This window comes from Helianthus annuus, chromosome 9 (genome assembly GCF_002127325.2).
Source record: "Helianthus annuus cultivar XRQ/B chromosome 9, HanXRQr2.0-SUNRISE, whole genome shotgun sequence".
Classification (NCBI taxonomy): domain Eukaryota; kingdom Viridiplantae; phylum Streptophyta; class Magnoliopsida; order Asterales; family Asteraceae; genus Helianthus; species Helianthus annuus.
Window position 1 is genome coordinate 132,033,978 of NC_035441.2, and position 72,089 is coordinate 132,106,066.

The 72,089-nt window shown below is 36.5% G+C and overlaps 1 protein-coding gene and 1 long non-coding RNA gene across 2 annotated transcripts; both read right to left on the reverse strand.

Annotated features, from left to right (window-relative positions):
- Positions 1–15,165: 15,165 nt before the first annotated feature.
- On the reverse strand, positions 15,166–18,360 carry LOC110878717. Its single transcript, XR_002558167.1, has 2 exons — positions 18,189–18,360; positions 15,166–16,363 (listed from the first exon to the last, which is right to left on the reverse strand). It is a non-coding gene; the product is annotated as an uncharacterized LOC110878717 (long non-coding RNA).
- Positions 18,361–46,888: 28,528 nt separating this feature from the next.
- Positions 46,889–58,121, reverse strand: LOC110878716 (receptor-like cytosolic serine/threonine-protein kinase RBK1). Its single transcript, XM_022127071.2, has 7 exons — positions 57,911–58,121; positions 57,419–57,829; positions 49,615–49,872; positions 48,512–48,666; positions 48,347–48,426; positions 48,124–48,259; positions 46,889–47,529 (listed from the first exon to the last, which is right to left on the reverse strand). Exons 1-7 carry the CDS (start codon positions 57,915–57,917, stop codon positions 47,221–47,223), a joined length of 1,356 nt encoding a protein of 451 aa, XP_021982763.1. The 5' UTR covers positions 57,918–58,121; the 3' UTR covers positions 46,889–47,220.
- Positions 58,122–72,089: the final 13,968 nt, after the last annotated feature.

The window sequence follows — 72,089 nt, forward strand, 5'->3', positions numbered from 1 at the left end:
CAATACACATGGATGACAACTCATAATCCATTTACGGTTTTGGGTACAAAATCACCAACGGGTCCTCGATTCTGGCCAAGCTAATCAGGAAGATTATGTTGCATCACAACTAAAGGTATATCAAAACTTATCTTTCAAGTTTTTTTAATTATTATTAAATTAATGATTAATATCCAAGACCATCAGTCAGTACTAACAAAAATTTAATTTTCAATTTGTTAATGATTTATGTGTCCATATGTAGCACAATTCATTTCCGTTGGAAAAAATGTACGCATAGTTAATGGGTCAATAAGTGTCTTGATTCACCCACATTTCTTTTTGTTTTCCTTTTTTAGTTTATTTAATAATTTATTCATGATGCAAGGACTGCTATTTTGGATGAGGCTACCCTCACAAAGGAGCCTACCCCTAATGGAAGGTTGTTCTCTCTTTCAATGTGTTTGTTTTTTTTTCATATTTTAGTAGTGGTATTTATTTTACTTCCGTTGCCATAAACAACTACTAACTTATGCATGCATGTATGGTTTTAATCATGGGAAGGGACTTCCTTCAAAAATTTGAAAGGGAAAAGCAGAAGTAGGGTATTTGGGTCCTCCTAGCATATATCTATGGCTTTCAACTGGGGAGAATTTTGAGTCCTTATCGGAAGTAAGCATGTCTTTCAAGATTTTTATTTTTTTACAAATGTGAATATCTCTTGTAAACTTTCAAAATCAATGAAGTTTGTAATACCTCCGATGTTCCAAGATATATTTCTAAATTTACCAGAGGTGACAAGATGGGGGGGGGGGGTAAAGGGTCAAAACTATTAATCTCTTATGCCGGTTATAATAAAATGGGTCTGGTCAGTTTGGTCGACCCGCCAACACAACACTTCTTTGTCCATTTATTATTTTATAAATTAGTAAAGTTTACAATACAAATATAAACTATACACTATTAACAGTAATCTATTTTTTGGGAAGCGAAGGTTTTAAACCTTTGAATACACTTTGGGTGACTTTCTACCTGTTTGACACACTTTACTTTTAGCTAAGTTATAGAATTTTAACAGTTGACATGTTGGAGATAAAGTAACCCAAAATGACTGTTTCAAGCTAAATGGATCGAAATGATCCCCTTTATAATTTTCCAGGGGGCGTTTGCATATATATGTTGTGTGATGGAAATTCTCGTAGGAAATACCTATCCAAGACCTGTTCTTTAGTTGTATAGCACATTTGAATTGTAAAGCATGTACTTCTGTTATTTCATCTTATTACTTTCGTATTTGCATAAATGTTTTGTATCATGCTTGAGTTATTCTGAAAGTAGTATATACTTTGTTAAGTATATACTTTATTTCAGGTTCTGGTGTAGTTACAAGTTTGGTCTCCGTTGATGCTTAATTTGTGGTTTAATCTCCAGGAGCTTTCTGGAGTTGGTGGGCTGAGTGATGATATCGAACTAGAAAAGGATAGTAATAAAGTGCCAAACCGTACTTTTGAAATTCTTGCTTCTTGCCATGCAGTGTGGTCAACCTATTTTAGCGAGCATCGTTGAAAAATCAAATAACTCGCTGAAATGGAACACATGACAAACCTAACACGGAAGTTGCGAGTTTGGGTTCGGTCTAAACTAGGGATGAGCTCGGTACCAGCATCGAATTTCCCGGTAACGAAATTACCGGTAACGAAAATGTTCGGTACGGTATGGTACCCGTATTTTAAGGGTAAAATTCGGTAAAATACTGGTACCGAAAACGCCAAAAAGTGGGTCCGATTCGGTACCAAAAAAATCGGTATGGGAAATTCGGTACCGGTACCAGGTACCATATATATGCTCATCCCTAGGCCAAACGGGTTTCGTTGAATCTTGGGTTCAGGTTGACCCGTTTATTTTGTAATTTTCTTTAAATTATGTTTTTCTGTTATAACTTATAATGGTTGCTACATTATGCCAAATTTAAAAAATTAAAAGAGAAATTGACATTATATTTTGTAACTAAACACGATTGTTTTATATACAAGTTGTGATTGCGTCAAGATTTGGCAACTCATGAATGGGAGTGCTAATAATCATGTGTTTTGTAACTTTGTTAGTGTCGTCTCATTGGTTGAAGTTTCTAAAGACTACAAGAAGGCACATTATTGTTTGAGTGGAATGACCTGTATTATGTTCTGTCTCAGCAGGCCCATGAAGGAAGAAAGTGATGCTTGGAGGTGGAGGTCTGTTGATCGGATGGTAGACTTCTTGGTTAAGCAGGTTAGGCAAGAGCCATAGGAAAGTAGCGACTCGGGGGGATTCTAAATTAGTTCATTTGGAGTATATTGTGGTGTCGAAGGTGAATTGTTTTGTATGGAGCACCACAACCGGTAAAATTTCTGCGACTATGGCCTTGGCGTAACGTGATGGCCATGCCCGATGTGTGGCATAATGAACGAAAACGCTGACCACCTTCTTGTCAAGTGCCACTTCGCGAAATCGGTGTGGTGGATGGTTTGTAGATGGCTGAATGTTGCTTTATTGGGTGCATTCTCGTCTGTGGTTTCAATTCTTAATCATGGGCTAAATTTGGACACAGATTCGAAAAAGAAGATAGTTTATGCCATTTTCATGCTGACAATCTAGAGTCTTTGGATCAGCCACAACGAGACGGTTTTCAACAGAAAGTTTGTCTTGCCTTTATCTGTTTTGGAAGAAATTAAAAGTAACTCCTTCTGGTAGATGCTACAAAGATGCCATAGTACAGGTCTTAGACAACACGGGGTGGTCCGTTATACCACCCCCATCACTCATTAAACAAGAACGGAACACCGCCGCCGCCCACCCCATCACGCGTTCATTTTGTAACGCGTTGATTGTATAACGCGTTGAAATTGGATAAGGCTCTGCATGTTTGGCGATGAACCTTCATGAATATGGAAGAAAATGGTGACGAAGACTATGGGTGTTCGACGAACCTTCATGAATATGGAAGACTATGGTGACGAACCTTCATGAACCTTCATTCTGTTTGACGAACCCTTCTTGTTTGACGAACCCTTTCACCTGTTTTTTTTTTTTTAAAGAACCCTTTCACTTGTTTGAGGAACCTTTAAATTGGTTTTAATTTAATTGAAATTTATATTTTAGTGTTTTATTGTTAATTTTTAATTTTAAAATGAAAATTAAAAAAAAATTAGGAGTGATAGAATTCCATCACTAGTGATACCACCCCCTACATTGCTATCACTAGTGATAGAATATTGGGTGATGACATGGCATGATTTGATTGGATAATGGAAGTGATAGAAATCTATCACTAGTGAACCACCCCTCCTCCCCTTCATGGAGAATTGGTGTACCTTGCTTGGTTTTTATGTAGGGCCTGATGATGCTCCTGTTTTTTTCTTTCTTTCTGGTGTTTATGTTGTTGGGCCCTCCTTAGCTTCTTGCTACGAGAATTTAGTTGTCTTGTTGGGTTGCAATAAATTTTCCTTCGGATGGTAAAAAAAAAAAGCTGCATCTATTTTTCGCCATTTTTCGTTGTGTTTCGCTGGATAATGCATTGGGTCGAAATGTTGGATTTTAAAATAAGAGCTGGTTTTTTTTGTAAGTTAACGTCTGAAAATGGGTTATAGGTGGTACACTTATATAGGCAGTTTATGTGTGATATGGGTGCAAGTGCCAACTTAGGCGAGGTATGAAGAATCCCTTATCTTATTATACTATTAATACCAGGGGCGGATTTATGTTCAAACACCGCGTTCCCAGGAACCTATTCGATTTATAATTTATAGTGAAAACTAGGGGTGTAAACAAGCCCAGAGGCTCGAGAGCTACTCGTTATCGGCTCGGTTAAAACCTCGAACGAGCCGAGCTTTAACAAGCCCGAGCCCGAGCTCGAGCCTTAAATAGAGCTCGTTTTGTTATCGAGCCCGAGCTCGAGCCTGAAATACAAAGCTCGTTTAAGCTCGCGAGCCTAAACGAGCCCCAAACAAAATTTTATTTTTTGTATATAATATAATAATAATGATGATAACATTGGCGATCCGAACTCGAGCCGAGCTTTGGCTCGTTTACGAGATACTGAAACGAGCTCAAGTCGAGCTTTTAGCTTGTTTGAGGTTGTTCTCGAAATAGCTCGAGCCGAGCCGAGCTTTGGCTCGTTTAAGAGATACTGAAACGAGCTCAAGTCGAGCTTTTAGCTTGTTTGAGGTTGTTCTCAAAATAGCTCGAGCCGAGCCGAACTCGAGCTTTGGGTTTTACTCGCGAGCCGAGCTCGAGCTAAAATAAGTAAGCTTAAACCGAGCCGAGCTCGAGCTTCAGAAGAACATGACGAGCCGAGCTCGAGCCCAGTCGAGTTCGGGCTCGGTCCGGCTCGTTTACGCCCCTAGTGAAAACGTATATAGAAAATTGAAAGGAACCCATATATAAATTATGGGTGAACCATAGCCATAAATGGCTAGTGATCCGCTTGTTCAAGGTGTTGTTTCCAACTATGACATCCCAAGTTCAAATCCTGATTCTCTGTTTTTCTTTGTTCCTTTTTTTTGTAAAATATGAAACCAATTTAGCTTCCTGTATCCACCCTCTCCCAGCGACCACTGAGATTCCCTACCAAACACCTCTTTTTCCCCATAATTGGAATTTTGTAATATGGTGCTGCTACTTGAATGGATTGTGTACCATACGCTTAAATGTGTGCTATATCTACTTTAATCTTCTTGGATTTATTTTAGTCTAGCCATTTGGTGGATTTTTATATTTTGAATGGGTGTGTAGTCGAGAGTGTAATGTAATGCAATGTTTTCAAAGGATAAAAAACTCGTAGGGCACAACTCTAGGTAGTTTTTTTACTCGTAAAGATATTTGTATTTTAGATTATGTGTTTTTAAATTTCTAATAACGATATTCTTTTCATTATTGTATCGGACTTTTATAGATTATGTGTTTTTAAATTTCTAATAAGGATGTTCTTTTCATTATTGTATCAAACTTTTATTATGTGATGAACCTTACTTAATTCGAACCGTTGAACCGACCCGAAATTTTTTATGTTCAGACATATGAAGTATCTAAAAAGTGAATCCCATGAAAAAAATTTCTGGATCCGCCACTGATTAATACACCCGTCCAACGGATCGGTATAGAATGCAAAGATTAAAAAATACTTCATTATGACATTAATATACCCGTCCATCGGACGGGTATTAAACTAGTTAATGGTTGTTTATGCTTTATGACCTTGTAATTTGTGTTATTTGGGTCTTTTGGTATTTAGGTGTCTCTTAGGTTGTCTGTAAACCCATTTGACCTGCATCTCACACATGTTCTCATCTTTTCACTGCCCACCCCATGACGGGGGCCGTCGTCTCGCCAGCGGTCACTTTTGATTTTATACCTGCATAGTTTTGTGACCATAGTGTGATTTACTTAAGGTAGTCGTATCGTTTACCAAACGATATGGGCTTCGATGTTTTTACTACTTCGTATTTGACTCATTTCATGACCGGGTATGTGGTTACATGTTGCTTTTTGTCACACCCCGATATTTACAGCTCAGCCCGGTGGGGAGTATCGTGACGTAAGATTGGTATCGTCATAGTCAAACATACACATAATAGCACAACGGAAGTCTTGAAATATAAAATATTATTACAAACTCAAATGTCTGAAATTATCAAAGTAATAAGTACAAACGAACTTGTAATAATAATCCACAGGTGGATCATTATTACACTAGAAGAACATCAGACTAATGGCTTATGTTAGGATCTGAGTTTGGATTGATTGTGTTTTACGTTTGAATTAAAATGAAAGATGAATGAGTAGTGCAGCGGAATATAAATGGATACAAACTTTGCACACAATCAAACAGGAGAATTGCTTTCAACATACAAGTTTAACATTGTACCGAATGCTTGAATTTATTACAAGATTCAATTACAATATGCAAGTATGTAACAAACTCCCCCTCAGCCTGAGCTCACAGTGATTGTTCGTATAGGAATGAAAGTGATGAAGAGAGCTAATAGAACAGTACAGGGTACTGTTCTATTTATAGGCACGGACAAACCACTGTGGCATCTTTGCTGACGTCACCATGAAAGTGACATCTAACCTCCTAACAAACTCTAACAACTGATCTAATACAAACACTACTTATGCTAACTACTGATTACAATACATTACATAAAACAAGCTAAACTACTGCTTTATCCTTCCACTGTTGTGACTCCAGCAGTACTTGATATATTCAGCAGTGCTTGACCCATAGCAGTAGATTGATCCGCAGAGCTTTAGTCTTCATCAGTCTTTGACTTTGATCAGTAGTTGTAGGTCAGCAGTTGTAAAGATCAGTGGATTGGAGGTCATTAGATGTTGAAACCACTTTCAAGGGGAGAGACTTGTATACATAACATCTGCTTATTTTGGATCCACTGCTCTGATCCAGTTTGGCTTTAATTATCTGTTCCTCTGATAGGGTTCAATCCCAACAATCTCCCCCTGGAACAGATAATGCCAAAACCCTTCATTATTTGTGGAACTTTATTGCCTCATCAACAGTTCCCTTATTTGCCCTTTTAGCAGGGTCATCCTCAAAGTAGAAGGATTTGATCTCTTCTCTGACTGCTGCAAGCTCTAGAGGATATTGGACACCTGCAGGAGTAATATCAGTGATTGGATTTTGAACCAGATCTGATGAGAGAGGAACGGGGTTTGGTATTGTAACAAGTGATAAAGGTTGTGAAGATGTTGGTGGTGGTGAAGTATCATCATCTTTCAGAATTAACCTTCTCCTTTTTGGTTGAGGAGAGGCTGATGATGTTTTGGATGGATCAGTGGTGGTGATTTGAGTGGTGGTTATTGTAGTGGAAGTGATTGAAGTAGGAGGTTGCTGACTAACAGTTGTTAAAGCAACTGGTGTTTCAACCACTATTTCCATTACAACAGATGTTGTAACATCTGTTGTCTTCTGCTTTTTAGCAAGAGATGAAGGTGGTGTTGATGATGTTTTTGGTGGTGAGGTGATCTCTGGTGGTGGTGGTAAAGCAGTGGTTGTGGTGTGTGTTGAAGTGCTGGCAGGTGTTTGGCTAGCAGTTGTTGAAACCACTGAAGTATCAGCAGTTGTTGATACAGCAGGTGTTACAACAGCTGTTTGGGTGGAAGATTGATGTTTGGAGCTTTTGGAAGGTGGTTTGGAAGCATGCTTTATGGGTCTCGATGGGTGTGTTTGGGTTCCCTCACTTTTCTAGTGGGATTCTTTCTTTTTGGCTTAGGATTTTTATCATCCTTTGGCTCAGAAATACCCTGCTCATTCAGCTCTATAAAAGCTCTTTTCTCCTCATTCCCCCTGGATTTATCCTTAGCCTCTATATCCCTTTTACACTTGCTTTTGCTTCAGCAAGTGCATTTGTGGTAACATCAATCTTTTTACTACCATCTGGCAAGGGAATGTCTTTAGTCATGCTATCTTTTTGTGGTTCAATATAAAGACCATCTTCAATTCCCTTCTTCTTCCACTGCTTGATATTCTCCCCCTTTTTGGCATTATCTGGTGGTGGGTTATCAATAAAGAGAACAGTGGGAGGAGCAGTGCCATTGGTGTTCAGTATGTGGGCCTTTATAGCCTTGATGTCAGCTTGGGTATTTTTAAACCTTGACTCCATCATGTTTCTCAGCTTTTGAACATGTATCTCATGCTGCTGATCAGCCAATTGTCTTTGATGTTGGAGCAGTGGTTGAAATAAGTTCCATAACTCATTTGCAGCAGGTGCAGGTTGTGCAGGTGCTTGAGCTGGAGCAGTAGTGGTTGGTACCTTTTGAACTTTCAACAACTGTTGCAGCATATCTTTAATTTTTGCAACAAAAGTATCCAGTTTATCAACTCTGTCCGTCAATTCTCGGTACATTAAACCATCACCCAACTTAATGGGATCATCTGATTTCCCACTAACAGTGGTTGTAACAGTGGTTGATTCAGGGAGTGTACTCCAAATATCATCCACTGATGCCCCTTTGTCTTGGAACTAGGGACTTCTTCCTTCAAAAAGAGAGACACTTTTTAGTGAACCAGTGAACACTGGATACACAGGCGTTCCCAGAGAAGGAATTGCCTCCAAGGAAGTCTTATTGATATAACCACTGTCCAAATGCAAACCAGTGAGTTCAGCACTTGTAGTGGCTGCTTCAGTTGGACTACCACCAAGAGTTACTTGTAACTTAAGGGGTGTAACCTTCTCAGGTGTTATTGGTGGGTTAGCAATGATTGATACATCAGACCCAGTCACTTGTTGAGGTATGTTCTCATTGACAGGTGATTGAGAAGGACTGGTTTGTTTCTGGTTCAAATCAAGAGCATCCAACAATAATTTTGTTTGTGGGGGAATTATGGAGGTGAGGTTGGGTATTAAAAGAGAATTGGCCCCGGGCATTGGGTTGTGGATAATGGAAGCAAGTGATTCCAGAGCATCATATTGTGGTGTCCCTATATGTACAACATGTTCTTTTTGAGAAGAAGCAGGAGGAGTTTCATGTATGGGTTGAGATATTTCTACCATCTGCTGTGAGGAAGTAGCAGCAGTGATTTCTTGTGACTTTTGTGCTGTCACTGGCAATTGCTCTGGTATCTCATCCTCCAGAGTTGCATTTGATTTGGGTTTGGGGGGGGGGGGCTTTTGAGTTTTCTTTTGGCGTGGCTTTTTGGTGATTTTAGGTGTGGGTTTCACAGCAGTTGTTTTGCTGTTGTGATCACCTGGAACAGTGGGCTCAGCAGCAGATACCTGAGGAGCAGTGGTAGCTGCTAAATTCTGCTCAGGCACCTTTGCTTGTGTTTTGCAAGGTGTTGAAAGTCTAGTAAAAGTTTCAGCAGTTAAGCTGTTTATTTTGAAAGAATCACCTTAGATGAGCACATGTGCATCATCTTTTCCAAACTTCTTTTGAAAGTAATAACTTAAGAACCTTGGAAATAATAAAAATGATTTTGTTGAAACATATTTGACCAAGTCATCAAAGATTTCCTGGGAATAGTTAAAATTTTCATCTTGTAAAGTGGCATATCCCAGGTATTGAATCTTCAATGGTATCTCATTAAAAGGAGTTGTTTTATTTGAAACACACATTAACAAGGTATGGAATAAAAATCTTGTTGCAGGAGGGAAATTACCTTTTTGTAAGGTATCCCTCTTCATTCGTTCTGCATACCCTCTTTCAAGAAAATCAGTTTGATATTCGTTTTTAGGGAAAAAGGTTTTACCTTGCTGATCATCTAGTTCGAATACCTCTGAAATGGATTGTGGTGTGATTTTGACTGTTTTACCCATCAGTGAGGAATTTATGGCTATGATGTCTTCAACTTGTTTTTCAAGAGTAGCATTTTTCCAAAATTCTCTCTGGGTTTTCAGGAAAATCGGAGCATCTTCCATCAACAAAGTTTTGTACTTTGAAGCTGACATGATGTCGATGATGGAATCGTAGATATCGATGGTACCAGGTTTTGTAAGGAGACCCAGATAGTTGTGAGGAGCCTTGTATGGAATTTCAATTGGTGTGGTAGCCATTTGAGTGGCCTTTTTAGAAGATGATTTTGAAGTGGATTTTGTGGATGACTTTGATTTTGTCATTTTGAAGAAGAAGATTGATGAAGGATTTGAGAGGAAGAGATGGAAACTGCTTTGAGAAAGGAATTTTTGTGAATTCGATTCGATAGTAAAACCCTATTTGGGGGTTTTGAGAAAGGTTTTATAAAGGAAAAAGTGAATGCTGATGTGGCAGCGGTTACAAAAAGATCTGACCACTATGTACTGTCCACGTGCCAACCCCAAATGAAATGAAGGACAAGTGTTTTTATGAAAACCACTGATGGAACAAGATCAATGGTTGTAACGGTAACAATGAAAGCAGTGGGTGATTTTTAGTATCAGTGGATAAAAACACTGATTTTGAACAACAGTGCTTATCAAGGAAATGAGAGAACAGGGGTTGACTTTCAGCAGTGGACAGACTTTTAAGTAGAACAGACTTTTGAATAAAACAGTGGCTTTGGCAGACTTTTAAGGATTTAATGAAAAAATCATTTTTAGCTATTTTTAAGGATGGATTTTTGATTTTCTGAAAACATTTTAATGCTTTTATGCATGGAAAAACAGGATTTTACCTGTTATTCCATGTTTAGATGCCAATCCTAGAGATCAAGCTTTCAAAGGTGGGTGTGTCTAATGCTTTGGTTAGCACATCTGCCAGCTCATCTTTAGTTGGAACATGGTGCAGGGAAATCAAACCTTTTTCATAGCAATCCCTCACAAAGTGATGTCTGATATCAATGTGCTTGGTGGTTGAATGGAAGACTGGATTTTTGATGATATTTTCTGCTGCCTGACTTTCCAACATGAGAGGAGTCTTTAGGGCAGTGATACCAAAATCCAGCAACTGATTTTGAAGCCAAAGCAGTTGGGCTGTACAGCTTGCAGCAGCTATATACTCTGCCTCAGCAGTGTATGTGGAAACAACTGCTTGCTTTCTGCTTTGCCCAGACACAAGCAACTGCCTAGGAATTGGCACCCTCCTGAAGTGGACTTCCTTGTCTTGTCACATCCAGTAAAGTCACTATCTGAGAAACCAGGCCCTTGGTGCTTGTTTCAAGCCATACAAAGCTTTATTTAGCTTGTAGACATGATTTGGATTAAATGAATCCTCAAAGCCTGGAGGTTGACAAACATATACCTCTTCTTGAATCTTACCATAGAGAAATGCACATTTAATATCCATTTGATACACCTTGATGTTGTGGTTGATAGCAAAGGCCAGGAATAATCTGATAGCTTCAAGTCTTGCTACAGGGGCAAATGTTTCATCATAGTCAATGCCCTCTTCCTATCTGAACCCTTGAACCACAAGCCTGGCTTTATTCTTGACAACAATACCCCTTTCATCAGTTTTATTTTTAAAGACCCATTTTGTGCCAATAGGATTTACACCCTCTGGCAATGGTACAAGCTCCCAAACTTGTTGTCTTCTAAACTGTTGGAGCTCCTCTTGCATGGCTTCTACCCAGCTGTTGTCTTTTAGTGCCTCTTGGTACTTGACTGGCTGATGGAGAGATAGGAAAGCAGCAAAAAGACAAATGTTTTGGGATTAACTTCTTGTGAGCACCCATTCATTGATGTTGCCAATGATTTGGTCAGGTGGATGAGATTTCAAGAAGATAAGATCTCCTTGGTATGGAACAATGGCATTAAGTGGGGAAGGCTGCAGATGTGAATCATCTGAGCTGACAACTGCTGGTGACTTTGATGATCTAGCAGTGGCTTCAAAAGGTGGTGGAATAGGTGGTAATGGTGTGGACACATGCTGACTTTGATCCACTGTTTGAGGACTTTTATCAACAGTGTTTGATGATGTGGAGGCAGGGGTTAATGGGCTACTTTGATCAACAACTATTGAGGTAGCAGTGGTAGAACTTTGACAACTGTTTTGAACATCTGCTGCTCTTCCACTTGATGCAGACTTTTGTTGTGGAATGATGATTTCATATCCATAGTCTGATGATGAAATTTCTGATGGACCTGCATTGTTAGACTTGACAGCAACACTTTCAAATGTGAATTTATCAAGATCAAATAAGTCTGCAGGATTTGCTGGGATTTTCATTGATGAAAATTCATTGAACTTTACATTCAAAGTCTCTTCCACTGTCTTAGTCCTTGTGTTAAACACTTTGTAGGCCTTAGCAGTGGTTGAATATCCCAGATGTTAACCACAATCAATTTTGGCTGCAAACTTTGAGATAGAATCTTTTAAGTTTAAAATGAAGCATGGGCAGCCAAAACTTTGAAATATGAAATCAAGGGCTTTATTTTATACAGCAGTTCATAGGCAGTCTTTTGATGCCTGGGGTTGATTAAAACTCTGTTTTGGACATAGCAAGCAGTGTTTACTGCCTCTGCCCAAAAAGTAAATGGCAAACCTGAATCAGCAAGCATGGTTCTGGCAGCCTCAATCAAGGTCCTGTTCTTCCTTTCAACAACCCCATTTTGTTCTGGTGTTCTTGGAATGCTGTACTGCTTTACAATTCCTTTTGACACACAGAAATCATCTAACTCCTTGTTTCTGAACTCTGTGCCATTATCACTTCTGAAGATTTTTACTGGCAAGTCAAACTGCTTTTCAACCTGTTTCACAAAGTCTTGCAGAATGCCTGCTGTCTCATCTTTTGAGTGTAAAAAGTAAGTCCATGTAAACCTAGAAAAGTCATCAACATTAACCAAACAATATCTCTTTTTCTTGAGACTCATGACTTTAACTGGGCCAAACAAGTCCATATGAAGCATTTGCAAGCATTTGGTTGTTTTGGACTCTTCAATTGATTTGTATGAGCTTTTATGTTGTTTTCCTTTTAGGCAGGAAACACAATGCTCAGGATAGGTGAACAGTTTTTGAGGTAAACCTCTTACTAACCCCTGTTTTGAGATGGCAGTGATTGTCTTGAGATTTGTGTGCCCCAATCTCCTGTGGCATAATTCTGTCTTTTTGTTTGAGGCAGCTGAGAACAGACAGGCATCAGTCTTGGGACTCTCTTTTGACATATCAACTACATAAACATTGCCACTTCTTTGAGCAACAAGTTTGGTTTTTCCAGTTTTTTATTATTGCTTCAATCATTTCAACCATTTCTGGTCCAACAATCCTACAACACTCCTTTGTGAAGAATGAGCCATAGCCCTTATCACTCATTTGTGAGACACTCAGGAGGATGAATTTTAGATTGTCTATTAGATTTACATTTTCAAATTTTACATTACCAGACTGTACTGTACCAGACCCCAAAACTTTCCCTTTACTATTATTACCAAAGGATATATCACCCCCTCCATGGATTTTGAAATCTTTGAGTAGGGCTTTACATCCTGTCATGTGCCTGGAGCCTCCACTGTCTACATACCAAAGGCTATCTAAGCATGCAGAAGCTCCCTGCACATGAAGTAAAAGGATTAGTTCATTAGGGTCTCCAAAGCCTTATGGTCTCAACAGTGTCTGGGATGAGTTCTGGTGGATGGACAGGGTTAGCTCAGGGTTTTGAACATTTTTGGGAATGTTTGTCTCTAACCACTGTTGGGGTTCTTGACCAATCACCTGCTGATAACCAAAAGGATACCTGTTCACTCTTGGTTTAGAAGGTTTTTTGTAAACCTCATAAACATGTGGGATCCTTTGGTATGATGGTTGGCCCTTACCTCTTCTGTATTGATTTGCAGGGGGTGCATCAATCACCTGAACATCTCTTTTGACAGATGTTTGGTTTAGCTGTTTTGTAACAGCTGTTTGGATTGGCACAAACAGTGGTTGATTTTTGGTGAATTTGACAGATGATGTTGATGAAATTAAGGATGTTTTTGCAGTGTACTCATTCTTTTTTACATCAAAGTTTTTGAGATACACACATTCTTGAGTTTTGTGGTTTGTTTTGCCACAGATGGTGCAGCTCTCAGCAGATTCAATTACACTTGTTTTGTTGAGATCATATGCTTTTAGATTAAAACAATCTTTTGTTAGATGGTTTTTGTTTTCACAAAAATCACAAAACAGGTTTTTGATTTTTCCCTTTTCTTCCTCTTTTCAGATTCCTTAGCAACATAGTTTTGAACCACTGTTGGGATATCTTTGAGTGGAATGACTTTTGCCTTGGGAGCTTTTACACCATCAGTGGTTGTGAAATCCATTGGTTTGAAGTTTTCAAGGATGTCACACTCATCAGACCATGTGGGTTTAAATTGGTATTTCTCAATTTCCTCAAAAGTTGAGGACCCCACAGATCTTTCCAGAGTTATTTTGTGTTGGTGCATCCGTCTATCGCCTGCGTCTTGTATCGAATCTTGCGTTGTATAGGCTAGAACCGGGCACGAAATCCAAGAAACATGTATTAGTAGTGATTTCACCCCAAATGACATGTGGTCATTTGGAGCGAAATCTCATATAATCTTGATTTCGCCCCAAGTGCATAAGACCTGATTTCGCTTGTAGTTGTAATACCTGATTTCGCTCATGGTGATATGTATATAGGAGCGAAATCAGAAATCATATAAATAAGGTTGATCAAGAGCGAAATCATATAGTTGTCTAGGTGATTATCATTCCGGTTGCCACGAAGTGCTGCCGAAGTGTTGTCAGAGCTTGTATTTGATTAATTGAGCAATAATACAACAGTTTAAAGTAAATACAGCTGAGATTGCACCAAAACATTAGTTTCTGCCTCTTGTTTTGGATAGGAATTCTTTTGATCGACTCAAACAGGGCCGAAAACTATCCTAAAAGTGGTATCAGAGCTCAGGAGGAAGAGTTCTTGCCATTTCAGCTGCATTTTCTAATTTTCTACACCTTCTTTGTCATTTTTGAAAATTTTTCTTGATAAAACCAGTTCAATTTCACACACAACACTCGTAATCATGTATTAATAAACCCTTGAAAGTTTCAAAGCTAAAATCGACCTAAAACTTAGTATTTTTGAGGTTTCGCTCGTGGTGACTCGTGACAATGATGATGTCATGGTAATTTCGCTCATAACTGACACTTGATTTCGCTCAGAAAGTGATTTCGCTCCATGGATCAGAGTTAATTTCGCTCCTACAGTCATTTAGATCTAATTTCGCTCGAGTTATCAGCTTAATTTCGCTCCAAAGTTTCAAGCTAATTTCGCTCCTGCTGACAGCAAGTCTGCTTCCGCTCCAATTCGCACTTTGTGATTTCACTCCAAGGTTAAAAGCTTGATTTCGCTCCAAAGCTGAGTATTGCTGATTTCGCTCCAAGGTCAATTTGGGATTTCGCTCCAAATTCAATTTTGCCTAAACTTGGAATTTGTGAACTCTTGGACAATTGATCAATGGATAACGAATTCTATAATGCCTTTGCTAGTCCGATTACAATCACGCAGAATGCTTTACTTGAAAATGAGATCGGGACGTCTCAGAAACCGCCTAATCATGGATATTGATGATTACAATGCGTGGTCCGAACGGTTTGGAAATTGGGTTGAGGCATATCATTTGGATGCTTGGGAACACACTGAAGAGCCGTATGTAAGGCCCACAAGGAATAATACTCGGTTAACAATTAGAGAAATGAGTACTGAAGATAAAAAGAAATATAGGGATGAGAAATTGAAACACCCATATCACGATTTAACCATATAGACACAGCGGAAAGTAGAGACTTAAAATTTCTTTCATAATTACTCATATGACTTACTTGAAGGTTCGTTTAAAAATAACAAACACTTTCTTCAAAAGATTTACAACGTTCATTCTTAATTATCGCATCAAATGTAATATAAAATCACCAGTTATGTGACTACCCTTCCCGTACAATCCTCGCTCTTTGACCCGATCTTCAATCCTCATTTACTTCATAATGATGTCAAGTCCGTGCGACCTGTAATCGCCACATACATACGCATCGTTAAAATTTGGTGACGTTGTTCATAAACTAAACATACGTAAATAAATAATGACTCTGTATTCCTTCATCTCATGCTAATCTTTTCGAATCCTCATTCCATGTACGATCTTGCATTCCAATTCCTTAAACCTTCATAAGGACATTAATAGTATACCTGCATTCTCATTTCATACTCAAGATACCAGTTTAGAAACTTTACACTCAAAAGTATTGAAGCTATATAAACATATAAAAAAAGTCCCATTCATTCGTGTACAATAAATTCTACTTCGTGCACATGTACATACATACAGATATTCATGGACGCATACTTCCACACATGATTACGAACACACATACAAACGTACAAGCTCTTACATACCACTTACATCATTCCAAATGATTTACTAATGTATCCTAATTACAACTTCCATATAAATAGGTCACGTACATACAAACCTACGTGCATACTCACTTCTATTCATGATTATTATAAGTCCCGGCTATTGGTATGAAATTAATTCTATACATATATACCCACATACTTAATTCATTCCTCCACATACTCGCTAACACATTCCATTATTACTCGCACTTCATAAACGCTTCCAATATGTAAAATAATCATATACAAACTCCTAAATCTTTCTAACGTATAACCACATGATCAAACTAACTACCACATTACGCCATGTTTCTTTCTTTATTATTGACCCGTTCACTTCTATCATGTAATTCCAAGCACAAATAACTTCTTACGACTTACCTCATTAATACATACCTTAGTACTTACTCCTTCTCATAATTTCTCACATGATTTCCTACGTTTAACATATCAAAACTTTATTTATAAGATAAGAAGTGATTCCGGAAATCACTTACCTTGAGTACTCCAATAAGTGTATTTGTCACCTTGCCTTATTTTGACCCGTTATCCTCCTATGCTTGAGCTCTCCTTGACACGTTCCTATTATCTCATTCCATTACATCCATTCAATAGTTAGTATACATAATAATACACATCACTAATCACACTTCTATTCACGTGTCAATCGCTTAACGAGTTCAACATGTATCATAATACTACAATGCTAATCAATCTAACAATTTATCATTCCATCATCACAAAAGTCATACATGAGCTTCTAGTATGCATAATTATGTATTTACATCATGTTCATTATTCTTTCAAAATTCCATACTTAGAATGACAACATTTTCTAAGTTAGACAACTTGCTTCATACGTTAAACATTTCATACCATTTCTTAACACCTTGGTTTTTTACACATCCATTCTACTATTTTCTATCAACCCGTTTCGACGCGTTGGTGCAATTATATGCATAAACTAGTTGGTAAGTGTTTTAGACACTTAAAACAATCACATAACTTACTAATAAGTTATTAAAATCAGTAGTTCATGATTCATACAAGTGTGCATAACAATACAACTATTTTTACTGAATATTTATACTAAAAATGTGCAGCAACTTTCTGCGCAGCAGCTGTTCACGACACATTTTAACCCATTTATCATCCGATTCAGTTCTTCATGTTCAAATATGAAATGATCTACACTCAGAGACCTTTCTAAGCATATAAAGATCGTAACCATCGGACGTTCCTACGATTTTATATGATGTTTACAAAATCAGCACAAAAGCTGAAATGCTTCCAAACAGCTTGCTGTCAAAACAGTATTGCCGACTTTGGGCACTGATTTGGCCTGTTTAACATCCGAATTCAATAAACATGTTCAAACGCAAAACGTAGTATGTTTAAATAGCTTTCTGAGCATATAAGGCTCGACCTCACAGGTCCTTCCTAAGATTTTATATGATTTTTGCAAAACTGTTGCGCAACAAATTTTAATTCTAATCAGCTTTGTTACTCAATACACGTCGCATGTCACTTTGTACACAACATCATAACTAAGCACTTTTCATACTTATAATACATGATCACCTTCATTACTAGTTAATTAACATTCTATACAAGTGATAACACATACTAACCTATACTAGGCATTTCATCAAACACTTGGTGTGCGAACTACTTTCCAAGCATAGTGTACAAGTAACTTGTGCACAATCATACCAAATTCTTATCAAGATCATCACACTCATCATTTTCACCTAATCTCCTTTCAAAATCAGATTTATATAACATCAACATTCAACAATTAACTTCACATATCAAACTACAACTAGTATAACACATAATTCATCAACATTTCCATGACATTATTACCTACATGTGGGTTTACATAGCAACATCAAATTAATCCGAATTTCATGCATAATTCAAGTCTCATATGATGATTATAGCCTCTTACCATCCTAATTTCATACATACATACATACATACATACATACATACATACATACATACATACATACATACATACATACATACATACATACATACATACATACATACATACATACATACATACATACATACATACATACATACATACATACATACATACATACATACATACATACATACATACATACATACATACATACATACATACATACATACATACATACATACATACATACATACATACATACATACATACATACATACATACATACATACATACATACATACATACATACATACATACATACATACATACATACATACATACATACATACATACATACATACATACATACATACATACATACATACATACATACATACATACATACATACATACATACGAATTAATGAAGACCCACTTCCTTTCTCATTAAAATTTCATGAATCCATGACTTACCTTATCTCAAGGACACCTAGACAAGTGTAGATGATGTCTCATGCACTCGATTTCCAGCTCAAATCACCCCAATTTATGCAGAATTCTTGTGTTGATGATGGATTTAGGTGAGAACCCTAAATCCCCTTTCAAACCCACGACACATACATACTGACTTATGAAAATTCTGCATTTTTTTCCTTGTTTAATCGAACTTTCTTTCATTTTTACATAACTAACCCCTTTATTCTCATAACATGACTATTTTCATCCATCCTCTAACTTAGTTAACTTGGTTATTGTTACAGTATCTTACTTACCCACATATACTTACTAGTATCTTATTTATTTTCATATGGTAAAATTATATTTACCATTTTCTTTTCTAATTGCGTCAACATAATATAAAAATTTATATTATGACTTACAAATTTTGGGGTGTTACAGAAATTAATGGTGAGTCTGCTTCAGCAAGCGATAAAAGAAGATATTTTGATACTGCTTCAACATGATGGAACTGCTTATTCAATTTGGACAGAATTGGAAGCAAAATTTATTGGAAGTGATGATATGCTCAAAAACAAAATTTCTCTCATGAAGAAAGAAGTTGATCTGTTTCATGGTTTGAAATCTGAGAACACCAAGCAAATTATCGAGAGATATTGTAACTTGGTGAGAAATATGTCAAAACTTGGTATTAAAAAAGATACTGATGAATTGATTGAAAAACTTGCAGATGCGCTACCTCATGAAATCTAGGGAACGTTTCTGATGATGCTGAGATCCAACAGAAAAGATTATAAAAGTATGACACTGGGAGATTTCATCAAACACCTGGAAGCTCAAGAGATGGAGCAGAGGAAGATCGCCAGGATGAAGAATTATGATGGAGAACAGGACATCAGCTTGTATTACAAGAGTGGTGTTACTGGAACGACAAATCTTTCTCCAAAAGTTGAAACTGCTTTCAGTGCGAAAGACTCTTCTAAAAAGAAATCCCAGGGATCAAGCAGCACAAGATTTTCATCATTCGATCCAAACATTTCTGCAACAAAGAATGGAAGAAAACTTCAGTACAATATTATATTAAATCTTGAGAGTGATCAAGATTATTCTGAGGAAGTTGCAAAAAATCAAATGTCTTTGTTGGGAATGGTGTTGGAATCCTATAGTAGTTTTGTGGCCGGAAAGATCGGTAATCCAATGCTCACGAAAGAGGATTACGATCAAATTGGTGCCGAGGAAATGGAGTTAATGGACATTAGATGGTGCATGGCTAGTGTGTTGAGACGAGCTGGGAAGTTTAAACAAATTACGGGAAGGGATGATTTTCGTGATGTAAATGTTTCAACTCTAGGCTTTGATAAATCTAAGGTTACGTGTTTTCGTTGCAGGGAAAAGGGGCATTTCAAGAGAGAGTGCACAAATCGTGAAGCTAGTGGAGCCCAGAATCCTTTTGGAAACAACGACTATCACAAAAAGGCGATTTATCATCAAGTCATGCCACAGCCATATCAACAGCAACAACAAGCATCGCATCAGGCACAAACTGCACATGGAAGGGTAATTGAAGATACAAAGAGAGCTTGTCTGGGAAAAGATGGTGGTTTTAGTTGGGATAAATACATTCCAACAAATAACAAAGTGTGTTTGGTAGAACAAGAAGATGAAAAGTTGGCAGAAGGGTTTAGTTGGGACAATTTTTGCCCAGACCAAGAGTTCATGGCCAAAGAAATGTCCAAAGACACTACAAATGTTAAAGCTTTCATTGCAAATGCCTATGATTTGAAATAGGCTGAAAAGTGGAGAAAAGTAATGGAAGCTGCTGAAGAAAGACGGAGAAAGATTGAAGAAGAGGAAGAAGAAGAAGAGAGGTTAAAAGCTGAAGCTGAAGCCGAGAAAAAGAGAAGAGCTGAATTTTTACGATCAAACAGAACAGTCAAAGTTGTTCCTGAATTTGAAGTCAAAGTTGATACTGAACCTGTCAAAGTTCCTGAAAAGTGCATGAGCTGTGATTCTTTAATCAAGCAGAACAATGAGTTGCTGCACAATATAAACAGATTGAAAGAATCCTATGATACAATGAACAGAGAAATCAATAAGTATACTGATTTAAACTGTGAACAAGCTGTGGCAATGAATACACTAAAGAGAGCTTACATAGGACAGCTTGATGATGTCAATTTTCACATAAAGAAGTGTGCTGAGCTGGAATTAAAGCTGGAAACACAAAGAATCGAAACTGAAAGAGTCAACAAGTTATTAGAAAGTTACTCATGTTCTACTTTTGTTGTTGGCAGGATTTATCCGATTGTGGAGAATTTGAAGACTTTTGAAGAAGTAAAAACTTCAGAAGAAGAGAAATCCGTGACAAAAGACGAAGATGAAGTGAAAATTTCTGGTAAGAAACCAAGTGTGGTCTACAATAAATGCCCGCCTCCGGTCGAAAATGGATATTCACCTCGAAATCCAAATTCCGAAAGAGTCAAAAAGGCAATAAACTTACAATGGGAGTCTGGGCCGTCGGATAACTTTCCAGAAAATATTGATGTCACGTACACGTCATCTGACACTGATCATGAGTCAAAGTTGATAAAAAGTGTGGTTGACCAGGTGTTAGATAAAGATGATTGTGAGGAGTCAAAACCGGAGTCCAAATCCAAGTCAAAGTCTGAGTCCGATGCGTCAAAGTCAACAATCAAAAAGGACAAACGGGTTTATGATAAAGAGTTTTTGCTATCAAAATCTAATTTGAATGATGAATCATTCAAAGTAGCATATACTTTGAAAGATTCTGACAAATTATATTCTGATGAAACTTTTCCAATAAGAAGTGTCAGATTTGAAATGATTCAAAAGGTTTTCAAAATTACAGAAATTAATATTTCTGAAATAAAAGATTTAAATCTTATCGGAAAATCTAAACAATACACTTCAAGAGAACAACAAAGAATTAACAAGAAAATGGGTGACAATTGTGGTTATAGTTTCCAAAAGAAACCAAACCATAATCGTAATTTCAAAAGAAAGGATTAGGTTTTAATCAACCAAAAAATTATAAAAATGAAAAAGTTTATAAACCAAAAACTGTGTTTGTTTCAGGTAAAACATCAGAAGCTGAGAAAGAACAAGCATTCAGAAAGCAGACGAATCAAGAATTCCTTGCCAAGAAGCAAGAAGAACTGAAGAAGAATGTTGTTCAGAAAAGGACAGAGACGAGAACCTGTTTTCAGTGTAAAACTGTTGGTCATGTTGCTAGGAATTGTCCGAAGACATCCAAACCAAAACAGGAAGTCTCTGGTAAACTGAAAGAGAAGGTTGTTGAGAAAACTGAACTTTCAACCCGAAAATTTACAGGCTTTGAAAATTCAACCTTTGAGGTGGGTGAATGTTGGAAGAATGTTTTAAAAAGAAAAGAAAATTTGAAAAATCAAAAATGGGTTGTGAAAGGTTCAGGTAACAGTTCTGGTGATGAATCTGATTCCACAAAATCAGAGGAGCCACGTGTTAAGAAAAAGGTTGAAAGATCAGTTCCAACTATGAATGATGAAAATTTTCCACCTTTGCGTGCTGAAAATTTTATGAAGAAAGTTGGAAAAGTAGAAATTTCAAATCAATTTTATTCTGACAAGAAGAAATTTGATGTTGAAAAGAATTTCAACGGAAATGTGAAACACATTTTTGGACAAATGGTCAATGGTAAGGCCAAAAGTGTCAAAGATTTTTATGCTTCTAAACGACGTGTTCACAAGTCTGTTGAAAGAAAAGATGATGAGATTGTTACACCCAAGGAAGGTCAGGCTTGGGTGGATATATTTTTCACAGAGTAAAACCTGACTTGCCGAAGCTCCCAAGTTGGTAATCGCGGAGCATGAATCGGCATCATTCTTTATCATGTTTAAAAAATTTGTAATGTTTGAAAATTTTGTTTTGAAAAGCAGGAATTGCCGGAACTCCCAGGTAGGTAAGCGTGGAGTAGAAATCGGCACATTGAGAATTCAACCAACAGATGGTAATTGGTTGAAAAACAGGTTTGAAATGTTTAATTGTTAATCCTACAAATGGTCCAATCATTGATTCTACAAGTGGTTAATCAAGGTCATTAAGTTGAACTTGATTTAACTATGATTTAAAAGATTGGTAAACAATGTGATGAAATAACCCCAAAACCTACAATTGGTTGATAAACGAACTTATTTTCCGGAAAAACCATTCTGATTAAAACAAACTTAAGTGTTTTGAAATCTTAATGGGAAAATAGTTTGTTAAGAGGGGGAGTTCTGATTGTTTATGCCAAGTGGATGGAGAATTGAGGCATGTAACACCCCGAAAACGGGTTTGGTAATCAAACCCCGTTAGCACTAAAAGACGGGTAAAATACCGTTAGCGGTAAAACTTACCCGGTAAATATTAGGATTTTAAATAATTAATCCTAATATTAAATAAGAAGTGAATAAAAGCTTTTAATGAAATGAAATTTGTAAAAGTCCGAGTAACGGGACTTAAAATAAAAAAAAAACGGGTTATGACTTCCCGAACCCGTTAAGTTAACTAGGAATATTAAACCTAGTTAATAAGTGGGAATATTATTGAAAATAATTAGGTTGTGACCTAATTAATAACTAACCAAACACGAGGGACCAAAGCCGGGTAACTTGAAAATGGAATTATAACTTAAAAATATAACACAACACACACACTAGATGTGTGTGTGCGTGCGTGAAGTAGTCCAGGAGAAGGAGCAAGAGCTCCAAACCCTAGCTCCAACAATCTCAACAAATTGAAGCTCAAATCAAGACCCAAATCGATGCATGAACACATATAATTGATCACCTAGTCGTGGGGATCACAAGGTATGTCGAATTTTATGATTTGGTGATACTTTGAGATTATGATGAACAATCATAATCGAAATTCTAGAATGAATATTAAATCTATGAGTGTTATTGTGATGAAATCTTCGTTTAGAAACAAACCCTAGTTGAAAACTTGATGAATTGAAGCCCAAACTAGGGATTTGATAATTACCCTATCATGTGTTAAATGGGTTTTGTAGAAATATGGTGAACACTCGAATTAAGATGCTAAATGGATGAACCTTGATGTTGTGATGCTAGTTCTAGGTGTAGTTCATGTACACTAGACATAGAGGCATGATTTTGATACTAAAACTTGGTTAAAATGATGAACATGATTAGAGAAAATATGCTTGTAAATCTCGCCTACAAGGTGTTTGTTAAAATGCCCGAATGAATATTGAAAAGAGGATTTTATGAAAGAAATGCGTAATTGGCTAGTTTGACTAATTACGTGAAATATGGGTTAAAACGGATTCTAATCATAACGATGATTTAACTTAATTATGCCTATTGGATAATTAAGGGTAGTTGACTCCTAAAAGTCAAATTAACCAATGATGATATCGAATAGTAGTTTTGGCATGAAATCCGTAAAATGAAATAGTCATAAGTAAAGATGACTAATCTAATCATCTTACGGATTATAATAATAGTTTGACACTCTCTACAAGCTAGGTGGAGGCTTGGGAAAGAAGCGGTCAAACGAATCAAGCACGAGAAGAAAAAGCGTATTCGGGTGCGAGGTAAGTATGGCTTACACTAGTCTTGTATTTTAGAACATCCTCTTATCGTATTAGTTACGAATAAGATAAATACATAATTGCGGTATGATGTTCCGGCGTGTAGACGCACGGAACAAGTTAGATAAGCATGACAAGAAACCATGCTGATGGATTAGAAAAGACTTAAAATCAGTAATTCGATTACTTTATGACAAATGGAAAATGAAACGTTGGAATGGTTGCCTTATAGGGTAAACCAAAACAAACAATAAGGGTAAAACGGTAAATTGGTCACGCGTTGACCATAACTATTGATTTTGAAAGGCACCGTATGACGTAAGCTATGATAGGCTAAAAAGCGTTAGGGAACGGTCAATAGGTGAAATGACCGCACGATGTAAACCGGGGCGAGTCGTATAGATGAGTTGGTAATAAATGCCATCTCGTCAACCTAACCGGTCACTTAGACCAAACGGGTCAAAAGGTGAAGATATCACCTCTTGACAATAACGACTAATGATTATTGTCGAGTGATATTATTTCAGGAGTAAATGTGAAATGGGTATTAGCAACGCCATGGATTAGCGGTTATAAAAGCAAGGTATTAAAAACGGGTTGATATATTGATCCGCGCCAGGTATGTGAAAAAGGGTAACACTCATTTAGAATATGTGGTTCAACGAGTGCTAATAGAAGTCAAAATAAACATTTGGTTACTTGATAAGTAAACTGAATGTTTAATATAGTGAACATTGCGTTGGGAAGCTTAATGACTTTTCAAACAAAATCATAAGTTAAAAGAGGGATTGCGGGTCGAATATACTTCCAAAAGTCCTTCATCGTAAATGATTGGCTAAACGGACTAAAACGCCCTTATAAGCTAAATTGGACAAACTACCTTTAAAGGTAGTTTTGAAACGAGTTTTACGATCAAGTAAGTAATTGAAATAAGTATTAAGTCGCAAAGGATGTAAACCTTTGGTCAAATGACTCCATACGAGTCTTTGTCGTGAATTTAGTAATCCGACGAGAAAAACTCGGATTATATAGATTTCCCCCTTAAGTCCCCCACAAATAAGTTTGTGGTGGAAGATCACTTGATAAGAAATGTTGTATGTTAATGCTAGAAATGAATGAGAGCGTTTCATGATCAAAATATGCATAAACACCCTTAACGGGTCAAAATATGCATATGAGCGTAAACGGGTTTAAGATACGTAAGGAACCCGTGACTTGAACCTAATATGATAGGAATTATTGAAATTATGATTACCGTGAGAATAAGGATCAAACAAACATGTTTCGTTTGATAAAAACATGAATGGGTCAAAATTACGGCAAATTGGAAAAGCTGGATGCAGAGTCCACCGTAAATTACAGTGCCACCGTAATTTACGGTGGAGATAAAAGTCTTACGGTAGCCCCCTACTGGTTTACGGTAGGGGCATGTAAAACCAGTGGCCACCGTAAATTACGATGCCACCGTAATTTACGGTGGAGGTCAGGTTGAAATTGTTGTTTTGTTATCAATTGTTTCTCGGACCCGTTTAGACACGTTTAAAACCCTGTATGACTAAGCATTTCATGTTTATGAAATGTAGGTACACTATGGGATGCCGGAAGACGATCAAACTCACTGAAGAACCGAACACAATAAAGACTCATGCTTCCGCACATTGCCTCGTTGTAAATTTTAACGACGAACCCAATCACGTTCGTAGAATAGCTTATGAACTGTAAAAGTTTTAATTTACTCAGAATTTCCTAAGGATACATAACACTAAATACATGTCTGTATTCGTAATTTATACGAAAACCTTTAAAATAATAACTAGAGTGTTACAAGTTGGTAATCAGAGCTCATGGTTAAAGAGTAAGGTGTGTTCGGTTCGAGGCTTGATCGCAAATCCGGTAAGTGTATGTATGTTGATCGTTTAGCGTATTAAAGTGTTGTAAACAACACATAGGGTTATCGTGAAATACACGTTACCCCAAATTAAATGATAGATATGGTTAACAACATTTCGTGCGTTGACACATATAGTACAAAAGCCTTGTACTATGATACGGGCATTTGGTAAAGTTGACATTACTAACTTTGTGAATGTCTTGATTGAAGGACACTTACATTTAAAGATGGCAAAGGTTAAACAAATGCAAGATGTGATAGAGGAACAGTCCGAGGCATGACAAGAGGAACATGCCCATCAAGGACTAAATCGCGTAACGACCGCGAACAAGGCTAATGGCAAGAGAAGCCCGTTAGGGCAAGCATTATCAGGTGCACGTTTTAAATCATTGCATAAATAGTAATATGCAACAGATATGTAGAGATTGAAAGTTGCATATGTAGATTGAAAACTTGGAAAGACCTGAATAGAAAACCTATCCGGGATATTGTTTCCAAGAAAAACAGATATAGGTATTACTTACATAGGGCATGATGTGAAAACTGTAAAAAGGTCATGCGTGTCATGTGTTAATCGCTTACTCTGGCCAAGTAAGTAGCGGCATATGATACCATGAACTTCTTATGGCGGACACGTTTACATCCGATGTAGTAAGGGCAGGGTGAATGGGACTAATTGAAAAGTACCCAAATGAATCAGATAAGCAAAATATTTGATAATAATGTAAACGCACAACCAAGTGACGGGAGCGTATTACATTAGGATAATGAGCCCGGGTGAAGGGACAAACAAGCACGTAAAATGATTTAGACAAGTATTGGGAGGGAGTGTACTTACACTCGAACCCAGAAAACATCAAGCATGTAAAATGATTTAGACAAGTATTAGGAGGGAGTGTACTTACACTCGAACCCAGAAAACATCAAGCATGTAAAATGATTTAGACAAGTATTGGGAGGGAGTGTACTTACACTCGAACCCAGAAAACATCAAGCATGTAAAACGATTTAGACAAATATTGGGAGGGAGTGATACTTACACTCGAACCCGGAGAATGTAAACATGTAAGATGAGTTAGATATGCATTGGGAGGGGGTGTACTTACACTCGAACCCGGAAAATGCAAATATGTTCCTTAACGGGTCATTTTTGTAAAACGTCGAACTTAAAGCTAAAGTCAGAATATAAAAACCGAAGCGAGGTCTTAATGTATACCGGGAGGGTTGCAATAATAACAATTTCGGTAAAACACCCGGTGGATGGGTAAGAATTAAACACATGCGTAAACCAAGAGACGTGAACGCGGGTTGAAAGATCAAAGTAACGTGGATTACGAGTTATGACTATAAAATCTCGTATATAGAAATTGTGAGTAAATATGTTCAACTATTCGAAGTCGAATGGGTCGAATAAAGAATAAAGTTGATTGTTTATAAGTGATGGATTTCACATTAATATGTCAAACATGTTGAATACAATATAACGCCGAATGGCACAAATGAGCACTAGCCAGATAAAGGTAGTGTTAAATGCAAGAGAATAATGAGCCCGGCAATGGGACATAATCAAACACGAATGTATGTAAACTGGATAATGGTGAGCATAAGATAAACCGACGCATAAATGACGTGAGAAATCATAAAGTTGGAAAATGTGCCTGAAAAGAAACGAATGTAGCCTTAGCCTACGGTCAAGGTCAAAGATAATATCAAAACGATAATAAATGATGTTAAGCAAAAACATGGTGCCTTAACGCCGTATGCGTATATAAATGTATGCACATTTGAAGGAAGACTCGAATAAAAGATGATCTACGGGATCATCATAACCTACGAGGTATTAATTAGAGCAAAAGGTCTACGGGGCCAAAACGACCCACGGGTCATGATTGGAAAGAAGTTATAAGGACTTCGCCTTAAAGAGGTGAATGTCTAATCAAAAAAAAAAATAAAAAATAAAAAAATAAATAGCCCATGAGGCTAAGTGATAAACCTACGGGTTAGATGGAATGAAGCAAGGAAATCAGTTAAGAATCCCCGCATAAAAACTAAGACTGTAAAGGATTAAATTACGGACTGTCAATATCCCGGTATGGATGATTGACACAAGATAAAGAAAAGATCCTAAAACTAAAACTTCGGTTTTAGTAAGAAATAATGTTCTTACAAACATAAATTCTGATAGGAATTTAAATAGTAAGCATGAAAGATACAAGTCTTGACACTGATAGGCGCAAGATGATATATTCGAAAGGTGATATTCTCAAAAATTGAAAGGTTGATATAAATTAAACATGATGTAACACAATCACGGTCAAGAAATGTAATGTGAAGTAGAATCACAATATGACCAAGCAAGCGGTAAAAAGGAACTGGACAAATAAGTCTAGTTAGTGAGACCAGTTAAGGTCAACAATTCAAGTCAAGAAATTTGGTTTGCTCGAAAACGGTGGGATCGGTATAACTGAACCGAATAGATAAATTTGAAAACAAAAGAATTTGTTGCTAAAAGTGAAATATTTCACTAAAGACCTTTAAACGGGTCAAAGTAACGGATTCACAAACAATTCGATAGGATATGAAAGCAAGAAATATCGCTAAGTTAATTAAACTAGTGAAAATAACGAGATTACGTTATTCCCAATCGCATTATGTCATGTAAGATACATAGATGATTAATAACCAAAAGAGTATTACCATACTTTTCTGGTAATACTAACAATCGGTTAAGATAGGAGAAATGCTTAATTGATTATCGAGAGCAAATGCATGGAGTTAAACTCAATAAATTATGTAAGCAAAGGTTTCGAGGACGAAACCTCTTTAAGGGGGGTAGACTTGTAACACCCCGAAAACGGGTTTGGTAATCAAACCCCGTTAGCACTAAAAGACGGGTAAAATACCGTTAGCGGTAAAACTTACCCGGTAAATGTTAGGATTTTAAATAATTAATCCTAATATTAAATAAGAAGTGAATAAAAGCTTTTAATGAAATGAAATTTGTAAAAGTCCGAGTAACGGGACTTAAAATAAAAAAAAAACGGGTTATGACTTCCCGAACCCGTTAAGTTAACTAGGAATATTAAACCTAGTTAATAAGTGGGAATATTATTGAAAATAATTAGGTTGTGACCTAATTAATAACTAACCAAACACGAGGGACCAAAGCCGGGTAACTTGAAAATGGAATCATAACTTAAAAATATAACACAACACACACACTAGATGTGTGTGTGCGTGCGTGAAGTAGTCCAGGAGAAGGAGCAAGAGCTCCAAACCCTAGCTCCAACAATCTCAACAAATTGAAGCTCAAATCAAGACCCAAATCGATGCATGAACACATATAAATGATCACCTAGTCGTGGGGATCACAAGGTATGTCGAATTTTATGATTTGGTGATACTTTGAGATTATGATGAACAATCATAATCGAAATTCTAGAATGAATATTGAATCTATGAGTGTTATTGTGATGAAATCTTCGTTTAGAAACAAACCCTAGTTGAAAACTTGATGAATTGAGGCCCAAACTAGGGATTTGATAATTACCCTATCATGTGTTAAATGGGTTTTGTAGAAATATGGTGAACACTCGAATTAAGATGCTAAATGGATGAACCTTGATGTTGTGATGCTAGTTCTAGGTGTAGTTCATGTACACTAGACATAGAGGCATGATTTTGATACTAAAACTTGGTTAAAATGATGAACATGATTAGAGAAAATATGCTTGTAAATCTCGCCTACAAGGTGTTTGTTAAAATGCCCGAATGAATATTGAAAAGAGGATTTTATGAAAGAAATGCGTAATTGGCTAGTTTGACTAATTACGTGAAATATGGGTTAAAACGGATTCTAATCATAACGATGATTTAACTTAATTATGCCTATTGGATAATTAAGGGTAGTTGACTCCTAAAAGTCAAATTAACCAATGATGATATCGAATAGTAGTTTTGGCATGAAATCCGTAAAATGAAATAGTCATAAGTAAAGATGACTAATCTAATCATCTTACGGATTATAATAATAGTTTGACACTCTCTACAAGCTAGGTGGAGGCTTGGGAAAGAAGCGGTCAAACGAATCAAGCACGAGAAGAAAAAGCGTATTCGGGTGCGAGGTAAGTATGGCTTACACTAGTCTTGTATTTTAGAACATCCTCTTATCGTATTAGTTACGAATAAGATAAATACATAATTGCGGTATGATGTTCCGGCGTGTAGACGCACGGAACAAGTTAGATAAGCATGACAAGAAACCATGCTGATGGATTAGAAAAGACTTAAAATCAGTAATTCGATTACTTTATGACAAATGGAAAATGAAACATTGGAATGGTTGCCTTATAGGGTAAACCAAAACAAACAATAAGGGTAAAACGGTAAATTGGTCACGCGTTGACCATAACTATTGATTTTGAAAGGCACCGTATGACGTAAGCTATGATAGGCTAAAAAGCGTTAGGGAACGGTCAATAGGTGAAATGACCGCACGGTGTAAACCGGGGCGAGTCGTATAGATGAGTTGGTAATAAATGCCATCTCGTCAACCTAACCGGTCACTTAGACCAAACGGGTCAAAAGGTGAAGATATCACCTCTTGACAATAACGACTAATGATTATTGTCGAGTGATATTATTTCAGGAGTAAATGTGAAATGGGTATTAGCAACGCCATGGATTAGCGGTTATAAAAGCAAGGTATTAAAAACGGGTTGATATATTGATCCGCGCCAGGTATGTGAAAAAGGGTAACACTCATTTAGAATATGTGGTTCAACGAGTGCTAATAGAAGTCAAAATAAACATTTGGTTACTTGATAAGTAAACCGAATGTTTAATATAGTGAACATTGCGTTGGGAAGCTTAATGACTTTTCAAACAAAATCATAAGTTAAAAGAGGGATTGCGGGTCGAATATACTTCCAAAAGTCCTTCATCGTAAATGATTGGCTAAACGGACTAAAACGCCCTTATAAGCTAAATTGGACAAACTACCTTTAAAGGTAGTTTTGAAACGAGTTTTACGATCAAGTAAGTAATTGAAATAAGTATTAAGTCGCAAAGGATGTAAACCTTTGGTCAAATGACTCCATACGAGTCTTTGTCGTGAATTTAGTAATCCGACGAGAAAAACTCGGATTATATAGATTTCCCCCTTAAGTCCACCACAAATAAGTTTGTGGTGGAAGATCACTTGATAAGAAATGTTGTATGTTAATGCTAGAAATGAATGAGAGCGTTTCATGATCAAAATATGCATAAACACCCTTAACGGGTCAAAATATGCATATGAGCGTAAACGGGTTTAAGATACGTAAGGAACCCGTGACTTGAACCTAATATGATAGGAATTATTGAAATTATGATTACCGTGAGAATAAGGATCAAACAAACATGTTTCGTTTGATAAAAACATGAATGGGTCAAAATTACGGCAAATTGGAAAAGCTGGATGCAGAGTCCACCGTAAATTACGGTGCCACCGTAATTTACGGTGGAGATAAAAGTCTTACGGTAGCCCCCTACTGGTTTACGGTAGGGGCATGTAAAACCAGTGGCCACCGTAATTTACGGTGGAGGTCAGGTTGAAATTGTTGTTTTGTTATCAATTGTTTCTCGGACCCGTTTAGACACGTTTAAAACCCTGTATGACTAAGCATTTCATGTTTATGAAATGTAGGTACACTATGGGATGCCGGAAGACGATCAAACTCACTGAAGAACCGAACACAATAAAGACTCATGCTTCCGCACATTGCCTCGTTGTAAATTTTAACGACGAACCCAATCACGTTCGTAGAATAGCTTATGAACTGTAAAAGTTTTAATTTACTCGGAATTTCCTAAGGATACATAACACTAAATACATGTCTGTATTCGTAATTTATACGAAAACCTTTAAAATAATAACTAGAGTGTTACAAGGCAATTCGATATCAGTTGTCATGTTCTGTACAGTTTTGTTTTCAATTTTCTTTAGATGTTTTTGAATTTTAGGGGGAGTAAGAAATTTTTAGAAAATCCAAAAACATTTGTAAATTTGAAAAAGCCAAAAACATGATAAAATTGAAAATGAGTTTTTGTTGCATAAAAGAGGAAATGATAGCACATCAGTGGACTATCACAACACGCTAAAGAAATGTAAAGTTAAAATGTGATAAACAATCTCACTGCGGATGTGTCGTTAGGTTTTTACACATTTAGTAGATTGTGACGAGATATAAACCTAAATTCAATTCAAACTTGCTTATTCTGTGGGTAACAATTTCTTGGATATATAGGTAACCCCTGAAATCTTGTTTGAAAGGTCCCGTATTCTGAGATACTAGGTCTTTATGCTCTGTGATATCTGGGGTATTATCCCGGGACTTCTGCTGTATGGAAATACTGACCTAGTCCCCGGATAATGCTTTCTACAAAAAGCTTTGAAATATAAGCTCGCCTTCAGCAATCTGATTAAACAATAAAATTGATAATCTTTACTGTTGTAACAAAAGATCCTCTAAAGGGGACACACTAAAAGTCGAAGCCGTCATCTCTTTGCGTATATGGAAGTATCGACCTGAGCTCTCACGGCCCTCGCAATTTACCCCTTTACAGATATCATCTGTGGTATACTCACCTGTAAGACTGGATATTGGGATCTGGATACGAGAGTATATTCAAGTGGTGGGACACACGAATAAGTCTCAGTTATTAAGACATTAATCGCATATCTCGAAACAGTTGAAATTTGTGTGAAAATTTAAGAGGACAAACATACTGACAATCTAGGTGAATTGTTTAGAGCTTAAAATGAAATCTAGCTTAACGGTGTTGGTGATATGTCTCAAACTGATATGATCCTCTTACACGAACTCACAAAAATATTGTTTGTAAATATTTTGTTTTTTCATTTACTTTCTTTCAGAAAATCCAAAAATATTTTAGTGTATTTTAGCATAAATTTTGAAAAATTCAAAAAGATTTTCGACAATTGGTGTTGAGAAGCTGATTTTCAAAATTCCAAGTGCTAAACTTGATGAACAGATTTGGGAGAGAGTATGTGAAGTTGTTAAGTTTGCATGATAAGAGCTAGGAAAAGATCCTGAATGTAAAAATCATTATTAAATGCTGCGTGCAATAGTTTCTAAAGTTTAAAGGTTTAATCTTTGAAGAAACTTATATGTTGGGTAGAGATTGTGAAGGTAAATTTGAGCTAGGTGACGATCCTGAATCAGATGAGAGCCTGATCATGATCTTAGAATGAATGAGAGAATTCCAGACTACGATCCCAGCAGATTGAGAGGGGGAGTCTGAAGATACCGTGATAAAGCAGTAAAAGCCAGTATTGATCCTAGTTTTGCTGATGCTGATGAAGTTTAAAGATTCAACATTCGAGAGAGAGAGAGAAGTTTGTTGATGATAAAGATAAAGAATGAGGATTCTTGCAAATGACAAATTTTTCAGAGGAAAATCGAAGACTGATAAAGACTAAAGGTTGACAACCGAAGACTCGACACTGAAGACTCCGTCAACATCCGAGGGGGAGTTTGTTGGTGCATCCGTCTGTCGCCTGCTTCTTGTATCGAATCTTGCGTTGTATAGGATAGAACCGGGCACGAAATCCAAGAAGCATGTATTAGTAGTGATTTCGCCCCAAATGACATGTGGTCATTTGGAGCGAAATCTCATATAATCTTGATTTCGCCCCAAGTGCATAAGACCTGATTTCGCTTGTAGTTGTAATACCTGATTTCGCTCATGGTGATATGTATATAGGAGCGAAATCAGAAATCATATAAATAAGGTTGATCAAGAGCGAAATCATATAGTTGTCTAGGTGATTGTCATTCCGGTTGCCACGAAGTGCTGCCGAAGTGTTGTCAGAGCTTGTATTTGATCAATTGAGCAATAATACAACAGTTTAAAGTGAATACAGCTGAGATTGCACCAAAACATTAGTTTCCGCCTCTTGTTTTGGATAGGAATTCTTCTAATCGACTCAAACAGGGCCGAAAACGATCCTACATTTTGTTACCAAGTTTGTCAGTTATTTTAACCTCTTGGCCATCCTTGTTTGTGGGAATAACTTCAACAGTGGATTGAACAGATTCTTTTAAAGCATTGTTTTCAATTTCATCATGTTTTCTAAAACCAATACCAAATTTCACATTGCTGTTGATCTGTTTTTCAAGCATGACCTCATAACCTTTGCATGATTCCACCTATTTTTCACAAGTGATTTGGGTGGATTCCAACTCCTTTTTGCAAACCTGGTATTTTTCTACCATTGTTTGGAGTTGGTTCTTGGTTATGCTTTGCTCTTCTTTTAAGCTGCAGATTTCTTTATCTTTTTCAGCCAATTTGTTTTTAAGTTCTTTTAAAGACCTTTCAAATTTGACCTCATCATTTAACACTCTATCCCTAAGGTTTTCATTCACCTCTTTAATGTTAGCAAATGCTGTGATGCATTTGTCTGAACACATATTTTCAAGAACCTGAGATGATACCTTAGGTGCAGCCATCATGGCACAATCACATTGATGATCATTTTCTTCAACAGCTCTCTCTTCTTTCTCACCTTCTTTCTTTTCCTCCTTTTCTTCTTCTTTGGACCAGGGGTCATTCAATGGTTCAATCAGGGGGTCTGAACTTTCTTCCAGCAGTAGTTCACCAGCAACAGCAGTAACCACTACTTCAGCAACTTTATCCATTGTTTCAGCACTTGTTTGCCCCTTTTCAACATCCAGCTCTTCTGGTATTGACTCTAATGCCATAAGACAAAATTCATCATTAGAAGCATCATTAGTAGCATAGAGTGCAAAATTTTCATCCCCTAGCTCATCAGGTAAGCTGCTCCAGTCAACAAAGCCTTGGGTGAAAAAGCTTTGCTGATCTGGTTGAACCACTGCTGGTGGTGCAGCTTGTTGTGGTGCAACTGGTTGCACTTGAACCTGAGGTACAGGAGCCTGAACATACTGAATTTGAGGGACAGTGGTTTGAACATAATGCACAGGAACATGATTTGCATAATGAGCAGTGTTTACATGGGTAGCAGGGGTATAATGGGAATAGTGCACTGTGCTTTGATTTTGTGGCCTAGGGTTTGAGCTGGGATGAGTAACAATTGGACCAGTAGTTTGACTCCTACATTCCCTAGCAAAGTGTCCTAGCCTATTGCACTTATAGCACTTGATCTTAGATTTATCCAACCCCACTTTTAAATTCCCAAGTAACCCTGGGAATTTTCTCCCTGTCCTTTTGTAAAATTTGCTTGTTCTTACACTAAGCAATGCCAATTGATGCAAAATGTCCATTTCTTCAAGGTCAGTTGGATCAAAGTGCTGTAAGTCATTTAATTCAAAGCTCAAGTTATCTGACATCTGGTTTTCACCATTTGCAGTAAAAGCATAATTTGCAGAGTGAGAATCAGAGTTATTAAAGTTTCCACCAGCAGTTATGTCAACAAAATGATCATAACTCTGATCCTTACTACTGCTACCAGATTCTTCCTGACCAAAAAGAGCTGTGCTGCCAAATGAATAATCATCAGCAACTTTACCAGACTCTTGAAACTTCTTTTTCTGGTTTAACTCCCTTTCATAGGTCAGGAGTCTACCATGAAGTTGGGTCAGGGTCAGATCTTTGAACTCAGCAGAATTCCTAGTTACAAAAGTCATTGTATCCCATTTTTCAGGTAGTGATCTAAGAAACCTGCTATTTTGTGTAGAATTAGCAAATGTAACTTTAACAAGTCTTAGCTCACTAATGAGACAACTGAATCGCTCAAACTGTTGAGTCAATGATTCACCCTTAATGTGACAAAAGGTTTCATACTGCTGATTCAGAATTTCCCTATTATTTTCAGTAACTTCTTCAGTTCCCCCAAACTGTTCCTTAAGTGCATCTCATAGTTCCTTGGCATTGTTACAGTGTAACAGCCCAGCATAAATTTCATTGGGTAATGCAGATGCAATGATGCTAAATGATTTGGCATCGAGTTCGAACTTTTGAAAATCAGTTTCAGTATAGTTTTCAGGTTTTTTAGGTTTGAACTTCTTTGTATCCTCGGCACTTGGAACCATAGGAATATATGGTCCAAAAACAACAGATCTCCAATATCCAGTATTCTGTTGAGCAAGGATGTGACCCATCCTTCTCTCCCAGATGTTGTATTCATTACGTTTAAGCATGGGTGGTTTGAAAAGTGAACCAATATTATTCTTATCATCTTGTGATTGTGACGTCATCCTGGTTGTTTTACAGGCACTGATTAATCACCTTTGATGGTGATTAAACCTTGCTCTGCTGTTCAACAAAATGAACAACTATCAGTATTAACGATTGTGAGCTGAACTATTTATGTCAAAATGATTGTTAAATCAAATTTGACTGTCCGAGCTCTGATACCAATTGTTAGGATCTGAGTTTGGATTGATTGTGTTTTACGTTTGAATTAAAATGAAAGATGAATGAGTAATGCGGCGGAATATAAATGGAAACAAACTTTGCACACAATCAAACAGGAGAATTGCTTTCAACATACAAGTTTAACATTGAACCGAATGCTTGAATTTATTACAAGATTCAAGTACAATATGCAAGTATGTAACAAACTCCCCCTCATCCTGAGCTCACAGTGATTGTTCGTACAGGAATGAAAGTGATGAAGAGAGCTAATAGAACAGTACAGGGTACTGTTCTATTTATAGGCACGGACAAACCACTGTGGCATCTTTGCTGACGTCACCATGGAAGTGACATCTAACCTCCTAACAAACTCTAACAACTGATCTAATACAAACACTGCTTATGCTAACTACTGATTACAATACATTACATAAAACAAGCTAAACTACTGCTTTATCCTTCCACTGTTGTGACTCCAGCAGTACTTGATATATTCAGCAGTGCTTGACCCATAGCAGTAGATTGATCAGCAGAGCTTTAGTCTTCATCAGTCTTTGACTTTGATCAGCAGTTGTAGGTCAGCAGTTGTAAAGATTAGTGGATTGGAGGTCATCAGAAGTTGAAACCACTTTCAAGGGGAGAGACTTATATACATAACATCTGCTTATTTTGGATCCATTGCTCTGATCCAGTTTTGGCTTTACTTATCTGTTCCTCTGATAGGGTTCAATCCCAATAGCTTATGCAAAGGAGTTGCAAATTCCTCATTTAGCAACACCGAGCAGCTTCCAGCCTAATTACGTATTTGCACCTGTCACTTAGTCTTTTGAAAATACGTCAGTTTTCATTGGTAAATACCATCAATTGACACATTTTGAAAACATTTTCAAAATTGATTTAGGTACACAAGGCACGAAAAATCTTTTCAACTTGGGACAAATTATATCTCATGTTATCAGTTTTACAACACTTGACAATACATACGGGGCCCGGAAACTATGACGGTTCATGATTAACCGACACACCACTTATCCCTTATTCGGAAACCCATATTGGGTATAAAAATTATAACTTATTCCCTTATTGGGAACACCAATATTGGGCAAAAACCCGTATTGGGTTATAAAATTATTTAATGAACCATATCGTGTCTGTCAGGTGTATGCCTACACCCCGCGCTTAGGTCGTGGCCACTTACAATTAAATGAGTCAATGATATCCAGGACATGTCGCATTAACCCTCAATGTTTAAGTCAAGCAATACGAATTAAAACGGGTTATTTGAATTTCCCGACACATTGGTCTTCGAATCCCATACCCGACCATGCGGTAAATATTTTACCGTATCCCAAGCCCGTATAGGGAAAATAGGTTAAGAGTCTTTACCTGAGCTAGCTCTTGTCTTAAAATGCAAGAACTATAACAACTCAGCCGTATTCAATTAACTAAGCGTAGGTAACAATTTACCGGAACTCTGGTCTGGAATGATGGTATAAATAACAAATTAGAATGCTAACGGGTCTTACTTAAGTCGTAAACTTAGACCGGCTAACTTAAGTATTAAAAACGATATGATACACTTAATTAAGCGATGACCGGAATAGAACGTAGTTTAAACCCAACAAGTACTAAGACTTGTTTAACATGGGTAAACTATTAACATTCTAGAATTTGAGATAAAAATGATAAGGTTAAACTCGTTTCGGTAAACTTACGTGAACTAGTTACGAAAGTCTAACCGTACGCGTATAAGCGATATCGAGTAATCGGATGAGTCATGAACAAGTTCCATATGCCAATATACTTTAAACAAGTTAAAATATCAGTAGGATATCAACTTGTATGCCCGTTAAGGTTTTAAAATCAAACTATGCCACAAAAGGGCGTTTTGGTCATTTAGCCCGTTAAGGTTTTAAAATCAAACTATCCCACAAAAGGGCGTTTTGGTCATTTAGCGACGTGTAAAAGGAACTTGCGTATAATCTGATGTTACGACCATAAACATTCTGTGAAAACATTTTATTTATGATATTATATCAGTAGGATATCAAACATATGTGAGTTTTATAGTTTAAAACCAAATTATGCACCGTAGGGGCATTTTGTTCATTTCACTAATAGTTTTGAAAACTAATTTGGGAATCTGAGTTTATACCATGTACCTACTGTGAAAACATTTTAAATAAGTTATAAAATCAGTAGGTAACAAGTCTTGGTTGGTAGTTATGGTTTAAAACCATACTACGCGCCGAAACGGCGTTAAAGTCGTTAAATGACGATGTTTACGATGGTTAATGAAATCTGGGGTTATGACCAGGTTTACATGACCAAAATATGTTATTTAATATGACATATCAGTAGTCAAAAGGTTTTGTATGAAAATTATGCTTTAAAACCATTTTAGGTGCCAAAAAGGCACTATCGTCATTTAAGAACGTAATACAAAAACTTGTGCATAACCTCAGTTTATAATCTGATTTGACATCCCAAAATATCCTAATTATATACATTAGTAGGCAGTGAGTTTGGTATAAGGAATTATGCTTAAAACCGATCTATGTGCCTAAAGGCCATTTTGGTCACTTTAAAGCACAATTTACGACACTACATGTAAACTCAGTTTATGATCAGATTTGTAACATCAAAATATGTTAAACATGTTAACATATCAGTACCTAAATCATTTGCAAGCTTATTGTTGTCTAAAACCTTATTTTTGCTAAAAAGTGCATAACGGTCAAAGTATGGCACAATTACGGAAACTTGCATAAAACTCAGATTACTATTACGATTGTAATATACGAAACTTTTATAACCCTAATATAATAAATACTATAGGTTTAGGATAAGTTATTATATTAGAATAATATGTGATTTTAACTTACTAGTTTGTTAAAAAAAAATTAAAAAAAAAACATCTATAATGATCGTATTATAATAATAACAATATATATAATAACCTATAACAAAATATATATGCATGTATATTTGAATTAAAAAAAAAGAAATCTTATTGTATTAGCATTTAAAGTCATTGAGATTCTACAATTGCTACTAGTTGTTCAGTTGTGTTAACCAACAAAGAAAAAGGAAATAGTGAAGTATTTGGAAGGTCAAACAATCATTCTCTCACTTTTCGTTTCAAAATTCAATTAACGCGGTTTTCCTTTTTCTACGATTTCAAACACGGTAATGTAAATCTCTACGGATTTTGTATCCCTTCAAAATAAAAAATCAATTCTTTTACTTAACTCATTCAATCATATTCATTATTCAAACCCTACAAAATAAAAACCTCGCAAACAATCACAGCTGCATCACCGCACCGCCGTGGTATTCCGTCGTGACCACTCTCGTTCGCCGGAGCTTGCCACCGTTAGATTTGCCATCCGAGTTCCTTGACCCGTTCCGTTGCAACTACAACCATCGCCACACCCTCCGAGCAGGACCGTCGCTGTGAGGACGTTCGAGTCCGTCTGAATATTCACAATCTAGCAGCCGCGACCATTGTTGCCGCTTGCTTGGTTCCATTCGGCCGTTAGAAAGTTTGAGCCGTTGGCCTCCGATTGGTTCTGTTCGACTAGTAAGGTACCCAAATTGAAGTATTTGTGACTTATATATAGATACATGAAATTGACCTCGTTTCTATTCTCCGGACGACTAATTAAAATCTTTTTAATCGGAAGAAGATAAAAGTTCAAATAAACAGTTTCGGGTTGTTGCTAGCGGGTTACGAAGAGTGTGAAAGTGTTCCGAAAGGTTAACCGGGTTGTATGTGTGTGTATTAGCATGAATTAGTGATGTATGTGCCCATAGGTGTATGTTATGCTTTGCGACATGTGTTCGTGTATATCAGATGTGTGTGTATGTGTTAGAATTGAGTTGCAAGTGTGTTCGTGAGTATGTGTGCTCGATTTGTGTTTGTGTGTTATGATACGTATATGAGTGTATGCATGTGTATATATGTGAAGGTGTGAAACGTATGATGTATGAGTGTGTTCGAGTCGACTGTGTGTGTAAGAGTATTGTTTTCATGAGCATGTGTTGTGCGGTGTGCTTGTGTGTGTATAGTGCGATATGTATATATAGATATGTGCTTGTATCATATGAATGATGAACTTGTGTTCAAGTAGCATGTGTGTTTTAAAAACATTCATATGATGCATGAATGGGGTGTCTTTAAATTTCATGTGGTTACTGTGTGTTAGTATAGATATATGGATGGGTGTGTGTGAAGCATTAGGGGTGGTGTCATTTCATGTAAATGATGTATTTGCCTGATTATGTATGCATGTGTGTGTCTTTTGTATTATTATTCTTATTCTTATTCTTATTATTATTATTATTATTATTATTATTATTATTATTATTATTATTATTATAATGCATGAGTGTTCTAATGAAAATGCATGTTAAACATGTTGTACGTAATGCATGTGTGTAAATGCATGTTTGTTATATAATATATGCATGTATGTGTATGTATTTTGTCTTACATTTTTCTATGTATGAGATAATGTTATGTCATATGTGGGTGATATGTGTGAGTATATTATAAATATGTGTATAAGTTAAAGAACTAATAAGTTGGGTGAGTTTTATGAATTATACATCAATAGTTGTTTTAACCGACAAATAATATTGTCCTTCTAAGTCATATCACAATTACTAATCCACTGTAATCGATATATACCGATTAAAATAACTAAAAGGAATTAACGATCTCAATTATGACTTAGAGTATTTATAAATTATATTAATTACATTTAATCCATGGTCGTTCGGAAATTAAAAGGACGAATTTTATTAAATGTCTATAATAAACTGATCTCGTAATGCGGGATCTAGGTTTGCATAAAGTTTGAAGGGGACACCATTTGTGGAATTTTGTTTTGCTTGCTTGGTTAAGGTACGGATTCTGTTTCTTTTACATGATAGTATAATTATATTTTTCGTCACTCGTTGGTATGGATTCTCATTTTTGACATCGTAGTAATTTTTTTGTTATTTCTGTCACTCTTTGGTCGTCTCATTTTAGTACATTTTTATTATCATGTCCGTTACTTTGTAGTACGGCTTTTTCTGTTTCCGTTAGTTGTCCCATAATCGTATCATACATCTGATAAGTTCGTTGTAGCATGCACTATACCTTAGTAGTTGTAATCACTGTTGCATGCTATCGTTAGTATTATTTTCAGTTGCCTGTAGATAGTTACATGGCTTTAATTTTGTACTGTCACCCGAGCATGTTTGGTTTGGTTTGGTTTGGTTTGGTTTGGTTTGGTTTGGTTTGGTTTGGTTTGGTTTGGTTTGGTTTGGTTTGGTTTGGTTTGGTTTGGTTTGGTTTGTGGAGATGGAACAATGGGTGCACACCGCACTCACAGTCTCATAGGTGCATGGACTAGCTAGTTGTGTACCTGTTTGGTTGTTTAGGCTCGTGGGTGTTTCCGTCTGACGTGACTTAATTTATTTTTTTAACTGTAGTCACGTAGTGTGACATCTATATATGTTTGATAGGTTTCTGATTTTGCCATGACATGTTTCGATATGTGTTCGTTTATGTTCCAGTCAAGTATTGGGTTATACCTCGGACTCTGATCAGTTTTGTTTCCGTAGAAGTTTGGTTTCTGGTCTGAAATAAAGTCTGTTTGGATTTCATACTTTGTTATGCCTGTTCTTTACTTGTACTGTTGTTTTCTCTGTTACTGAGCAACCTTTGGCTCAGCCATAGTTTTCTTTGTTGTGTTGTCTTTTTGTTGTCAGGTAATCAGGGGAACTTGGGGAACCAGTGATGATGAGAGTAAAATGTGGTTCAAGAATAAAGACTTTGTTTATTTCAATATTAAATTAATTAATACTTAGGATTTCATGGTCTGTTTTAAGACTTTGTTTATCTTTCGAACTCAACTTTTCTTCGTTAAATGGATTGTGTTTGGTTTTTGATATCTGTGATAGTGACACGTCAGCCCTATTCGGGTCGGGGTATTACAACGATTGTGTAATATAACCTTATAGGGTTATGCTACATCATAATATGATCATAACGGAACCTAAAATCAGTAGCAACTAGTCTAGTTCGGTTCATAATCGAAAATCAATGTAGAAGTCAAACTTCGCGTCTTTCGGTTGCGAACCGACCCTAAAACTGGAATTGACGAGCCGAACATGTTTACACATGTTCTGATAATTATTACTAAGTTGTTTAAGTGATAAAACATATTTTAGAACACTTCTAAACTCAGATCATAATTATTTCAAAAACTGACCCGCTGACTTTTTAAAACATTAATATGTTGACTCGTCAATTGACCAAGCAAACGTGATTCTTAGGAGGTGCTCTTTTGAGGGATTAACACCTACCTAATTACGATCACATAGCCATGTTCGTTGTGAACAATGGCTTGACTATTAAGGTCTAAACCGAAAGTCAAAGCATTTATCAAAAACACTTGACTTTCGTCTTTAAAAGCCTAATAAAATGAATTAGTCACGAAAGAAACACTTACAAGTGGTCCTAGGGACTGAATAAAACTCAAAGGATGCTCCAAAATGCTCAGGAACTTCCAATTATGAGAGATAAATAGAAAGAATGAAAGGTGCAAGGAAAATGGTTACCAAGAGCTCTTATTTATACTAAAACATGAGCTCCTTCGATCATGCCATGTGTTAGAGGGCTTCCAAGATCACCCCAAGTGTCTAGACAGGTGTCTAAAACCAGATACAAGCTCATGGTTTCAAATTTAAGAAGCTAGAATGGTTTGAGTGGTGGCCAAGTATAAAAAATGGCAACTTCCCACACTTTTTGTGCTGATGCCTCTCTCGCGCCCCGCGAACAGAAGTGGTCATGGGTGTCGCGGCCCGCGAGCAACTACAATTCAGCCAAACAATTTTTAAATGTTGACACTTTAAGCCCCTCACCCTTATAATTTGATATATCTTTCATATTTAGCACTTTTGGCCCTTCAAGTTAGGTTGTAGGTATTCTTGGAAGTATAACAAACATCGTTATGCTCTGGGTTCGTTAAAGGGTCACTCAGAGGTATAATTAAACATGTTGACGCTTTTAACCCTTAATTTCACAAACTTGCGTGAATTATCATTTAACGGCATAAAAGCCCTAAACGGCCAATATTATGCATTCCCGAGAATATGATCGAATCATCATAAAGCTCCGGGTTCGTTAAAAGGTCACTCGGAGGTATAATTAAACATGTTGACACTTTTAACCCTTCGATGCACAAATTTTTAAATTATATCGCAAACGGTTTCGTTTATCCAACAAATGGCTCATTAAGAGAATACGAACACCATATAAGGTCATTCAGAGGCTTAGTTTAAGCATGTTGACACTTTTAGTCCCTCCACATTCATAGTTTTCAATATTGACAAAATTAGTCCATCTTAGCCTACTTTTAGGCACGATTAAGATTAGGGACACGTGTCGATATATTATTGGACACGATTTTACGAGGTGTTACACTTTTACACCGGTAAGGCCTTTAAGGCTTCTTTTCTGGTGGTCTTTTTGTTACTGATTTAGTTTTTGGGGTTTGACTGTGGTTTATGTTGGCTATATTTTTTGATGTTCTTATTGGGGTCTTGATTTGGGTATGCCAGAGGCCTGTTCCTTTTTGGTAGACGAACTTTCCGTTTCATCTGAGATCATTTCGTTTATACAGGTTATTTGGTTCGTTTATTTAAGTGATGATGGAAGTTAAAACGTATATTGGTTTTCTTATGGTCCTTTGAGGTCGTTTATTTTTAAGATGAATGTTGTTTATACTCCTATGATGATCGGTGTTGTTGCTACTTCGATGATGAAGAACATGTATCATCCGAGTCTTTTAGTCTAGTTTACATTATTAGCAACACATCTTGGCATCAAGTGCTTGTACCTATTGCGTTAATGGTTATTTATGTTTTATTTGGTTGTATTGTGTGTTTTTTGGGTTGTTTCCCCTTCTGGTATTTAAGTGTGTAATGGGTTGTCTGCAAACCATTTGATCGGAAGTTATTTCATCCGAGACTTTTGGCTGATTAACATTATTTTGGTTCTTTTGTGGTGATTTGATACCTTTTTCGACATTGTCGGTTAGCTTTTGTTGTAAACTAAATATGTTTTCTACAACGATGAAGATATGATTTCATCCGAGAACCTGTTGTGAATGCAGATAGTTTATTGTCATATGTCTCCATAAAAATGGCTTGAAGCTCATCTGAGAATTAGTGGATCGCATGTTTATAAGGGAGATGATGTTGCTTTTCATTTGGCGTTATTGGCCCATGCAATCAAGCCAGAAGAATAGATGATATGAAAAGCCAAAACTGGTTCTCAACAGTTGATCATCATAAGCAGTGCTTGTACTAGACTCTTTCCAATGACAGTGGTTATCTATCAGCTGATGACTCCTAAGTGTTGATCTTCTCAACAACTGTTTAGTCAAAGAACTGCTGAAGATACAAAGACTGAAGCCCTAACAGCTGCTGTCTCTCAAGTACTGATGAAGAACAAAGCACTGCTGATTAAAGGTCTGATCACCCTTTGAAGAAAGTATTGATCCTCAACATCAGTGCTTAGGCAACAACAGTGGGAAGTTGCATCAATGTTTTGTATAATCAGTGTTTATTGTAATCAATGTTTAGATTGTATCAGTTGTTAGAGTTTGTTAGTTTGTTAGATGTAACTATCTAGGTGATGTCAGCCAAGATGCTTAGTGGTTAGGTTTGTACTATAAATAGAACAGTACCTGTATTATTCTATTAGCTCTTTCGAAGAACTTGATTACAAAAATATACACTACCAACACTCAAAGATGCTCAGTTGTTTATGTTTTATTTGGTTGTATTGTGTGTTTTTTGGGTTGTTTCCCCTTCTGGTATTTAAGTGTGTAATGGGTTGTCTGCATACCCATTTGATCGGTAGTTATTTCATCCGAGACTTTTGGCTGATTAACATTATTTTGGTTCTTTTGTGGTGATTTGATACCTTTTTCGACATTGTTGGTTAGCTTTTGTTGTAAACTAAATATGTTTTCTATAACGATGAAGATATGATTTCATCCGAGAACCTGTTGTGAATGCAGATAGTTTATTGTCATATGTCTCCATAAAAATGGCTTGAAGCTCATCTGAGAGTTAGTGGATCGTATGTTTATAAGGGAGATGATGTTGCTTTTCATTTGGCGTTGTTGGCCCATGCAATCAAGCCAGAAGAATAGATGATATGAAAAGCCAAAACTGGTTCTCAACAGTTGATCATCATAAGCAGTGCTTGTACTAGACTCTTCCCAATGACAGTGGTTATCTATCAGCTGATGACTCCTAAGTGTTGATCTTCTCAACAACTGTTTAGTCAAAGAACTGCTGAAGATACAAAGACTGAAGCCCTAACAACTGCTGTCTCTCAAGTACTGATGAAGAACAAAGCACTGCTGATTAAAGGTCTTATCACCCTTTGAAGAAAGCATTGATCCTCAACATCAGTGCTTAGGCAACAACAGTGGGAAGCTGCATCAGTGTTTTGTATAATCAGTATTTATTGTAATCAGTGTTTAGATTGTATCAGTTGTTAGAGTTTGTTAGTTTGTTAGATATAACTATCTAGGTGACGTCAGCCAAGATGCGCAGTGGTTAGGTTTGTACTATAAATAGAACAGTACCTGTATTGTTCTATTAGCTCTTTCGAAGAACTTGATTACAAAAATATACACTACCAACACTCAAAGAGTTTAACGCCTCTCCGTGAAGAATATCTTGATAAGCTCTGAAGTTGAAACCATACTCAACACCTTGCCAATCTCTCACAGGTGTAACAGTTGTGCATCTATAAAAGTTGAGTTTATAATCATGTACTACAACTTTAGATAAATCTTTATTCTCACCAACACCAAATTTCGATAGAATCACAACAGCATCTTCTTGAAGCTATCCATCAAAAACAGGTATCAGATGACTCTTAATACCTGCTTGAATCTTAGCACCCTGAAGAACATTTAAAGAAAGTATTTTTTAGCATACACCACTATATTCTCTGATTGAACGGAAAAGCAGAAATACAAATTACCTTTTCATCAATGAAGATGAGATCCATTTTGTAACCTTGATTCCATTTTCGAATAATTATCGCTTTCATGTTCCACATATCTTTCTCAGGATTAAAATCGTTAACAAAACTAAGATTGTTACTGTTAACTGATATTGACATGCTTCTAATTCGGAATTCGGATTGTGATCAAATTTCAAATTTGAAAATCAGAGAAGATGAAAGTGTGATCAAATATGAAGAGGGAAATGAGAAGAAAAGCCTTATATAAGAAGATGATTGACAGGAGTTTGTGAGTGACATTCATTAATTGCAAATTACTTATTCCCATGTATTTTTAAATTTGAATTTGCCGATAATTAACCTTTAACATCTGATGATCTAAAAGCATTACATAAAACTACAACCTCTGCTGGGTATTAAAGTAAAGTCAGATATATATGGGCAGATGTTTACTTTGGCAGAGGTTTGAGTGAATTTTAAATGATTTTATATATTTAGACTTATGATGCAGTAATAACATAAGAAAAGCATTGTTGGACAGCCTCTCTGGCTGCCACATCAGTTTTTCTTATGTCACTCAGATTTCTCATTTTATAGAAAGTATAGATAGATTGTTGTTGTTTTACGATTTAAAATTTAAGATAGTCGAATAATTATAATATTTTATTTTATACTTATTGTGTTGACAATCACTTTCATAGTTTAATTCAATGCCCATGATCATTGTACCAACACCACATAATGCTAAAAGGCATAAAAGCACGTTTTATCATTTAGCTCACATAATGTAGACCCTAATACGATAAAATTTGCACACGTTTATCCTTAGCTTCCAACTATTTCTGTAACATGGTCCGATAAATACAAATTATACATCATATATTTTAAATATATGATTTACAACCCTCTGTAGCTTCAAGCTACGCCTAAATCAACCCGAACGAACACTCGTTCGAAGAGAAACGAAAAGGAAAATGGAGGAAATTTCATGAATTTCATAAGAACATTGGCGAAAGCGTGTATTTGGTAATGCGTAGTTGTGATATGACATCTTTGATGCCAACCATCGGTATTTTGTGAACCAAAGAACAAATGAGTACCCGTCTTCTTGCTCTATTTGTCATTCCATAATTAGTTGTCTATGACGATTGAGATCTTGTAGATACGTTGTAGACGTATACCCCTCCAAATCACAAGCATCTAAAATGATCGATCTCCCATCAAACGTATTTTGTCTCAATTCCATGGTCCCACCTTCTCCTGTTAGTAGTTGAACCACTCGTTTCATATGTGGGCGCATCTCGGGCATGTGATGAATACACGCAGAAGCAACCATAACGGCCCGTTTTAGCTCATTAACTTCATATGCACTTCCTAGTCGTGGATCGACAAGTTCCTCGACATCACCTTGCTCAAGTAATGGTTTTGCCTGTGAAAAACCATAAGCATTTGACATTTTGTAGGAACGTACAAAGATTTTCTATAGTTTCACATAGATCTGAGGTAGTAACAAATGAGACAAACGAGGTTGTGTAAGAGGTTAAGACGTGTATATTTTGGTACTTGTTAGGTACGTAATCAGTGCCGGATTTAGAAAATCATTATAGGGGGCAACATTTAAAAAAATGGTAACGAAATCGAAAAAAGTTATTTTCTTCCAAAATTTACACTACCGTCGGAGCGTTAAGGAGCAAAGGGGGTTACCCCTTGTTACAAGGTAGGTCCGCCCCTAGGTACGTTGGAAGCAAAGCAAAATAATTTTGCCCTACTTTTATGTTTGTTCTATTAAAATTTTTCAAAAAAAAAATTATGTTACTAGACTCATAAATATATTTTAATACAATCTTATAAGTTTTAATAAAAATTAGTATTTTACCCAACGTATTGTGGCGGTATCAGTATAGGATTGACACTAGATACAACTATAAAAGAAGGGAAAAAGTAGTTTTATTAAAGTTTAAGAGTTGTATGAGACATGACAACTTGGTTGTTTATAGGTAAATGGGTCAAAGTTCATACGTACCCATATTACAAGGCTTTGTCGACGTGAATCAACCGCACAACGACCTGTGATAAGCTCGAGTAGAAGAACGCCGAAAGCAAAAATGTCGGTTTTTTCATCGATTACTCCATGCATGAAATACTCTGGAGCCATATATCTAAAAACATATTCAAATTCATAAAAACATGTTAACAAAATGGTTATTTGCTACATAATAATGAATAACTAATGAAATTTTTAGTACCCGAAAGTCCCCTCAACAGGCGAGACTACTTGTTGAGCCCACCTTTCGGGGAGCCATTTTGCTAGACCGAAATCCGATATCTAATCAAATGCAGATTATCATATGTTAGATTGTAGCGAAAGATGAAACCATTGATCTATTTAGCGAAAAATGATTGAAACTAACTTGAGGTTCATAATCATCGACAAGTAAAATGTTCGAGGCAGTGATATCGCGATGAATTATACGTTTGTTACATTCGTAATGGAGATACTTCAAACCTTCTGCAATCCCAATAGCAATCTTAAACCTTGTATTCCAATCTAAGTTCTCTTCTGAAGCTGAAAATCACAAAAGATATTGAAGTTAATTGATATGTTCAAGATATTTGGTGTAAAATAATAAATGAAAGCATAATTTTCCCCTCAAAAGTAAAATTATAATATATTTTTTTTTAAAGTTAGAATGTATTAGGTAAAGTTTATTCATTTATCTTTAACAAAACTATAAGTTATGATTTGATTATATTTCATTTATAATTATTCTCACTATAGTACTTTATATAGTTGATTAATAATACATGAGAAAGTATAATGTACTTCAGGGCTTAACCTACATTAACATACATGACAAAAAATATAACGTGCGTTATTATCATAGAACGTGCGTGATTATAGTCTCATGCGTGATTATGTGGTCCCATGCGTGATTATGTGGTCCCATGTGGTCCCATGCGTGATTATGTGGTCCCATGCGTGATTATGCTCCTGATCCAACGGTTACCATTGTCTCCTACGTGATGTATGATAAGGCTTTTTGTATGTTAACCTTACTCTACTCAATAATACATAACATCTTACATATGTTTCTACATAATTCTATATTTAATCCTGAGTTAAATATCATTTTAGTTTCTGTTGTTTGGGTCATTTTGACAGTTTAGTCCAAAGTTTCATTTTTCGCATGTAGGTTCAAAAAGGTTTCAACGTTGCCATTTTAGTCCACTGGGTTAACTTTATCCATTTTTTCTGTTAATGAGAAGCGCAAGTTGGTCATTTTATATGGCCGAATTGCCCTTCTAGTTAACAGAATTACATATAAAATGACCGAATTGCCCTTCTCATTAACAAAAAAATGGATGAAGTTAACCCAGTGGACTAAAATGGCAACGTTGAAACGTTTTGGAACCCGCAGCTAAAAAATGAAACATTTAGACTAAACTGAAAAAATGATCCAAAACACATAGACTAAAATGGCATTTAACTCTTTAATCTTTTATTATTCCTTACCATGTAATACACTTGCAAGGCTACCATGAGGCGCGAATTGTAACACAAGGTGCAAATCATTATCGGAACTGAAGCCGATCAACTTAGCAGCATTTGGATGGTTGATATGCGCAATGATCCCAAGCTCGGTTAAGAAATCCCCAACCCTATCTTCGTCTTTTTTCTCTTTCTTTGTTATCTTCTTAACTGCCACGATTTGACCGTCGGGTAAGCATCCTTTGTACACTTCCGCGTGCCCGCCTTTTCCGAGCAAGTTGTCTACACATAGATAGTAAAAGAAAATGGTGAGTTGTGGTCGAAACTTGAAAGCTACATTGTTTCAAAGTGAGGGACTGTTTAGTTGTTATATGAAAGTACAGGGACTAAGAAGTAACTATCATGAGTTTATGGATGATGATTAGTGGAACATTATCACATGGTACATCATGCCCATATACATTAATATGATGGGATTGAAGAGTATTGATGTGTGAAACATGTGGGGTTTTTGGATTGTTATGCATACAAAAAGTCAAGGAAAATTCAAAGCACCTAAAAGTGTGCCGACCCATATGATTTGATTTATGCTCGTTATGGGTGTTAAACTTGAGTTACCATTGGCTACGTACCATTTATTGTGTAAAGTACAAGATGAGCTACCTAATTTACTAGCGTGTGAAAAAACATTTCGTAAAAATAACAAGGGATAAAGTGGGTCCAACAAAACACAATAACATTATTGACATGAAAATTTAGAGGTGCATTGCAAATTTAGAGGGGTACTTTTATCCTATTGTTTTCACATTCAGCATAAAAATTTAAAGAGTAAATTACGAATTTGGCCTGTGTGGTCATATCACTTTTACCCTTTTAATTCAGAAAAGAATATTTTAACATCTGAGCCTCTAACGTCTTTTTTTCTAACCCTTTTGGCCCCTAACACTAACCTCATCCATTTACTTTTAGTGGCCAAAAGGGTTAGAAAAAAAAAGACGTTAGGGGCTCAAATATTAAAAGATTTTTTTTTGGTTAAAAGGGTAAAAGTGATATAACAAATGGGGCCAAAAGCATAATTTACTCTAACTTAAATTGTTGACAGAGTATTATTAAAAGCTAAAAATTAATTTTATTGTAAAACAACTCACTTTAAAAGAAATATTTTTTGAACGGTAAATTTAGATCACTGACGGAACACTGTAGTGTCATCGTGCCACCAGTGGAACCACCCGATCATATCCATATCCAATATGTAAATATGACTATAAACCAATTCAAGAGAAAACCCAATAAATCTCGGAAAAACTCATTAATGCCTATACACCATGATAGAAACATATCACGTTAACTATCTATGTAACTTTGTCCTGTACTAGTAAATAAATTCGAGTGTGGACTAGTAAGAAGCATATCACGGAAACTATCCATGTAACTTTGTCCTGTATTAGTAGATAAATCCGAGTGTGGACTAGTAAAGTGGTTCGATGTCCTATCAGGTACAACTTTACAAGTATAGTATATCAAAACATATAATAAAAATAGTTTTTTATATATATTAAATTCGGATAATTATGACGGGACAATGCAAGTAATCTGTCATGAGAGCAGGGTGCAAGCTAGGATGAAGTGACACAACACCTGGATTTGAATGCTACATTTGCTCTTCGGTTCAACTGTCAAGTTCATTTGACCCCATCGAAAAAGTGATAAAGCAAATTGTTGTATTAAATTAAATTGTATTTTATATAGTTAGAGCATTCACATCCAATCCATTAAAAATATACATACATTCCACTAAAAAACAACTCCTATATCAATATATTTACACTAAAAACAAACACTTTTTCTCTCTCCTTTTCAATATATATTACATTTTCTCTCTCCTCCACTCACAACCACTTTCAATATATATTTAAAAAGTATAGGGGGTGAACAGTGTCCCCCCAAATATACAGATGAACAGTAACATTTTCTCTCTCCTCCACTCACAACCACTTTTTATACTTCTTATATTTTAAAAACCCCCCACACAGATTTTGGTGGTTTGGATGAGAATGCTCTTACAAATAGAAGTTGCATATACATATACAGTAACATCACGTGGTGTTTTTTTCTTTTTTTTTTAGGTTTTTTTCTTTTTTTTTATTTTAACATTTTAACATTTAGTATTAACATTTATAACTCTTCAACTTTCAAAATAATTTATAATCAATTTTTACGTGCTTATTTTTATATACATATCGTTATAAATTCAGGTTTATTTATGTTACATTGTAATATTTTTTTGGAAGTGGATAGGCTCAAATATAATATATTTTTGTGCTTTTTTGTACCTTTTTTAGTTGGTTTACATTTTGACATAACTTTTGTTTTAAAACATGCCGGGTCAAGTATAATACGTTTTTATTAGATGGTAAAAATTCGAGTTACTTTACATTTCTATGCTGCCGCAACACGGCGTACCATTGTTTAACATAAAAAAACTTAGTTTTCTTACGTACTTATTTTTATGTAAGTATTGGTATAAGTTAAAAATGGTTGACGTTTCAACGTAAATTTCTTTCGCAAATAAGTCGGATCAAATATAATACGTTTTCATGCTTATCCTTATGTACATTTTTAGTTTGTCTACATTTTGACGTAACTTTTGTTCAAAATAAAAAATATAACACGATTTCATTAGAATATATAAATTCGAGTTACTTTATATTTCGAACCCGCTGCAACATGCGGGAAAATTTACTGGTATATATACATACACGAAAAGTGTTCAGAATAAAAAATATATGTTTACAAATGACCGTATAAGTAAAGTGTTTTGGATGTGATATACAGAATCGTGGCTCACTTTCCTTCTCTCTATTTTTTGTGATATTTTATACATTCAAATATAACTGTATCATCTGATCTTCACAGCTCGTGTCCATATATAACAGAATTTTTTATTGGTAAACAAATTATTTTATCTTAAGGAACAATATATGGATTCAACAATTCACGCGCTATAGTTTAAAATTAGTGTATTTATATATGAATATATGTATGGGGATGGTTCAAATGAAAACCATTTTTATTGTAAAAACTCGAAAACTAACTAAAAAAATCCTAAAAAACACACAAAACTTTTTTTTTCCATTTTTTTTATAAAAATCGCTGGTTTTTATATATGAAAAAAAAACTTTTTTTCAAAAAAAAAAAAATTGTAGTACACAATTGTAATAATACACATGTGTAGTACAGATACACATGTGCACTACACAATTTTTTTTAAATTTTTTTATATAAAAAAAACCTGCAAAAATTATTATGCAAAAAAAAAATTTGGTATGTTTTTTTGGCTTTTTTAGTTAGTTTTCGAGTTTTCACAATAACTAGTGGTTTTCATTTGAACCTTCCCCTATATGTATGAACTACTAAATATACTATACTTTTTTTAAACTGCAACACACGCAATATTTAATTTTACACTACCTTAATTCCCAAAAATAATCTTATTTCGTAAAAGAGTCGGAGTTTCAATTACCAAGAGCGAGCTGGTTTGCGAGCCTAAACAAACCTAATATTTACATATTTTTATTTAATATGTTAAATGTATATTTATGTAATAATTATAATTTATAAAATTATGATAAAATAAATTATATATATATATATATATATCATTTTTGAAAATTAATTATAATTAATAAAAAATAAACAAGCCGATCTCGAACTTGAAACACTATTCATGACCCGAGTTTAAGTTCGAGCTCTCATAAATTAAAAGAGCCCGGCTCAGATGCACTTGTTTACACCCTATTTTTATTTATATATATAAGCGTGACATAGTTAGCCTAAAAGATATTGTTTAATAAATTGAAGGGATATTGGATTTAAATAATCTTAATTTTCACCAATTGTCAGATAGCACTTTCAACTTTCGATTTGTACCACACCATTTTCAACTTTCAACTTATCGGCCGATAGCACTACCAAATTAACTGAACTCTAACCTAGTTAGTATTTTGCTGATGTGGCACTTGTGTGTTGACGTGACATCTGATGTAGAATCTTTTGATGACATGGGAACTGAGGTAGCAGCTGACTTGGCTTTTGATAACGTGACAGCTCATGTAACACTAGTTTGGTGACGTGACAGCTGATGTCAGCAAACTGGGTTAGCGTTGGGTTAACTTAAGAGTGTTATCAGCCAATAAGTTGAAAGTTAGGAGTAGTGTAGTATAAATCAAAAAGTAGAAATATTATCGGCCAATTGATGGAAGCTACGGTTATTTAAATCCAATATAAAAATCGAATGCTAAAGATGTTGAAGAATAAAAGTTGAATTTACTAAAAGGTAAACACGCCATCATAAAACATGCTGCAACTTTAATAAATTACGCATGCCTAATACCTTTTGAGGTTGCAAAACTTATATTCATTTCCTTTATTTAGTTCCACAAAATAGACACCAACTTCATTATTATACTAACTAATTGTTGAAACCTAGCTGTAATCTTAGACAACGAAGAACAGGAACGATCTGGTATGTGAATTGGGATGAAGATGATGATGATGCTGCTGCTGATGAATTCGGTGGGATGAAGATAGATAAGGAAGAAAATGGTAGGTAGCAACTGGTATTTAAGAGATGAGAGAAAGATTAGGTGTTTGTCTTATTATCACCGACCTTTCACTTTCATATTATATAAATAAATGTGGTTTCAATTGTTATAAACTAACTAGTTGTTTACCATGCGCGCGCGTTGCGGCGCGCTAAACCAAATCGTTCTATAAGAATGACAAAACATGTCAAATAACAAAAAGTAACTCAAACTAAAACGTCACGTATTTTCGGTACCGGTTCGGCACCGGTATTCACCGATTTTTACCCTCAAATACAACCCCCGCCCAAGGGGCCACGCCGAAACCCAAGCCCATCCGGGGTGGTGACTTGGGCGTTTGTACCCAACCCACGACACAACCCCAGCCCCATACCCCATATTCTAATATTTCCTAGATTTTTTTAAACACATAGCCGTTGGCAAACGGCTAGCACAAACGGCTACTTGTCTTGGCCAATGAGATCCCGCCATGTCATCTTGATAGCCTCGCCCAACGCTTGGGCTGAAACCCCCCGCCTAAGGGGCCACGCCGAAACCCAAGCCCACCTGGGGTAGTGACTTGGGCGTTTGTACCCAACCCACGCCACAACCCCCGCCCCATACCCCATATTCTAATATTTCCTAGATCTTTTTTTTTAAACACATAGCCGTTGGCCAACAGCTAGCCTAAACGGCTACTTGTCTTGACCAATGAGATCCCGCAATGTCATCTTGATAGCCCCGCTCAACGCCCGGGCTGAAACCCCCGCCCAAGGGGCCACGCCGAAACCCAACCCACCCGGGGTGGTGAATTGGGCATTTGTACCCAACCCACGCCACAACCCCCGCCCCATACCCCATACCCCATATTCTAATATTTCCTAAATCTTTTTTTAAACACATAGCTGTTGGCAAACGGCTAGCCCAAACGGCTACTTGTCTTGGCCAATGAGATCCAACCATGTCATTTTGATAGGCCCGCCCAACGCCCGGGCTGAAACCCCCGCCCAAGGGGCCACGCCGAAACCCAAACTCACCCGGGGTGGTGACTTTGGCGTTTGTACCCAACCCACGACACAACCCCCGCCCCATACCACATATTCTAATATTTCATAGATTTTTTTAAACACATAGTCGTTGGCAAACGGCTAGCCCAAACGGCTACTTGTCTTGGCCAATGAGATCACGCCATGTCATCTTGATAGCCCCGCCCAACGCCCGAGCTGAAACCCCCGCCTAAGGGGCCACGCCGAAACCCAAGCCCACCCGAGGTGGTGACTTAGGCGTTTATACCCAACCCACGTCACAACCCTCGCCTCATACCCCATATTCTTATATTTCCTAGATCACTATTTAATTAATATATGTTCACTATTCATTCACTTCTAATTTTATTAGTATATAATATAATTTTATTAGTATATAATGTGGAGAAAAATATTGTTTATTACATGCTAGTATACTCACTTAAAGAGGGAGGTTTAAATAGTAATATTTATTAAATTGATTAACTTTTTACTCATTGATCATAGTTTATTAATAGATAGATGGGCATCTCCTATTAATCTTTTACCCAATAAATTTTATCTTTGCATACGTTATATTTTCAATTGCTAAAAAACAACTGTTTTTCTTAATTGTTTAGTGAGATTTGAAATCAACCCACAACTAGTATATGATATTGTTTTATCTAACTTCACTAAATTCTATAACTTAAATTATGACTAATAATAATAATAAACATAAGTACAAGTTTCTTCAATAAAGTTTTGTCCTCATGTCTTTTGGTCCCCGATTCACATGCGTTTATTTTGGTTATTTAGAAATAATCTAAACAATGCGTTTATTACTGTTTTCGTCCCTATGGTTTGTCAAAAATCACTATTTCAGTCCATTAGTTTAAAAATTGTGATTTCAGTCCCTGTGGTTTCACTTTCGTAACCATTTCAGTCCCTGTGATTTCACTTTCGTAACCATTTCAATCCATTTATTTTGTTAGTACAGGGACTGAAATGGTTACGAGGTGGATTGAAATGGTTACGAAAGTGAAACCACAGGGACCGAAATCACAATTTTTAAACTAATGGACTGAAATAGTGATTTTTGACAAACCACAGGGACGAAAACAGTAATTAACTCTAGTTTAAAAGATATAGATGATATATAATATATTAATATAACTAAAACAGAATGCCAGTTTATGGGAATTGCCCTTTTTATTAACAGAAAACATGAATGAAGTTAACCTAACTAAAACCTTTAGACTAAACTGACAAAATGACTCAAATTACAGGAACTAAAATGGCATTAAAAACTATAATTAAGCAACAAGTTTAGGCAATGGTTGATTGTACCCTAACCTTTGGGGGTTTTTCAAAATAAAATGGATTGTGTGATTCTACCTCACACACCTGTCCACACATTTATCAATACACCTTATTTATAACATTTTGTTGCATTATTAATTGTAATTTTAGTAAAAATGGTTGTATCCACTTGATTTTTTTTTGTCTTTAAAATTTATTTTGTCTTTAAAATTTATTTTGTCTTTAATTATTATTTTACTTTTAACCCAAATACTTTAATAATTTTACAACTTAATGACAACATCATTGGTTGTAACATGTGTTTAAGTGGTTGTACCATAGTCAAATATAGGTTGTAAGTTATGCTTAAGTGGTTGTACCTTAATCAAATAATAATGGTTTCATTACCTTACCAAATTGAATATGTTTTGTATGCATGTATGGTTGTAAATTGTGCTTAAGTGGTTGTACTCTAATCAAATAATGGTTTCATTATCTTACCATATTCAATCGGTTTGATCCATTCAAAGTTGTGTTTTTTATTTGTAAATTACTATTATTTATAATAATCTAATTAATTTAGCCAAAATCTTGTATAAATATAATTTACAACATATTGATGCAATGGTTGTTGTAATGTATGCGTTATGGTTTGTATAGTGGTAATGATATATATTATATATAGATTACAATAAACCTGTCAAACGGGAGAAAATAGACGCGGGTTCATCGTAACGCGCGAGTTCTAAATCAATTTGGTTATTTTATTATATGTTTTACGTTTCGGTTAAATTTCTTTCCATTAACACCGCAACTTCATTGTCGGTGGTCGCTGATAGTAGTGTGGTATTAGTGCTCGCCCCCGCCGCAACGCGGGGGGTGTTTAATACTAGTTTAACTTAAAAAGAAAAGAGTAACATGATCGGAACAAAAACTCACCGGGAGAAAAGCCACCAGTAGCCACCGCGAGTTCATGAAACGTGAAATTCCGCCACGACGGTTTCGGCATATAATAGTCGTTAACCGCCGCGTCGGAGCTATTATTCCGTCCCAATTTCTTCACAAACCCCTTCCGTGAAAGCTCATATCCCGCCACCAACGGCCCCATTGAAAACCTCCTAAACGATTTCCTTTTCAAATTATCGATCAAATTCCTCCACGTCGCCCCATCGCCGTCGCCGTTCGCCTGAGACTTATCGGAATCTGAACACGACCCAGAAACTTCCAACACACCACGTGGAGACGATTGATCATCACTAGTTTCATTACATTCGGATTCCTTATCTGGGCTTTTTAAAGATTTCTTCCAGCTTTCTCCTTTCATCAAACTTATGGAGATTTTCCGGCGACCTGCACCGAGCCGGAAAACTTTAAAAAATGTTTTAAAAGTGTTTGAATTGTGAAATAAGTTTAAAATTCAAGAGTGATTACCTTTCATTTGAGGTTGAAGGGGTTTGTTTGAATCAATGTTGATGGTTTGGTCCGGTGGACGATGACGGTGACGGTGACGGAGTGGACGAAAATTGAATGGCGCGGAGAGAGAAGGGGAGGGAGTTGAGAGGAGGATATTATTTGAAGACAATGGTTGTGTTTGTGTAATGTGTGGTGTAACCAAACTATTTGTCTATTTTTATACAATCACTTAGATTGTATTTATTCTATAAAAGTTTTTAAATAATAAGGATTGCATAGATTGTGTTTGTATTATAAAAGTTACATGTAGGCTTTTTTTCTTTAATTTTTTTTTTTTTTTTTTTAACAACCTTTTACACCTATTTACTAACAACCTTGCATTTTGTTACAATTTAAACTCACAAATCACTTTTGTAGTACATAAAAGTATACCAATAAACCACTAGATAATAAGGAAAAAAAGTGGTTAAAAAAATTAAAGATTCACTAGTAGTAAATATCTAATCTTCGGTCATATGTCATTTAGTTTGTACTTACAACTAACTGTCGTCTCGTATCAGTTAATTTTTAAGTATTTTTTATTTTTAAATACAAACACAACCATACATTAGTTCTTATTATTTTAAATAGAGATATGCTTTAATATGATGTAAATAAGAAACTAAACTTTATTTTAATATATTATATAATTCATTTTGATAAATTGGCAAAAATATTATCATATTTCTTAAAATATATATTAAGTATATTCCATATTATAATATGAGTCCTAATAAAATATAATATAACTTTTATGAAATGTGTTTGTTTGATCTTTTTGACAAATTCTATGGCTAAACTCAATGGGGCCACATCGGAACATCCTTGAGGAAGGATGGAGACCTCAAAAATTAAGCAACCTAAAATCCATGTGAAGGAAGTTACATTAGTTGTCAGATTCATAGAAAACAAAGAGTTGTCTTCTTCAAGGAATCGTGTTTTCATTAACAAGGGGAGAACCGAAGAAGTGTGTGTGGTAATGATTGTAATGGTTAATTAATGTTGTGATGGAAGTAAAGATGGAGAGAGGAGGGTGATGATTTTCTCTATTATTTTTATAATTTTTTGGATGAATTGATTTAGTTTTTTTAACGGTAGATTAGCCGGATTTATAGCTTACTCCAAAGGGTCAGTATATGCTGTTAAAACTCTCACTCTAAGTTCGAATCTCTGCTGGTGGTGCTCAGTTTGATGGTGGAGCCTTTTATTTTAGTTTTAAATTTTGTTTTAGATATATTTACAAAAGGAGTAATCATTTTTTATCAACTTAACAATCATATTCTACGTATATGAAGCAAACGTAGTGCACAACTACACAACTTATCAACTTAACAATCATATTCTACGTATATGAAGAAAACGTAGTGCACAACTTGAATCAATTGTCACTCATAATTTTTTTACAAGTTATAACGAAATTCAAAATATAACCATACCACGTCATGACGGGGAAGCAATGTCAACGAATAAGAGTGTCAATTCAGATCTCAAAGTTAATCTTACATAGTTAAAGAGTGGCAAAAATATCAAGTCACTAAAGCCATCTTGCATGTGAAGTTTTTGGTTGTAGTGACAATAATATGTTGGGAATGGTATGCAAGTTGGAGGAATCTCTCTTGTTCTTGAGGCATCATCATTAACATGTTACATGTGATTAGTAGTTTTCAACAATTAGGTTTGCATGACCAAAATCTAGGCATCTTATCAGATTATGTTTTTCTGGTCATTATAATATCCAGTATTTTTGGTATAATTTTGTTCGAAGAAAATAGTTACAACATAAATATTGCATGATAGAACTTTTGTTTAACTCTCATAAGTCATAAGTACCAAGTAAAGATTGTAGATTATCAGTATTAAAGTTGTGGGAAATATAATTAACAAAACTAGCGAAAAGCTGTTTAATAAATAGTTTTTTTTCTCTAAAAAATGCGTCAAATATATATATATATATTTTTCTAACATGAACATTTAAAGTTTTTGTTTTAAAATAGAGCTAAATGTCATTTTGGTCCCTGTGGTTTGGGCCATTTTGTCAGTTTAGTCCAAATGTTTCAGTTTTCGCTTGTAGGTCCAAAAAGATTTCATCGTTGCCATTTTAGTCCACTGGGCTAACTTCATCCATTTTTTGTGTGAACGAGAAGGGCAATTCAGTCATTTTATACGTAATTATGTCAACTAGAAGGGCAATTCGGCTAAAATGACCGAATTGCCCTTCTCGCTAACAAAAATACTGAATGGAGTTAATCAAGTGAACTAAATAGTAACGATGAAACCTTTCTGAACACACAGACGAAAAAAGAAACATTTGAACTAAACGGACAAAATTATCCAAACCATATGAACTAAAATTACATTTAACTCTTTAAAAGAGTGAGTTTCAAGTATTGTCCTTTATCTTTGAGTTAATTACTATTTTCGTCCCTATGGTTTGTTAAAAATCACTATTTCAGTCCATTAGTTTAAAAATTGCGATATCAGTCCCTGTAGTTTCACTTTCGTAACCATTTCAGTCCACCTCGTAACCATTTCAGTCCCTGTACTTAACAGAATAATGGATTGAAATGGTTACGAAAGTGAAACCACAGGGACTGAAATGGTTACGAAAGTGAAACAGCAGGGACTGAAATCGCAATTTTTAAACTAATGGACTGAAATAGTGATTTTTAACAAACCACAGGGACGAAAACAGGAATTAACTCTTTATCTTTTTACTCATTTTCAGACGCTGTCCTTTATGTTCAAAATTGATGAGTTTTGTTCTTTATGTTTTCATATCATACACGTTTTGTCCTTTAGGCCTAACCCAGTTAGTTTTTTCAGTTAAATTTGGTCATATGCTTTGCACATGTGGGCATTTTTGTCAATTCAAAGGTTTTGAATTGACAAAAATGCCCACATGTGCAAAGCATATGACCAAATTTAACTGAAAAAACTAACTGGGTTAGGCCTAAAGGACAAAACGTGTATGATATGAAAACATAAAGAACAAAACTCGTCAATTTTGAACATAAAAAACAGCGCCTAAAAATGAGTATAAAGATAAAGGACAATCCTTGAAAATTCACTCTCTTTAAAATAAAAACTACTAAAACACTCGCACACAAACACAAGCACCAAAATACCCTAGTCATTATTCCATTGCAAAAAAAACCATATAAAAAATTCTCCGTTCTTCCATGCTTCCTTTGCACGATTTTCTTAAATATTATTGTATATTTTATAACTTTCGTTAAAAGTATTGCATTTTTTTTTTGTTTGTTTGTTTACAAAAGCAGTGTATATTTTATAACTTTCGTTAAAAGTAATGCATTTGTTTGTTTGTATGTTTACAAAAGCAGGGATTGCTAACCACAAATGTGAACCACCGCGAATGGTTAAACCCGAGGTTACAGACAACAATTGCAACCCTATGGACCATTTTTTTTGTTTGTGAACAAACATGCCAAAGAGTCTATTGTTGCGATATTTTGTTGAAATTTAATTTAGTTGTCAAGTTATATGGTTTGTGATAATACTTTTAATTTATTTTGTTTTAAAAGTATTTTTATTTTGAAAGAATGTAAAGCTAATAAAGATTGCGCCGAAAAGACGATTTTTATCAATCGGTGGAACTCATTACATAACAAGTGTTTTGGGGCAAATTGGAGCTCCAAAATCATGATAACAAAAAAATTGGATAGTTGGTCCTGGTTTGGGCAGTTTTGCCACTTTATTTCAAATCTCAAACGTTTTACATCTGGATCCTTGTGGTTTCAGTTTTGTTGTCATTTTGGTCCAAAAGTGAAATCAGATCAAATTCTTCAAATTAAATTCTGATGTTTTGTCCTTTTCTCAGGGGTAATTTGGTCATTACCATTATTCTTTTAACAAATTAGCCACTGAGCGGCCCCCACCCCCACCCCCACCCCCATCCCAACCTCCTTCTTTTTCCCCACTCCTCACTTATTTTTTGAAAACTCAAATCCATTGTTAAAATCTTCATCATCTTCATCTCCGTTTCACCATCACTTTCATCATCATCATCTTCATCCATAATCACCGATAAAATCTTCATCATCTTCATCTCCGGCTATCTCCATCATCTCCATCGAACCACCTCCACCGTAACATAATCACCGCCACTTCCATCACCATCTACGTGCACCATTGTTAATCACCGTACGGACCTCCATCACAATCGAACTGAGTTGACCCGGATCTAAACCATGAGCACCATCGGCGCCGGACGACACTGCCGTCATCACATCATCGTTCATTACCATCATCGACATAATCATCATCGTCTTCAACAACGGAAATCACCATCATCTTCAATCATCAGAAATCACCATCATCTTCAACAACAGAAATCACCTCCACTATTGTAACCCAAACTCGTGAACCGTAACCCGAACTCGCCGTGAATCATCATCATTGTAATCATCATCTTCGTAACCCAAACACCTCCAGCGCCGCCATCACTATAATCAATATCATTAACAACAACCACAACACCAGTCATCATCATCTTCGCCGGCAGGTCGCTAGAAAAACGAGAGAGAGAGAGAGAGAGAGAGAGGTGGGGGGGGGTGCGGCCGGGTGTGTGTATTTTAGAGAGGATGCAGGCGGGGTGGGGTGTGTGGGTGTATCGGCCGATGATCGGCGTCGCCGGCTCCGGTGACCGGCGAGTAGAGAGAGAGAAAAGGGAGTGAGGCTGTCAGCTGGGGTTTATCGTGATAGTTGAGGGAAAAAGATGAAGGCAGAAGAGGAAAAGAAGAAAATGAGAGGGGGTGGGGCAGGGGTGGGTAGTTGGGCAGTGTGCAAAATGACCAAAATGCCCTTTAGAAAAGGACAAAAAACCAGGGTTTTTTTAGAAATCTGAGCTGACTTTGATTTTGGACCAAAATGGCAACAAAAATGAAACCACAGGGACCCAGATGCAAAAGGTTTCAAATTTGGACTAAAATGACAAAAGTGATCAAACCTAAGGGACCAAAATGACAGTTTACTCTTATGGTTAATATATGTTATTTTCATGCTAGATAACGTTTTCATATAAAAAACAACACAACTCAAATAACGAGTTTGGTAAAAAATATTGATTTCCTTGAGCTACGTATTTAGCATGGTCGGTCTGAGAATTCATGTACCATGTTCGAGCTCAAAAAAACATGCCCTTAGTCCTTAATGAAATTAGGTATTGGGCTCATTAAATATTTAAACGTAATGGCAATAAGCTAATAACTAATCTAAACCATAAAAATAGTTTTGTGAGTGGGCCAATGTTGGTGTTTGTATGAGTATACCCTATTAGTTTATTTATTTTTACATTTACATATTATTTTTTTTAAAGAACGTACCCTTCGAAGTATCGGGCACTGGCCGGTGGTCCTCCCTGGCCACCCTAAGGGCCGACCATGCTATTTAGTGATTTCACCTATTGTAGATATAATTAAGAGTAAAGTACAGTTTCAGTTCTTAAGGTTTACACCCGCTCGCAGGTTCAGACCCTATTTTGAAAAAATCAGCACTCCAGTCCCTGATGTATTCAATTGCTAACAATTAAAACCTTTGACCGTATCGACGTCAGTTGACTGTTAAGTCTTTTGATTCCAGGGAGGGCATAATGGTAATTTCACTAAAGTTAGAAACTTATACTACTAATACACCCCCCAATCTTGTTTTGTAAGCTACAATACACCCCCCTCCCATCTCCCCCAAACACTCCGACGACTACACAGCTCCAGCGAAGTTCCTCCGATCATCTTTAAAATAAGGCAATACGTGGTCATTTTGTTCACATTGCACGTCGTTGGTAAGATTTGAATGAAATTTGTGTTTTTCAAGTGTGTATATGTTTGATTCCAATCGTTCCAGTCGTATGAAACCTGAAATTTGGGTTGTTTATGTTTGATTATAGTTGGGTTTAGTGTAACACCCCAATCGCGTAACACGCAGCGGAAATATCGGGGAGTCACGTTACAAATTACTCACAACAACTGGTACTAAATTTGTTTCATTAATGTTAACATTGTTTTACGAACAAAGAATACATGTAATTGTCTTTTGATTAATGAAGTCTAATGTGACAACTGACACAAAACCGGTAATTTCCGTACATTCTAATTAATATTAAATGACTGCAATTATGTGCTTAAATGTCAACATTGTCTGATTTCATGCAATACAAGTGAATTCATGCACATTGTATACTACAAGAATTACTTTATGCATTAATGAACAAGCGTTGGGTCAGAAATACTAGTAAACTCACCGGTAAGACACAATGTGTCAACAGAACTGCAGAAAGCAGTCAGACATTAGAATTAGGGCGTAGGTGTAGGTCCAACGACAAGAACACAATAAAATCCAAGAGTACATACAAGGGTTAACATATAGACATTCCGGAAGCTAAAATAAGCACTAAAAAGCACCCGAAACGCACTTTAAGTGTAGGATTCTAATAAATTCAGCCCAAATCAGCTTTTTAACACCAAAATATCATGCAAAAATTTCGTTTTATCATCCAGAATGCTTCCCTAAGTGTTGGGAATTGAAAGATTTACAAAAAGATACTTGAAAGACACTAAACGGTATAATTTAGCACTTTAACGAACCGGTGTCCAACCAAACAACCAGACATTACCCGGAACATCAAAATAATCTTAGAAGCATTGTTTTATTTTTCTACGCAAGTTATGGTCCCCGAGTATCATAACACCTCCTAAAATATCATGTAACTAAACCTTCCAACTAATACTTGAATTCTAACCTTAATGTAACTAGTTAGTCACTACCTAGCCTACTACCCCCCCCCCCACCTAGTGGACGGCCCCAACAAGGGCCCCACTCTTGATTTTCTTTCAATTTTATATTTGATTGTGTTGGCTTTATAGACATATTATCCATATGTTTAAGAGTTTAGATGGTTATAAGATAACACCAAGGGTTCACAACTTCATTCTACACACACTCAAAACACACACAAACTTCCCCTCTTCTCTCCCTTGGCTTCGGCCGACCCCAACCACACCAACACCACCATCATTCTTCCATCCTACATACATTCCAAGCTCGTATTAAGGTGATAGAAGGTGCATAGTGAAGCTAGGAGCTTTCGGAAGTTGAAGAACCTCAACCGTTTGCCTTTATCCACTCGTTTTCTTCACTTGAACATCCCTAGCTTTAAGCTAGTGGTAAGTTTCTTAGATCATCATCTTCTTCATGTTCTTCATGGTTAATAGTAAAAGAAAGATGAAATATTAAGGAACACTAAAAACATAAACAAGTCTTGGAACATAAACTAACTTTGTGAGGGAGTAGTGTTAAAAATGATGTTGAAATCATGAAATACATGAGTTGTTATGCTTGTTGGTTATTGTGTGTTGGTAGAAATGATGTTGATCATCATGTAATCTTGCTAGATCATGATTAAAAACATAATCTAGCAAGATGAGAGGATGAACATGTTAAAGGTTATCGATCATCCTCACTAAAGTCATGAACTTGAATAAAAATAAATGTTTTCTTGTAAAATAAAGATCAAAATGAGTTATAAACTTGTAGATCTAAATATCCATGAGTGGTTTTTCAAAAGAACCAAGTTAAAAATACAAGTTTTACTTAATCTTGGTTCTTAAACAAATAGACCTTATTTTTGGTGGTTAATAAAGTAAAGATACACATGTGTAACAAGAAAAATACAAGAAGTAGTATTTTTAGAAAATATGGTCACAAGTTGTAAAGAACTAAATTCTTTAAAAATGAAGCTTTTAAAGAAACAATCACACTTTAAAGAGTAACAAGACTTACTAAATACCCTAGTAAGTTACTACACATTTTTGTAAATTCTCAAGTTCATGAAATAGAGAAATTAGTGCATGTTGTTGAAAATTGTGTTGAAATTTATTGTTGATAATTGTTGTTGATGTTGTTGATGATTTAAAAGAAAATAAACACATGTTTTGAAAACATGGGAAACCTCCATTTTTAGGGAAAACTCTGTCAAAATTTTTATAAATCTTGACACTTAGAGAAATATATAAGTTTTGAGAAACTTATTCCCTAATAATGTATACCAAGGTATTTACCAAGGTTTCCCAAATTTTTGAGTTAAGAAACGATAATTTCGTCAAGGTTAAAAATTAACGTTAAGTGTGTATATTTTTGAGAAAATATATATATTATTTTATCACCAAAATTTTGTGCTAAGTGTATGTAGTATGTATTATACGTGCTAGTGTATTAGGACTTGAAAATACACTAAATACTCGTGAGAAGTAAAAACACAAAAATACACATACAACATACAAGATACATAATTCGGGTGCAAAGTGCAAAATACAAGATACTTATATTAATTTTTGAGAAAATAATATAAGTAAGATACATAGTTAAAGATATAAAATATTTTTAACACAACAATACATATACAAAAGATAGTGACTTGTGCTTGTACGATACAAGTCTAGTGACTAACGATAATAAAACACGTTTAGGTCACGACGCACTATAAGCAAATCCGGTGAAGTTTACGACGCAAGGAACGCAAAGTTGTGAGTTCATGCTCCCCTTTTTCTTTTAACTGTTTTCAGTTTTATAACGACGGTGGTGAAATACATGTTACAAATACTTCAATATTTACAAAATGGTATGATGTGTACTAAAACGAGAAGTACTCTTGGTGAAAACTAGTGCCAAGAATTGATACGAGAAATCGTGTCACGAATAGGGTACCATAAGCACCATTAATCTTGTACATACTTAGACCGCAGAACAAAAGGCTAGATCTAATGGGTTTCAGGGCAGCCCCACTCTTGGTGACAACTAGAACCATGTAGTGTTTTTGTGTCTCAGTCGTGAATCGACTACAGAAAAATGCCTATGGTTTGGTGACTTCCTATGTCGTGTCACATGTTAATGGCTTTGCAACCCATTAACACTTGATACATATAGAAATACTTGATTTATACATGAATACGTGATTTAAACAAAATACATAACATGTTTTTCATACAAAGTATACAAACGTTCAATACAAAAACTGCATGAATTCACACCAACATTGTGTTGACGTTTTTCCAAAACTCACATGTATTTCAGGTAACTAGAAGTGGATGTCCGTGCAGCCTTACTCATGCTTGTGGATGTCGCTTATGTTTATCTTTAAATAAAGTTGTAAACTTTTTAAGACAATGTTTTATGCTATCTCGCGATGTAAACGCTAACTTATGTTTTTAAATTATGAAATGTTTGGCATTTGAAGTTATTTTTACGAGCATGTAGTACGTTTACCTTTTGTATGCAATGAGAACCTTTCTTGATCACACCTCGTGCTTCCGCCGCAGAAAGGGGTGTGACAGATTGGTATCAGAGCTGCGATTGTAGTGAACCAGGATTCCTTCTCGAGTCTAGTCTACAATCTCTAGGATCCTATCACGAAAACAATTTTTCAAAAAGTTTTCATTGCATAAAGCTTCCCGCGACATCCACTGGCTGAAACTGTTTACATGAGTCAAGAAGAGACACTACGAGACTTAGGGTGCACAGGAGTAGCACTTGTCTTTAACTAAGAAATTACTTGCAATTATGTGTGATAATTAGCATATACATATACTAGAAGTAGAATACCACTAGTATACATGGCTTTACCTGGAAACAATGGCCTAACTGAAGGAAGAGATACAAGGACAAAACGAACTGTGTGGACTGTGCAAGGCATTACGTAATTATGGATGCACACATAATTATGGAATTCAGTGCACAGAAACCACAACAAGTCTTGTCGCGTATAAATTCCCCCAGTAAAAGAAAAGGTCAAACGTACACTCTCTGGAGTAATGACTTAGGGTATAAAGACGAGAACCGCCAATGTGAAGTAAGGTGTTTACCTAACTATACATGCTTGTTGCTGTATAAATTGATTTATGCATTGCGCGGATTGTTTGATGTCACTTATGTGGTATATGCCTGCGTATATATATATACTACTGCTGTCTCGTATGACGATATCAAACAAATGTCTAACCCTATTGTGTTGTGTTCTTTCAGAACATGGCACCAAGAAGAGCTGTGAACGCTCGTGATCAACCTCCCCCTCCCCCACTGCCAAAGACTGCTGAAGAGCTGAACGCTCTACTGGAAGAAAGGATCTCCGCAGCTATCGCCCAGTACGAGGCGAACCGCACTGAAGACAGTGGAGGACCCAGCAATGCTAGGGGTAACGGACATGGAGATTCGTCTGGAGGAAACGCAGCTCAAGGTAACCTTAAGACAATTTGCTAAGCATGGAGAAATTTATGAACGGTCTTTGTTTCATTATTTCTTCGATTGCTCACAAGTGAATTGGTTGGATCAATTACAGGCTGCACCTTCAAACAGTTCCTCGACTGCAAACCCCTGAATTACGATGGCACTGGAGGAGCGGTGGCGTTTGTACGCTGGACAGAGAAGACCGAAGCCACCATCCATATGAGCAAGTGCACCGCGAATCAGCAAGTCACTTTTGCTACTGGGTTGTTTGTCGATGAAGCTCTGACATGGTGGAATTTGCAAGTTCAAACTCTGGGTGATGATGCCGCGTATGGCATGACTTGGGATGAACTGAAAGAGAAAATGAGAGAGAAGTACTGCTCTCGTGCCGAACTCCAAAGGTTGGAGACGGAGTTCTGGCACTTGACTATGGTAGGTGCTGACATCACTGGGTATACTCGAAGGTTCCATGATTTGTCTAAGGTGATTCCCTACATGGTGACTCCGGAATTTAAGCGCGTTGAACGCTACGTTTGGGGACTGGCCCCAGAGTTTCGCGGCATGGTAACTTCGGCCAAACCTCAAACAATCACCGAGGCTGTAACTCTGGCTGTCAGTCTTACTGAAGATTGTGTGCGTATGAAGAAGTTATCGCTGAACCCAACAGAAAAGACTGAAATGCATGCTGAGTTGTCTGGGGACAAGAAAAGGAAACATGCAAACCTGAATCAAGCAACTCGCAACAACAAGGGTTCCAACAAGAAGCGTGACCCCAACCCGCCTCAAGAGGCGAAATCTCTTGTAGCCATGAATGACGCTCCAGCTAAGGGATACCTGGGCACCCTGCCTAAATGCAATTGGTGCAAGCGTCATCACGAAGGAGTTTGTCGCGTTCCAAAGTGTGACAAGTGTGGAAAATTGGGTCACCGCACTGAAGACTGTTGGGGTAAGGGAAACAGAAACAGAAATGGAAACCGCACTGGTGCTGGAAACAATGGGGGAAATGGAAATGGCGAGGGTAACCGGAATGGTAATGAAGCTGGAAGAAACCAAGGATGCTTCAGGTGTGGAAGCAACGATCATTTCATGAAAAATTGCCCAAAAGGAAACAACGCTCAGGCACGAGCATTTGTGATTGGAGCAAGGAACGCACGTGAGGACCCTAATGTGGTCACCGGTACGTTTCTCATTAACAACCACTTTGCATCCATATTATTTGACACTGGTGCCGACTATAGCTTCATGTCTGTGGAATTTAAACGCATGCTTGGAATAGAATCTAGTAGATTAGATATACCTTATTCTATAGAGCTAGCCAATGGTAAACTTGTCGAATCAAGCGAAGTCGTTAGAGGCTGCACACTAGAACTTGGTGATCGAAGATTTAGCATCGACCTCTTACCTATTCAATTGGGTAGCTTCGATGTAGTGGTCGGAATGGACTGGTTGTCCAAGAACAAAGCTGAAGTCATTTATCATGAGAAAATCATTCGCATCCCTTTGGCGAATGATGAAACTCTCATCGTACATGGATAAAAGCGAGATGTGCCTCTAAGGATCATCAGTTGCATGAAGGCACATAAGTGCTTAAGGAAAGGATGTGTCGCTTTCCTGGCACATGTTGTAGATAAGAAGGCTGAGAAGTCGAAACTCGAAGACATTCCTGTGGTGAAGGAATTCCCTGATGTTTTTCCAGAAGATCTACCAGGACTACCTCCACAACGAGACGTCGAATTTCGTATAGACTTGGTTCCAGGAGCCGCTCCTGTAGCCAAGGCACCCTATCGGCTTGCACCATCCGAAATGCAAGAATTATCTACACAACTTCAGGAGTTGTTGGATAAAGGATTTATAAGGCCAAGCTTCTCGCCATGGGGAGCTCCCGTACTGTTCGTAAAGAAGAAGGATGGAACACTGCGGATGTGTATAGATTACAGAGAACTGAACAAGCTCACTATCAAGAATCGGTATCCATTACCGAGGATTGATGACTTGTTCGATCAGCTGCAAGGATCGAGCTACTATTCCAAGATCGATCTTCGATCTGGATACCATCAGCTAAGGATACAAGAAGAAAGCGTACCAAAGACTGCATTCAGAACACGCTATGGGCACTACGAGTTTCTTGTGATGCCATTCAGTCTAACGAACGCACCAGCGGTATTTATGGATCTGATGAACCGTGTATGCAAACCATATCTCGATAAGTTCATGATTGTATTTATCGATGATATCCTGATTTACTCACGGACGAAAGAAGAGCACGAGCAACACCTCAGAACCATACTGGAACTAATGAAGAAAGAGAAACTCTATGCAAAATTCTCAAAGTGCGAATTCTGGATTCGCGAAGTTCAATTTCTTGGTCACATTGTGAATGAGAAGGGCATTCACGTAGACCCATCCAAGATTGAAGCCATAAAGAATTGGGAAGCCCCCAAAACCCCAACTGAAGTTCGGCAATTTTTGGGCTTAGCGGGCTATTATCGACGGTTTATTGAGAATTTCTCAAAAAGAGCTCAACCGCTAACGACCCTTACGCAAAAAGACAAGAAGTACGACTGGGGTGACAAGCAGGAAGAAGCCTTCCAGCTACTCAAAAACAAGCTATGCGATGCACCAATACTATCATTACCCGAAGGCACTGAAGACTTCGTGGTATACTGTGACGCTTCGCGCCAAGGTTTGGGTTGCGTGCTCATGCAACGCCAGAAGGTCATCGCTTACGCTTCAAGACAACTGAAGGTACATGAAAGAAACTATACCACGCACGACTTGGAACTCGGCGCGGTGGTATTCGCCTTGAAGACCTGGCGACATTATTTATATGGTACTCAATGTACAATCTTCACGGATCACAAAAGCTTACAACACATACTTGATCAGAAGGAATTGAACATGCACCACCGATGATGGGTCGAGTTGCTAAACGATTACGACTGTGAGATTAAGTACCATCCTGGGAAGGCAAACGTTGTAGCGGACGCTTTAAGTCGAAAAGAAAGGGTTAAGACCCTAAGGGTTCAAATGACTATTCGAACGAACCTCACTTCACGTATTCGTGACGCACAACAAGAAGCCCTTAAGGTGGAAAACCGCAAAGCTGAATACCTCCGGGGTGCATTGAAGTACATGGCGCCAAATGAAGAGGGAGCCTTATAGTTTAAGAAGCGTATTTGGGTTCCGCTCTATGGTGGCCTACGAGAAGTCATCCTTGATGAAGCGCATAAATCGAGATACTCGATCCATCCAGGATCGGACAAGATGTATCAAGACTTAAAAGAATACTATTGGTGGCCGAGACTTAAAAGCGACGTTGCTGTTTATGTTGGAAAATGCCTAACCTGTGCTAAGGTTAAGGCTGAATATCAGAAACCGTCCGGCCTACTACAACAACCAGAGATTCCCATGTGGAAGTGGGAGCAAATCTCGATGGACTTCATAACGAAATTACCCAAGACCCCGAGAGGGCACGATATGATATGGGTGATAGTCGATCGGCAAACGAAGTCTGCGCATTTCCTACCAATCCGAGAAAAGGATAGCACTGGAAAGCTTGCTGAGATATACCTAAAAGAAATTGTGACGCGTCATGGAGTGCCTATCTCAATTATTTCAGACAGAGATGGATGCTTTATCTCAAGAATCTGGCGATCCTTTCAGGAAGCCTTTAGATCTCAGTTAGATCTGAGCACGACATTCCATCCACAAACAGACGGCCAGAGCGAACGGACTATACAAACGTTAGAAGATATGCTTCGCGCATGTGTCATGGACCTAGGCGGCAGCTGGGATACTCACCTACCTTTGGTTGAGTTTTCCTACAATAACAGTTATCATACGAGCATAAAAGCCACACCGTTCGAAGCTCTGTATGGCCGCAAATGCCGATCGCGCTTATGTTGGGCAGACGCTGGAGATAAGT

Excerpts from the sequence above, each read along its gene's own strand:
- LOC110878716 (XM_022127071.2), bottom strand. Across the intron at positions 49,873-57,418 it reads TACTGGTGGCTTTTCTCCCG|ACAACTTGCTCGGAAAAGGC; the intron begins GTGAGTTTTTGT and ends ATCTATGTGTAG. Across the intron at positions 47,530-48,123 it reads GACAAAGCCTTGTAATATGG|GCAAAACCATTACTTGAGCA; the intron begins GTACGTATGAAC and ends GGTTTTTCACAG.